The following is a 72,089-nucleotide window of genomic DNA, read 5'->3' on the forward strand; positions in this document are numbered from 1 at the left end:
CAGACTGCTCACCGCTGTGGGCCGGGCAGACAGCGAAGGCAGAGCTCCAAATGCGAACCTCCAAGGACCGCCGCGGGCAGGGCTGATTGCGGAGACGGATCTCCGGAATATGAAACTTCAGAGGACCTGCCTCTGCTCACTGCTACGGGCCGGGTAGAGTGTCGACATGCCTGCTTACTCCATGTTCCTTCCAAACGCCAGAAAAATGCTGTGGCCGCCTGTGCTGCACAATCGGCCAACGGTTTAGTAGACTTCCTCATGACGTGCAGCTGGCTTGTGGCGCAAGTCCCGAACTACACACCTCCCACGGCCTGATGGGAAATGTAGTTAATTTCTTAATATACGTCCACCGTAGCTGACCCAAACTCTTATTCCTGGCATATTTGATTTAATTAAGCTGAGTGTCATTACTCCTCTCCGCCTCTGCAAACTTGCTCACTCTTCCTTTCATGGGCTCTTTGCATCTCTGATTGTCCAATATTTGGTTCTTACAGATGTTTTCTTCTTTGCTTAATCTAAGAGAAATATATCTTACATACATGACTTATACTCTTGACTCCCTTTGCGCCCTGCAATTATTTCTTGATGTGAGATTCTTGATCCTAGGCCAATAGGCTCCTCTGTCTTCCTCACACAAAGCTGTTTTTCCGGCGCTTTTCGACTCTGCAGCCCTGGGCTATCTCTGGAGTAGTTTGATTGGTTTCAACACAAGTCCGGCATCTTTCTATCATGGCTGCCTTAGCCACGTCTTAATTTCTTCTGCAGCAAGCTTCTATATGTCTCTACTACCTCTGCGTATGCACATTCACTTCATCTCTCCTCACTTATTTCTTTGGTGCATATGATTTCTTCGTCTTCGATTACATGTTTCTCTTATTATCTCAATTACATCCTTATCCTTTAAGTATTTGCATATCCTTTCAGTGCGTATGCATGTTTTTTCTTTTATGACGTAACTCTGCCCGTGTTGAATTTCACTTACAGCTCTTCGATGTCCAATTGTGTGTGCAGAAATCCTTCCACCCTTTCAGTGCGGGGGCACATTCGATACGGTTGTCTGAGTGCATATCGTCTCTTATACACTCGATGTGGTATTGGGACAATACCTGATTTCCCACACAGGACTCTCCTCCTGCTGTTCCAATATGATGTAGATGAGGGGGCGGGAGCTAAGAATGACGTGCCCACTTGCTCCTCTACAATGCACTCACAAAAACTACATGGGACACAGTCCTGGAAGTTTCTTCTATGATTCCACTGAGGATAGTCAACACCCTCCTCCAGGAAATAGGTACCCCCCCCACAGGAGGTCTATAGGGAACTACTGCTTCAAAGACAGTCCTGAATTGGCAATAGCCCTCTCAAAGCAGGATACTGATTATTGGCGTCCTGTCGAAGTCGGCAGACAGACAAAGAGAACTGAGTTAGATTAGCCGAGGATAGATGTTCAACCCCACAGAGGGGGCTCACCATCTTGGATTTGCTACAGCTCCCCAAACATCCTGCCTGCGGAAATGGTACTCTGGGTATCAGCAAGCAAAGGAGATTTGTTGCAGTAGCAAGGATGGGGTGCACAAATCTGATGTAGCATTTTTCCTATATAAGGAAGCGAGGAAGGGCTCCCATTCGTAAACACAGCTTTGGACTTTCAGAAGAAGAAGGATTCACTGGAAACAGGTTGGGAGTTTAGTCCATTCCGAACTCTTCTGCCTGAGAGGTAATAAAACAGAAACTTCTACAGAAGAGGCAAGTTCTTCGCCCTACCTATTTTAAAGGGTCATTGTGGGTGCTCAGCTGGTTGTGGACCAAGGCTTCTATGCTGCCTGATCACTGAAACCAGGATCCTGTTCACCAGAGATGATGGATTCCTGCAGGTACTCACAGCCAACCTTTCTGGAGTGGAAGTGCAGAGAAAAAGACTCACCTTGTCCCTGGAGACCCTGGACAGGGCCTCCCAGCAACCCAGAAGTCAAGGGACTGCCCTGGGCCCTAATTCCGGCTTCCGCCCTCCTGTTAGCTACATTGATCCAGACATCACTTACCTGTCCCAAGGTTCTTTGTGCCACATGCCATTGTAGCTTCTCAACACACCGGGTGTTGTGCCCAGTCACCCAGCTCACCAACTTAATGCCGAATCACCACCTCCGAAAGTGCCTTGAAGCCTGGCTTAACAATGTAGAGTCACAAGTACAAGACCTACATGTATTTGCAGTGGTCCTTTTCCCCTGGTCTGCCTTTGTGAGCCCTTGTGACTTTTAAGATCGCACTCTCTTCCTTTTTCCAAAGACATACGCCATTGCTCCTGAAATGATTACCTGTCTACAAGCCCCAGAGTGCCCTTTCACCAGAAAGGTCTGCAATCTCTGTGTCCTCTCTTATGGGGGAAGGGAGATACGGCCTCATTACGAATACAGTGGTGCAGGATAAAACGGTGTTAATGCGCCAGACCTGCTCTCTTTGAGAAAACACAGCACAGCCCGTCGACAACTTCTGAAGAGTTGTTTTTAGTGCCACTGGATACCACGAAGGATGTATAATGCCAGGTTGAGTGACTCTGGGAAGGGTTGGGGATTTACCAGGGAAAGGGAACCTATGCCAGCCAGGGGTGCCAAGCATGGGAGTGCTCCGGGGCCCAGTCACCCCACCGGGAAAAGCAATATGTGCTAAATGTCGCTATACTTTCAATGGAACGTCCTGAAAATCTCGCTACTGGCACCCCCGGAAAATTCATAAATTGGCTCACCTGATGCCAGCCTGCCATTGCCAACTTTACATAAAGGAAAACCATTTTGTTGGGTATAATGGGTCAGAACTAATATTTTTTACAGTGGTGTGCCCAACAATTGTTCATTCCATTGCTTTCAATTTCTCTTTAGGTTTACTACAAGAAATGAAGAACAGTTCATGGAACTCAAAATAATTGACTATTTTTTTTACCTTTTACAATTTCAGGTTCTCTTTTCCTTCTTTTACAGCCTTTCTTTGCATAATATACATGTCATTTGCAGCTGATTTTGTTTTTCAAAAATGAATGATACAAAATCTAAAAAAATTTCAATGCAAAATATCATAAAAGCATCAATATGAGCGAAATCGAGGATGCATTCCCTGCTACCACCTTGTGTTGTGATTCCTCTAAACACCCAGGTGCCAACACACAAACTGTGCATACAACAGGGTCTGCGTCGCAGAGAATATATTGATGAAATTTCTCCTATGATGAAAAAAAGCTTGGAGAGGGATCTTAATGACCCTATCTGCTAGTCTGACGTTTCAGCAGAGTGACAATTTGGCCGCCTTCTTCAGGACCTCATGTTATGACTTAACCCTCGCATCACGCTTGGCATCTCCTTTTTCTTCTTGTCTGGATTAGAGGAACAAGGAGATGCCAAGCCCATCTGCAAGCTGTTTGCAGCAAAGTCTCTCCCACCAGACAAGTTCTCTGTGGATAAATGAACCTGGGCATAGTCACTAACATTAAACCTGCCCCGGGAATTAACCAGCGCAATGAACTGACAGACTCTACTCCTGTTGGTCCATCTAATAGACCTTAAGTATGGAAGGGTCTGGCAAGGGGGAAGATATTGCACAGGGGCACTGGAAACCTGACTAGCCCCTCAGGTGCTCTAGTGGCCTGTTGAAGAGTGGAAACTGGCTACGATGGAGAGGGTCACTGTTAAGTCCCGAAACTGTGAGCCTACCTTGGAGGACATTTGTTGCCAAAATCCTGCGTAATATGCCTCCTGCTGCGGTGGCCCCGCCAGATGCAGTTCATGCCTGCCCGGCGTACCAGAGCCTTTTAAAATGTCTGAAGGCCATGGGGCTCAGAATGAAGGTGGCGGCTGATGACATTGAACATTATAAGCAGGCAGAGTCAAGCTCTCCACCTGTTTATTACATGTCATGCCACTCTAGCCATTGCCTAGATGCAGCAGAGGCATGGAGAGTAACATTGGCCGTACCTGTTTTCTCTACTCTCTGCAGGGTCGTCACCAGCCTCTGCACCAGGATCTAACCTTTCTAGCAGCAGAGAGGTGTGAAAGGCAGCACCCATAGGGCATCATTGTAATCCCGGCTGCCATGCCACGCACGCGCGTGGGGGCATGGGTCACTGCTTCTTTTCTGGTCTAAGTGTAGATAGGCACACATGGGACCCCCTGGATTTCTGTGCAGGGACGTCATTTGGGGTTTGCCAGGGGTCGCAACTGGGACCCCTGTGGTCTCCCTTGCTACCCCTGTGGTCTCCCTCGCTACCCCTAAAAAAGGGGCGGGAGTTCTTTTTTTTTTTTTTACAAATGGAAGCTCCTGGGCTGTGGCCAGCACCATGTGGCTCTTTGTTTCTGGAGTGGCTGGCTTTCTTGTTCAGGCCTCTTGAAAAAAACAGGAGGTTCCACAAATTTAACAGTGATCCTAGAGGAGAAAGAATAGGAATAGCAAATCATTTGTCTTTCTGGAATTCTATACAATAATTGCTAGACTCATTAAAGGTTTATTTTAGCCACACTTCAGGGTTGAGTCACTGATTTAGTCTGTTCATAAACACCTCAAATTCACAATGCAGACAAAAACTTCCAAAAAACCATTTAGAGTAGAATAAGCATCCATTATGGACTATGTATTTTCCTTTTTGCAAGTTACAGTTATAGCATGTTTTTTTCTGCCGGTGTCTCTGTTACAATCATCACAAGATATTCCATGTCGTTGTCCTCAGTCACTTGACAAATCCTTGTGCCTAAAAGCTTGTGTACAGTGTAAAAATGTTTGACCATAGCACATCAAGTGACCCTTGATTTAATTGTGCCATAATTAATGCTTTGTTGTAATGTGTCTATCTTCCCTATCTCCTGGCATGCTGTTCAGGATGTTTGTTTGCATGTATGAGGTAACGAGTGCCCAGAGTACAGGACTATCTCTGCTGCTATCTCTGCGCTACTGTAAATTCTTTAATACACAGTTATGAACCCAACCAATGGTATGTATTTTACCAACATGTGAAGCCTGAAATGTAGACCCACCGAAGCTTGACATATGGTCAAATTTGCACCAGACCTGCAGATGAACTGGCCTACTGCTCACAGTTACCAGTTTATTTGCATCCACTACAGAGTGTAATTTGCTTTCTGACTTTCAGAACATTCAGGCATGTAATTTCTAATTTTAGTATAGCTGGTAAAATAGCTCAGTGTGTTGAGCGCTCACTGCTGCAATGTGTATCTGATCTGCAGGTTTCAGGTTCGAATCCTAGCAAGGCCAACTCAGCCTTTCATCCTTCTGAGATCGATACATGAGTACCAACACAGGTTGGGTGATGTTGTATGTACATTTGTTCTATATAAAGTGCTATACAATAACACATCATTATCATTTGACCTTGGACATTTGCTTGCAACACAGTAATATAGTAATATGGGCCTATCACTGTTATTAATGATACATAAGGTGATCCATTCTTGTATGAATTGTATATCACATCACAGTGATATCGTAACCATATTTTTCGTACTGTACTTAGGAACAATGCTATTTGATGCCAGTTCCTGTTTTGTCAAGGCGTGAAAGGTTCTGTGCCATTGCATCCCGTGATGTCACTTCGGGGTGGGGTAAAAGGACATCACATCATGTGATGTCATCAGAGGTCAAGGGTCATGTGATGTCACCTCTGTTACCCCTGGCATTTTGGTGAAATGACGTCCCTGTTTCCATGCCTTTTCTACAGCTCGACCTGCAAAGAATTAAAAACAGGCCCGGAGAGAGCCGCAGGAGTGGCACTTCACCTAAATGGAGCACGTGTACCTTCTATTATGGTAACTTCATTTCTATTTATTTATTTATTTTATTTATTGCACCCTTAGGTGTCTATGGGCGAGGAGGGCCGATTTGAGCAATTAAAATTAACTTTCCTCTTTCCCTAGTGGGGGCATGTCTGTTGTTTATTTATTTAACTGATATTACTCTGTTTTTAAGCTGCGTTTTTTGAAATGTAACTTTATTAAAAAAATATAACATTACTTACCATATCACCAATAGAACACAATAGCCTAGTAATGGTCGAGTTTGCCCGCTTATGTAATAATCCTCTAGTTGGACTGTCACAGGCATGTCCTGGCAGGCGTAGCGGCACTCGAGAGCCCGCCACTGTCCTCGTGTGCCCATCCCCCAATCTGAGACGATAGCACACAACTGCGCTTTTCAAGACAGCCCTTATAAACATTCAAGACAGCCCTTCTAAACACTGCAACATGTTCTGAATTTCAAGAAACCTACTAACTACTACAAAATGAAAACAGCCATTTATTTATTTATTTAGAATTTGTAAGGAGATAATACATCAAGTAAATTGGGTTTCAAAGCGCCCACAGGGCAACTCGGAGAGAACAAGGGAATGAAGAAAAACATACACCAATGAAAGATAGAGGCAGGCCTACTAGTCCTTGTGAGCATTCAGAATGTGCACGTGCAGGGAGAGCGAAGGGATGAGGCGATCTGGGAGAAAGTGGCCATTATTGTTTTGGTCGTATAAAAAATAGTGGACTCCCATCAAGTCCAAATCCAATTCAATGACATTATTTGACAGGTCGGAGTTCCTTGTCTTTATACAGCACTTGGCTTGTGACTTCCTGGGTTATGTCACTTCCGGTAAATTGCAACTCCCTTCTGATGCTCAGGTGGGAATACATGTTAATATGCCACATCCGGTCGCAGACACAATGACCGAGAAAGGCCTGCATTTGGCGGCCCTCGGTCCAGGGATATCGGAAGTGACAGCCGGATGTTCTTGGAAACCTTAGCTTCAGTCTGCCCCTCCACTACCTCCCCCACCAGGAGAAGACGATTCCCTCCAGAGGTCAGAGGGGATGTACTTAATAGAGTATTGATTCTGGTGCCAGGAATAGCCCCCGGCAGACACTCTCCCACAGAGGGTGGAGGGGTTCCTTTGGGAGGAAGGGGGGAGGGCAGTGAAGGGAATGGAGATGAAATAGCAATTCATTGTAACTTCGCCCAATCGAGGCAAGATTTGCTGACCAAGGCTGTGCTGTACTGTATGCATCTTGGCTGTTAGGGAATGGAGCAGCGTTATCCATGGTCACGTGGCAGCGCCCCCCACCCTTACACGCTGCTATCAAAACACAATAATGACATCACGCCTGCAGGATACAATATCTTAAGAACAGGGCCTGGCAGCCTGATAATGCTTGATCAATTCGGGGTCTCACATATACGCTCAGCCAATGATAAAATGTCAAACATGAAATACTCATCTGTCGAATGCATCATTAAGAACATTGCCTCCGTACAGCTTCTGATTTTATTCATTAAGAAGTGCCATCTTAGCCATCTTCTTCTTGACATCATGTTCAATTTACAGATAAATGAGAAATGTGGGAGATTTCCCTCCAGTCCGATCCCGCTTTGGCTTTTCCTATCTAATCCCAGCCATGGGGTCCCGGTACACACATGTAGCACGTTTAGCCTAATTAGTAGCGCGATTCTTCTGCATTCATGACATTTTAACTTTGTGATAGCATTTTGTGGGGTCCTCTCAGCGCATAAACCCCTATATTCTTGTTTAGAAAGATCAATGCTATTACAGGGGCTGCTGGGGGCAGTGGGGGTCCCCATAAAGGGGACATATGTAGAATGGCAGAAGCACACCATCCTGGTTGGGGTGGGGTTCTGTGATTGTCTGATGTTGGGGTTGGGGACTGGTTATGGAGATGTCAGCCATAGGGATAGAGGTCTGAGTAGAGGAAGAAACCATAAGCAAGTTGTCTGCTGTTGGATGGCGCAGATGGGCTCTATAGGGACAGGGCGGTCTCCTATGGAAGCATTGCATGTCTGAGGTCTGGGGAAGGGGTGTTAATGTTACTCACAGGGTCAGAAGAGTGGGCACCCCAAAGTAGGCCTCCCAGGGACGCCAGCAAGATTTCAGTTTGTGGTGGGGTGTGGGGTGTGGAGAGAGGAATAGATCGGGCTCGGTACGACCCATAAGGACAGGGCAGTCCCTCCTACCCAAGAAATAATCGGCAACACCGGTCGTTGGGGAGTTTGGGGACCAGGCCTGTGAGAGGCAGTCATCGACCACAGTCAAATGGCAGTACTTGACATGATCAGTGCTCCAGATAACATTTTGAAATGTATTTTACTGCCTATGTTTTAAAGTTGGGAGTAAAATGATATTTTAGGGAGTAAAAAAGTAAATCCCATTCCCAGTTGTCGTATAATAAGTGAGAAAAAAAATGTTTTGTATGAAATATTTCTTTGCACCAAGTTATTCCTGCAGAGTGAAGGGTAATCTTGACCTCTTCAGATCAGGCAGTAATAGTGGAGCCTCTTCTTCCTGTGGTACTACGTGCACTACTGGGCCAAACATACATAGCATTGTGTGGCTGAAAGCAAGAGGACATGCTCCAATGTCTCTTTTCCATTTTTGTTGAGAGTATTTTTACTCCCCTTTTTTATTTTTTGGGAGTATTTGCCTATTTTTAGGGAGTCAAAGTGGCCAATACACCCTTTATCTGTAGGGCTGGACATGATAAAAAGAAACAGGCAACTTTGACAAATATGAGACTTATCCCATATTTTCCCATCCTTTAGTTAGACAGAGAACCGAAACAGGTAGCCACAACCTAGAGTGGATCAGAAAATAATGACAGAACCTTTTTAACATGACAAGTTAAATGTACCTTCACACGAACACCAATATGGATCAGATTTTCAATTCAGGCAAATCTCATGTTGAGTTAGTATTTTGCCTATGTGCCTGCTCGTCAACTCTCTCTTGCCACATGCCATTGTCCCACTCATACAGGCATACACGCTTAATATATCCTGGGTAGACTTTGGTGTTGTGCTTGCTCCTCCTCAGCACCTCGAGAGACACTAGGTCAATGAGTGAATGGGGATTCAACTGTTAGGCTGCCACTCTTTATTCAACCTCATGCTACCTATCACATTAACCCTGCAGTGTCAACCGTAAACTCTCCATTAGTGTTCGATTGAACCTCCCAATTCCACCGTTGTCTTGTGGATGATAGAGTGCACTCTTGACATGTTTGGTACTATTCTGCAGTAGAAGTGGCACCTTCCCCCTCAAAACCAGTTGGGCATCATTGTCTTTAATTATTCTGAAGGAAAACCTTTCCTCCATGACACCCTTTCTAAAGATTATGTAATAGACTTTGAGCTGACTTCACTCAACACAGCTATCCCAGACTACCTAAAGAACATGTCAATCAAGGCCAGCACATATATGGTCCCTACAGACCCTACCTCAGAGCCATCCCTACGTCCAGTGAAATCAAACACCACCTACTCCCTTAAGCCTCTGGCAAGACGATCAATGTCCGAAGATTCTCGCTCAAGGTCAACGGCTGACCTCTCTCCAGGCCGGCCCCACAGTGTTTGACAAGCTGTTCCATGTCATCATCATCTAAACCAGCGACCCGTATGCCGGTTTTAGAAGCGCCTTAGTTTTACTAATACCTAGATTCCCTACATTAACAAACTCCACAAATGTATTGCAGATCCCCTGGGAGGAACCACCCTCTGACTCTCAAAACCATGTTGGAATTGAAACTAAGCTTCTCCCACACCCTCCTGTACTCTTTAAGATTGGCCAATGGAGCACTTTTTGAGCTCCACCCTATCCGTATACACTTGACGCGCGAGGAGAATGAGTCATATTTCCTTATGGCTTCTTTCCACATCTCTCTAGTAACACACCTGGATCAGCAAACAGCTGCTCTTCTTCACTTGACGCATCCTCTCATAGAGTCTTTCACGAAAGAGCATCTGCCACCACATTGTCCATTCCAACAACAAATTCTACACTCAAGTTAAGAGCCTGCTTGTAGGTCACCCATCTGGCTATCGTGCGGGATATCCTGGCAAGCCCTTTTCCTGCAAATACCTGCACTTTCCTACTCAGGCATGTTTTTTTCAGATTGCGGCAGCGGAATGTTGACGCACCAACCTTTTCTTTTAGCCACCCCAGTGTCACATCTCGCAGGTCCTCCCATGGATCTTGGATGTGTTTGTAAAGGATCTTGATCCTGTCTATTGATCTATTTTGGTTTTTAATCTTTGTGCCTCAACATCTCTTTGCATAGAGCCCTGTTTGGGCACCTGGGCAAGAGTTGAGGCTTTAACATTTGATACATCAGTCTTTTCTGTATTACTGCTTGCACCAGAGGGTGGTGAACGGAGCATGGCATCGGTATGGGTATCCAAAGATGGTATTTAACAAATTAAAACATCTGTGCTAGACATTTCTGAGACATCAGTAAATCGGCCTGGGAGGATAGCTCAGCGGCAACGTGCTCGCCTTGGAAACAAGACGACCCGGAAGCAACACAGGTTCGATCCCTGGGTCCGTGCTTAGAAACCTCTGGGTATTAAGCGTGTTATAAATACACAACTAAGACATATTCCTGTAGCAGTGGAATGTGGGCCCCCGGGCTGTGTGAGCGATTTAAAAATGCAAATAAATAAATAAATTGCTTGGCTCCCATTTCTGAGCTGGATGCCAAATTAGAAAAGAGTCATTCAGTTGCGGCACAACGCTTTTCTAAATTGCAGCAGGTTCTCATGACGTACACAAGAGACAGAAGGCAGTCCACCACGTTCATGAAGCATGAGATGTCCTCGCCTTACGGCATAACAACGCACCTGTCGACTGCCATACGTGCAGCATTGTGACTGTGAGGGTATGCTCCTGACATTGCCCTTCTTCTGCATTGTGTTTAAATGGCGCAAAAGACTGGCACCTTGCGAGGTGTGGTTCAGCAGGAAAGTAGCACAAAGGGCTTCATTATAACCATACCCCTTTAGGGAGCCAGAAAGAGAAGGACACTGTCCCCCCTCCTCCCGCATGTGCCCTCAACTCCTGGCTTCATGTTCACAGCTGGGTGAGTGGGCAGAGGATAGCAGCTAATGTAATGGGCATTGAGGAGGTAGAATGCTTTTACGACTGGGTACTCTTTCTCCATATGTATGGACAGACAGTGTGGCTGGAGGGAACGATGGCGAAGATCCTAATTCTGAGCATGGGATGAAATTAGTGTAAAAGGTTGGCATTCCCCCTCCAGTTTTCAGCACCACCCTTCTGACGTGGTCGAAAAAATTGGAGAAGAATGCCGTGCGTTCCAGCTGTAAAAGCGATTACATCTGTCTTTATGGAGCAAGTGTGTCCACCAGTTACATTGCAAGCCTTTCTAAAAAGTCTGCCACTTTTCTTATTTACGAAAGCATCCTTGACCTTTCAGCGAATAAGAAAAGCGGTGGTGCGGACTCAGAAATGGCTACACTATAAAGGAAAAAGTGTGCAGTAGATGTAAACAATACCTCAGAAATTCCCGATTTTTACTCCCTTTTTTCGCATGTAAAACCAGGGCTTTTGGAAGGAGAACCCCCACGCAGAATGTAAGAAAAGATTTCTTTTGAAGCAACTATTCCTCCATAGTTTATGGATCCCCAAACGTTTTGCATTTGTTACTGTATCCTGACCTGACTTTTTACCTATGGAGAACAGCCTTCAACTGCACTCTACTGGGCTTTAGCAAATTGTTATGGGGAAATTGGCATGTCCTTAAGGCTGTCATTACTGAGAAACTTTGTTTCTCTTAGTCTTTCGACTTTGTTGCCACTTGTTGGTAACATTTTATCATTGAGCAAGGTACATTACAGTACCGCGCAATGGGGCCATTGTGTTTTATTGCCCTAGCTACCCTCTAAGGATTTTTGTTGATTGTACAATATGCTTATAACAGACTGGTGGCAAACGGCGAGAACGAGAAGTGCAAGGGGAAAGTGTGGGGGGAAGTGCAAGGGAGAGGGGAGGGGAAAACAGGGCAGCAATGCTCTGAGTAAGTGCAGCCAGGGCAGCGCAGCTCTGGGTAATGCAAGGAGAAAAAGGGACTGTAGGGTTACAGTTCCAGCCCCTAACTGCATGGCAGGCCCGGAGGTAGTGCAAGAGTGACTGATCAAGAAAAGCCTGGACTCAGTGAGACTGAGGATAGCCAAGCAAACAGTTGGTACAGCAGACAGGTAGGTCAGGTAGGTCAGCAGGGGAGGAAGAGAGAGAAAGCAGAGGAGAAGAGGAATGTTTTGAGCTGCTACCGGAACTTCAGGTGGTCTGGCTCAAGTTTGGGAGGGGTAGGAAGGCCATTCCAGAGGGAGGCACCTGCAGGGGAGAAGGATCTACCCCCCCCCCTACCCCACTCTCTGCCGGGAGAAGCATCTAACCCTTAGGGCTTGAGAAGGAAGGTATTTATGAAGAGAGCGTTGGATGAAGTGCGGATCGCAGCCCCGGAAAGCCTTGTGGACAATGCAAAGGGTCTTGAATTTGATCCTTGCAGCCACCGGGAGCCAGTGGAGAGATTTCATGGCTGGAGAGACGCGGTTCCTGGGCTTGAGGCTAAGGATAATTCTTGCAACCTGTTCTGGATTAGTTGCAGAGGGCAGAGAGTAGAGGAAGGCCTAGAGAGAACCAGAGCTCTGGAGACAGTGAGCTTCTGGGGAAAGTGAGAAAGGGGACAGTACCTTTGAGGAGGTGCAGCTGGTAGTGGGACTTCTTGGCGATGTCCGAGATGTGAGCGGTGAAAGAGAGAGTGGAGTTGAAGATGACACCAGGAATGAGCGAGAGAGGAGAGTTGGCTGAGGGGACCCTGAAGGAAAGCTGAAGGAAAGCTGAGTGTCATCTGCATAACACTGTAAGTTAGAGGAGAAGGTAGAGATCAGGTGGGCCAAAGGGGCCAAGCAGGGGTTGAAAAACCAGGATGAGAGGATAGAGCCCTAGAGAACAGGGCAGGGAAGGGTGGCGGAGTGAAAGGGACCAAGTTGGACCTGGGAGGGGTGGTCCATGAGGAAGGAGGTGAGCCACTCCAGGACCTGATCCATGATGCCCAGGTTCTCACGGAGTGAATTGAGCAGGATGGCGTGGTTGACTGTGTCGAAAGCAGAGGAAAAATCGAGAAGGATGAGGACAGAAGGAATGCTGGTATCAAGGTTATAGATCAGATCTTCACAGGTGTTCAAGAGAGCAGTTTCCGTGCCTTTGGCAGTTCTTAAGCCAGACTGATGGTCATGGAGACAACCAACAGATTCAGTGTGGAGAGTAACCTGGCAGTTGGCCTGCTTTTCTAAGAGTTTGGGAGAGTGGAAAGTTCCAGTGGCAAAAGAATGATTACAGAAATCGGCCAAGGTTGGCCAGCTTTTTCAAGAGTTTGGGAGAGGGGAAGGTTCCAGTGGCAAAAGAATGATTACAGAAATCGACCAAGGCTGGATCAAGGTTGTCAATGTGGTCCTTGATGGTTCTGGAGGAGCAGGCGAGCACCTGTTTAGACGACACTTCCATAGATAGGACTTGTCTAGAAACCTTGTCAGGTGTTAGAGAGAATGAGGAGAAAGGAGAAGGAGAGGGATAGATGGCCAAAGGGGGCTGAGGGAGGATGAGGGAGAGAAAGAGGAGATAGTGGACAGGATGCCCGGAGTTTTAGCATAGAAGCGAGAGGCCAAAGCCATCCAGCGGGCCTGTTGAGGGAACAGGAGAGGTAGAGTCTGCAACAGGATTGGCCAGTTCCTTGCAGATTTTAAAGAGTTTGGCTGTGTAGTTAGAGGCCACAGAGACACAGGCTTGAATGCGTGCTCTCTTCTTGATGAGTCTTATTGCTTTGACTGGCATTTTGGTGCAACCAGTCTAGGTATGTTTTACTGTAATGTTATTATGTGTCTACACTGGTCTACATTGTGCAGCCAGTTGGACATGTTTTCATTATGTCATGGCATTTTTAATAGCAAAGCATTAATGTTCATGTGCACTGTTGGTGACTTGCATGTATTGGATTGGATTTTTACACACTGTGGCTTTTTAGCAATTTTTCTCAGAAAGTGTGCTGTATATTGCATTAAACACACATATCTATATATTTCTCCTAGTGCAGTGTATGGCATACCCCTTCAGCAACATGTTTGTGCATATTGTGCAAGCGTGATAATCTAGGCTGTCCCAGAGTGTAGCACGACTCGTGATTTGTTGCTGAGTTGGGGGGACCTTCAGCATGGCTCGCAGGGGGGCCCCCAGATCTTGTGTTATGCCATGTATTCATGGCGCATATATTGAAGGGGGCTGGCACCCAAAATCCTGTTGTAGTCCCAGTCGAGCCCTGCTTTGGGCTTGATCTCAGAAGACATGTGAAGGTGCTTCAAACCCTTGGAGTGGTGGAACAATCACTCTCAATGCCTCCTGGTAGATCTGCAAGTAAGCCTTCTTGGAAGTGTCCCTGGGACATCCAGTGGACTGACCAACTGAAACCATTGGTACCGCGCAGGAGTGTCGCCATTTTGAGTTTTGACCTGAGACTTTGGGGAATAATGCTTGATCAATTTGGCAGACTCACATACGCCCAGCCAATGATAATTTAACAAATAATAAAATGTCAAACAAAAAATACTTATCCGTCGAATGCATCATTAAGAACATAGCCTCCGTACAGCTTCTGATTTTTTTCATTAAGAAGTACCGTCTTAGCCATCTTCTTTGTGACATCATGTTAAATTTACAGGTAAATAAGAAATGTAGGAGATTTCCCTCCAATCCAATCATGCTTGGGCATTTCCTATCTAATCCCAGCCATGAGGTTCCGGCACATACAGGTAGAACGTTTGACCCAATCCTTAGCATGATTCTTCTACATTCATGTCCCTTCAATCGAATTTCGCTATCCCAGCATCTTTGGTTCATGATATAGAAGGCTGCGTCGTACCACGAAATGTGGGTGCCCCTGCTTCACTGTGCGACAGTGACGGTCTCTGCAGGGGATTTTCCTGCATCCTTTCCAGTGTTCTGAGGTCCACTGCATCTGTGTTTTCTTCCTTCTTCATCTGAATCAAGAGTAGCAACTCCTGTCTCATGCCGGACTTGTGTCCTCACCTGTAGCGCCTGTGCATCCAAAAGCCAAACCAAGGGTGGGAAATCGTACCCCTGATGACCACCCCTAGACCTGCCAAGTCCGGACTAAAACCTAGCTAAGGGCTGTGAGTAGTGAAGTCACTTACCGGTGGACATTTCTTCATCCAAACGCATATACTCATTGAACGTTATTTTGGCCTTCTCTTTGCCTTGGGTAGTATACGTTCTCTAAAACCATCCAAAAGTCGGGACAAGCTTTCTTCGCCGTAGCGGATCCTCTCCTAACTTTTGGAACCCATTTCACCCCTTCAGAATCCTTCCCCTAAGGATAAGAAGTACTTTGTGAACTTTACGCACAACCGAGCGCTTTTACGCGTGCATAGAACATTGAGCACAAGTCTCCATTCATCTTCGGGATGGACTTATAAATAAGGGTTGTCATCTCTGAAGGTTGTGTGTGCTATAAAAGTAATTCACCCTTTTCATTTGCAGGTATTGATGGAGTTTCTCGCACTGACTTCAGTGATTGTATATATGTTACATAGTGTGTTCCTTGTGTCATATTTTACTGTTGCATTTCATTATTCGTGTGTGTTGGTTTTGGGCCTATAATTAATGGTATATTTTTAGTATTCTACTGTCTAATTGAATTCTTGGTGTTTCACTGCGTGTGCTCATTGGAGACCACTGGTCTCTATCACCGTTCCTGAGGTTTAGTCTTGACTGCTCTCCAAGCTCCCATGAATTGGTTCGGCTATCTTCCCAGAAGTGTTCCCTTGTTCATCTAACAAGGGTGGCCTCCTAAACATCAGTCCACCAGACCAAAGTTTAGAAATCCATTCTACTGTTTAAACGATTTTTATTGAAATCATTAAGAATACAAGATTTAAACAAAAAAACGTATAGCATCATAGTATGTTTTGCATATGTAAATCAAGAGAATCGTTACAATAAGATGCCCCAAAATAGTATGATTAGAGCAATTTCATGAACCCTGTAAACTGAACAATAATTCAATAGACATAAGTGCAATAGATTGCAAAATTAGCATAAGCTAGTAGGTATATATAATACTTGAAATGAAGAACTAGAGAAATAACAAATATTTGACATACAAGACTAACAGGAACACAGGGGGAGGGGGCAATAATAAATATCCAGAAAAACATGTGTTATGTCTTCTAAGAATATCAAACATTAGATGTTGTTTAAATAATCTAGAAAAGGTTGCCATTTCAATTCATGTATATGTAGTAGTTGTGGAGAAATAGCATTACATTTTTCCATTCTATGTATATTGCAAGTTGAATTCCACCAAACTTTATAATGAACATTTTTGATGTCCTTCCAATTGGAGGTAATACTTTGAATTGTGATAGCTATAAGTAAATCTAATAGATGACCGTTTTTCTTCTTTAAAACTGGTTGGATACTTTTGATTCCCTGGAAGAGAGCAGTAAAAGTAAATATTGACTGGATTTTGAAAATGTGCTTTAGCATTGACCACACCTGTTTCCAAAAACTCTGGACATATATACATTCAGCAATTATATGTTTCAACGTTCCTTGATTACTAAGACAACGCCAACATTTATCATCCTAGACATTTACACACTATTTCTTCATTAGCTATAAGTGAATTCGTTTTATATATTATGGCCGCTGTAATGTCCAGGTTAGCTAGATTAGATAGTCTCTGGGTGGAGAAGATAGTTACATTATAGAGTAGAATATTGTAATTCTCCATGATAGCCCCTATAAGTTTAGCATATTGTGGTAACTTGAATCTTGGTGCATTCAATTTCACAATAAATTCGTCAAAGGTAAGAGGGATTCCTTGATTAAACAGTTGACCTACACATTTGAGGTTAAGAGAGCCGTGGCCTCCAACACAGAGTTCTCCATTGATTTTTATTAGGGGGTTCTCCCAAATATATTGAGAAATAAACTGAGATTATTTGGTAATTTGTGGTAGTAAAAAAGATTGAAGGTATATAATCGAGATATTTATACTAGTGCTGTAAACTTGTTTGTTATAGTTTTGAATATAGGAACGGTCCCTTAGGGTGTGTGGGGAGACCATCGCTCTCTCTATATCATACCAACTAGGCTTGTCCGGGGGAGTAGGAACAAACCACAACTGAACTTGTCTTAATACAAATGCGGAAAGATATGTTTTATAATCAGGAACATTTACTCCTTCATCTGATCTAGGCAGTTTGAGCTTACATAATGATATCCTTCGTTTTTCTTCCCCATAAAAAAATAAGGATACAAGTTTCTAAAGATTTAAAAAAAGGAAGCAGGAATATGGGAAGGGAGCATACATAAATAATAAAGTATAATTGGAGGGATCACCATTTTAATAGTTTCGAGTCTTCCCCACCATGATAACAATAAAGGAGACCAAGCATTGGTTAATTCTTTCACTTTAGTTATGATGTTGGCTGTGTTGTGCTTAATTAAATTCTTCTCAGAAGATTCAATGTGAATGCCTAAATATTTTATATCATCTGGGCACCACTTCATACCAAGCTTCGCAAATCTGGTGTTTTGTGGTGTTTAGTGCATTGAGTATTGAGTGGTAATATTTCTGATTTGTCCATATTTAGTTTATAGCCAGATGCTAGAGAAAATCGTGAGATAGTATTCATCAGTTGATCTAGACACTTGTTTGAAACATTCACAAAGATGTAAAACGTCATCCGCATAGGCCGCTAATTTAATTTCAATGCTTTTAAATTGAATTCCACATATGTTCTCATCTTGTTGAATTGCTTCCAGGAGGGGTTCCAAAGCTAGAATAAATAAAAGGGGAGATAGAGGGCAACCTTGATGAGTACCTCCATATAGGGGGAAAGAAGGGGATAAATGATTATTTATAAAAACTGAAGTAGAGGGATTAGAAGAAAGTACCTTAATCATGGATATAAATGGGTTAGGAATGCCATGCCATGCCAGAGCTTCAAACATATATTTCCATTCCACTCTGTCAAAAGCTCTCTCCGTGTCAAGGGAGAAAGCTGCAAAAGGGATGGGGGAATCATGGATGATCTTGAGAATATTATTGAAGAGTCTAATATTAGCCGAGGAGGATCTGCCTTTAACGTAGCCTACTTGGTCATTTTAGATGAAATGTGGAAGATAAGGAATAAGTCTATTGGATAGAAGTTTAGCAAAGATCTTACAGTCGGAATTGATTAAAGAGATAGATCTATAATTCTGAACCATTTCAGGGTTTTTATTTGGCTTGCAGAATGCAATAAGCATTGCTTTGGAGAAGGTACCTATTGCTTTCTCTTGTGCAATGAATGAAGTAAATAGTTCAGTAAGTTTAGGGACTAATAGATGTTTGAAATGGGCATAATAATCAATTGAAAAACCATCAGGGCCTGGGTATTTCCCCCTCTTAAGATTGTTAATGGCTTTATGTACTTCAAAAAGGGATATTGGAGATTCTAAAGATTGCAATTTAGGAATATTATAACAATTACGATGTATGTGCTGAAGGAAGTCGGCAGCATTAGTAATATTGGGTGTTGTATCTGAAGAATATAGTTTTTGATAAAACTTAGAAAAACCTGTAAAATATCTTTATCTTTCATAATTCTTTTACCCGCTTGATCTGTGATAACCAAAACTTTTGCTGTGTCTTTTCTCTTTTTAAGATAGGACGCTAGAGCTTTCCCTGATTTATTTGATAGTTGGTATATCTTGGATTTATATTTCAAAAGGTTGTTACAAGAATATTTAGTTACTAAGTTATTATACTGTATTCTCAATTTGCTAATCTTCTGTAGAGGGCGATTGCATTAGTACGAATTAATTCCAACTGCAAGGTCTTTTTAAGTTGGAGAATAACTTCAGTTTCTTTTTTTAATTTCTTCTCCTTAGCTGCGTAATACGATAAAATGTGGCCTCTTAATACTTCTTTATAGCAGTGCCAATTGTTATGTACTGATGTATCTGCTGAGGAGTTTTCATTGACATAGTTAGTGTGTTGCTGGTGGATAAGTTTTACAAATTGATGATCCTTCAGAAGCGCTGAGTTAAATCTCCACTGTTATTATGATGAACATTCTGTGTGTTGGATAATTTGACATGAACAGAGGCATGATCTGACAGTGTAGTACTCTCTATTCTGGATTCTAAAAACTGGGTAGCTAATGATTTAGATATGAATACATAATCTATCCTGGAGAAGGAGTTATGGGGGGGTGAATAAAATGCATAATCTCGGTCCGAAGGATGGGTAATATGCAAAGAGTCCAGGCGATCTAATTCTGAGAAAAAGTTGTGGAATTGTATGTGAGATTTGGTAGATCTAAATCGTACATTGGACTTCTTATCTAAAAGAGGATCAAGAACTTCATTACAATCTCCACAAACGATTAGGTTGTTCAAGTGGGAATTGAGAATTCTGTTTCTTAATTGAGTCCAAAATGTTGGCTCAGGACTTGTGGGACCGTAGACATTTAAAAATTGAATATTCTGTTGAGTTAGTAAGAATTCTAACTAAGATCCATCTACCCACATTGTCAGTTTCTGTGGATAACACTTTGTATTGGAGATGTTTGATGATGAGAACAATAACCCAATTTGCTTTTCCATCTGTAGCACTTGATAGCACTTGGCCTACCCACAAATGTTTCAATTTGTTAGCTTCCATCTAAGAAAGGTGGGATTCCTGTAACAGGCTAGAGAAGGTTTAGATCTGTTGAGGTGCGATAGGACTTTCTGCCGCTTTATGGGGTTGTGTAAACCTTTAACATTTCATGTGGCAATATTTTTTTTAATATTGTATTTTATTGGTTTTGTAACATACAAACTTTGGTCCTCACCGGGCCAAGACACAAAACAAACTAAAACAATAATACCGTACAATGGAATACTCAAACAAGCAAATCATACAAAGTCACATTAAAGTTGTTGTGCTAGTGTGAAGGATCCCCTACTGCCCTGCATATTCTACGTTCAGGAATGTCATATCAAGTCTGGTTGCAGAGTTCACACCTCGTCTTCCCATCAGTGCCATATCTTGTCCGCCTTTTCGGGACATTCTCTGGCTTTATACACTCTCCTTTCTATGGCAATGTAAATCTCTACATCAGTGATCCACTGGCTAATTTGCGGCGTCTCTGCAGCACCCCATAGTTGTGCTATATTCCTTTTAGCAATTGTAGTTGTTGTCAAGTCTATTTCACTGTCCGCTCCAAGGAGTAGCAATTTCGGGTCACTGGGGATCATCTTGTGTAGCACTCTAGCAAGGATGTCACAGCATTGCCGCCAATAATCACGGATGTTTGGGCATTCCCACGGCGTGTGAAAGAAAGTTCCTTCTTCTCTATGGCAGCGTAGGCAGTTGGGTTCTGCTATTTTACCCCAGCGGTACAAGGCTACCCTCGGGTAATAGATTCTTTGTAGTACTTTTAGCTGGACCAATCGCAGTCTGGTCGATATGGCCACCTCCCGGGGGAACATTAATATCTGAACCCAGTCTTCCGGTAATATCTCCCCAACTTCGGCTTCCCATTTTGTCTTGAGCCGCACCAGCTCCGTTGTAGCAAAGGAGGTGATGACGTTATACATTACTGTGGTGACTTTAGCCTGAATGCAGTCTGTTATTATGTTGCGTTCTATTGGCGTGGTATCTGGCATGTCAGTTAGTGTAGGGAGATGCTGCTGGAGTGCGTGTCGGAGCTGTGTATAATGGTACCTTTCTGTCTCTGGGAGGTTAAAGGATATAGCCAGTTCTTCATAGGATCTGATGGCGCCATTTGTTACAATGTCGCCCACCTTCTCTATACCACACCCCGTCCATACTGGCCATCTCAGTAATTTGGCTACCTCGTAAAGATTTCCATTATTCCATAATGGTTGGATTGGCGTGACTCTGTCTCCCCATCCCATGAAGGTGTGTGATTCTGCCCAAAGACGGGGCGTCTGTGCCGCTATGTTTCGGGGGGTCGCTCTGGGCATTGCCTTGTACAGTTCCAGGGGGGGCGATGCCCGTACATGTGGCAGTGTTGGATCTGCGTGCATTGCATCGTTTACTACCGTCATCTGACTGGCCCAGTAGTATGTCTGTAGCCTTGGTAGGCCAATCCCACCCTCCCATATTGACCTTTGTAGTGTTTGTAGGGCGATTCTCGGGCATCCACCCCCCCCATAAGAGCTTTCTGAGTATATTGTCTATGTTCCGGAATTCTTTCACAGGTATGTGTAGGGGGGCGTTTTGGAGTGCATACAGGTAGCGGGGGGAGTGTCAGCATTTTGAACAGTGCGGCTCGGCCTAAAAGGGTCAAGGGCAGGGTCATCCAGTGCTGCACATCCCCTGTGAATCGCTCCGTAATGGGTTGTAAATTGTTCAGTATGTAATCATCTAGATTCCTCGTGATCTTAATTCCTAGATATTGGAAGTGATCAGGGGCTATTCTGTATGGGCAAGGCTCGGGAACCCCACTACCTAGAGCATTTAGTGCAAATAGCGTGGATTTGGACCAATTTACTTTCAGGCCGCTAAAAGCACCATATTTCTGGGGCAACTGTGTCACCACCGGGCACGTCGACTTGGGATCCCTCAAGTATAGCAATACGTCGTCTGCATATAATGAGACTCTGTCTTCCCATTCTGAACCCCCCGGGATGCCACTCCATGTAGGTGCCTCTCTCAGCAACTGGGCCAGTGGTTCCACGGCTAGCGCAAAGAGTAGAGCTGATAGTGGGCAGCCTTGTCGGGTCCCTTTTCCTAATGCGAAGGAGCGTGAAGTCCAGCCGTTCACTCGGACCTCAGCCATTGGCCTCATATAGCAGTTGGACCCAAGAGAGAAGCTGTTCCTGAAACCCCATTTTTCGCATCATAGCCCAGAGAGCCTCCCACCGGATGGAGTCAAACGCCTTTTCAAAATCTATTGCAAGTACACCCAGGGGGATGTTGAGGGCCTGGGCCCGCTCAATGGCCAAGTGTATTCTTCTTATATTCATTCTCGTGGATCTGCCTGGCATAAAGCCACATTGGTCCGGGTGGACTAGGGATGTCATGACTTGCTGTATGCGTATCGCTAGGAGTTTGGCCAGAATCTTGGTTTCACTGTTAATGAGGGAGATGGGCCTATATGAACTGCATTGCTCCGGGGGCTTATTCACTTTGGGTATAACAATTATTGTAGCTTTCCTCAGGTCCGCCGGGAGGCGTCCTGTTGTCCGGGCCTGTTGGAACATGTTGAGTAGGTGGGGAGCTAGGTTGTTACAGCCTATCTTCTTCCAGGTTTCTATAGGGAAGCCGTTCGGTCCAGGGATCTTCCCAGACTGGAGCTGCATCATGGCCATTGCAATTTCCTCTTCCGTGATGTCTCCTTCTAGACCAGCAATCTGGGTCTCATTGAGAGTCGGGAGGGTGATACCGTCTAGTATAGAGGTACCAGGGGGAGTTGTAGGTGCCTTGTATAGCGCCTCGTAAAACTTTGCGAATTCCTCAGCTATGTCCTGGTCCGTGAGGCAGGGTTCCAGGTTTTGGGACACAATTGTTCTTACATGGCTGAGCCCTTCATCTCTCCGTTCAAGCCAGGCTAGGACCTTCCCCGCTTTGTCCCCAGTATCATATATTCTGGCCCTCATAGCACTATGTGCCTGCTTGGCATTGTCCAATGCGATGTTTTGCAGTTTCTTTTGGGCTAGCATCAGTGCTCTGTTAGTGTCTGGACAATCGTTGATAAGATGTGTTTCTTCTGCTTGTTTTACGTTTGTTTCTGCCTCTCTCAGTGATTCCGAATGTATTTTCTTTTGGGCCGTCGTCCAGGAGATGATTTCTCCTCGTAGCACTGGTTTGTATGCTTCCCAGAGTATAGAGGGACTTTCTACTGATCCTTCATTGGTCTCAAAGTACTCTGTAGTGACCTTTTGTATGCGTTCAATCAGCTCAGCGGAACCTAAGTAGTAGTTATTCAATCTCCACCCCAGTGTAGGAGCTGGTTTGCACGTCGTGAGTGATATGAGTAGAGGGGATTGATGTGAGATGCCCCGTGGAAGGTATTCGGCTTGCGTTACTGTGTGTATTAATGTCGCAGGCATGAAGAAATAATCCAAGCGTGATAGCGATGTGTGTACTCCAGAGTGGAAGGAGTACCCCTTTTCTTCCAGGTGCAGGTCGCGCCACACATCCTTAATACCAAACGCTTCTGCAAATGTAGCCAGGTTGGTTCGATGGTTAGGGCCTTTGTTACGTAGATGCGTACGGTCTTGTACATTGTTCATGACATCATTGAAATCTCCTCCTAGGACCAAAATATACGAGGTGTCGCTGGTTAGCAAGGGCGTCCACAAGTCTGGATTGGAGAGCCGGTGGAGCATAGATCGCCATGAGGGATATCGTTTTGTTCCAGAGCGTGCCCGTGGCATATGTGAATCTGCCACCAGTGTCCTGTATTGTTTTGGTGAGGGTGAGCGGTAGCCATTTGTGGATTAATAACAATACTCCTCTGGCTCCCATCGTAAAACCAGCTTGTATGGTTGTGCGATAGTTCGAGCGCTTAAATAGTGCGTTGGATGTACCCGCCAGATGGGTCTCCGTTAGGAAGACTATATCCGGGCTGTGCCTGTTCAATAACTGTCTTACTAGCCTCCTTTTCAGGCTGTTTCCTAGGCCATTTACGTTCCAGGTGAGTAGCTTTAAAGTTTTGTTCTTATTGTCTTGTAGAGTTGCGTTCATGTGTATGGTTCCAGCTGGCAATGGAGCCTCCTATAGTGGGGGCGTTGGACGCGTGTGACTCGCAGCAGGGAGCAATAATTGCTAGTCGATTAATCACTGTTTTATGTAATATGTAGTGCTTCATTGAGTATTTCCAACTTGTAAACTTGTGCCAAACTCCCCCCTCCCCATACTTCATCCCCAACCGAAGCATCTGTCGCCCCTTAACAGTTCAAACTTTCCTTAGACAGTATATCTAGGCAGTCTAGAACTCTGCCTATCGTTGTACGTTCGTTTCTTGCTAAAGGGGGGGCGGGTCGGTTCCAGTCGCCAGCCATTACTTACTTTCTGCCATGTGAATCTCGTTTTTAGCTGGTTTCATTTCTCTTTCGTGTTTCGTGGTTTCACTTGCCTTTTCTGTTGCCGTTTCCGTCATGCATTTTCCTGTTGTGGCGCGCCTTCCTGCCGCTGTGGTGGACTGTTGTCCGGTGGTCTTTCTGGATGTGGTCTATTACGGTCGTTTTCAACCTTCTTCTTTCTGTTCCAATCGCCTTCAATGTGCTTTTCTGCCAAATTCCATGCTTCTCTGGGATCCGTAAAGTGTACTGTTGTGCCCTTGTAATATATCTTAAGTTAAGCAGGGAAAATCAGACCATATTTGATTCCAAGCGATTGGAGGCGTTTTTTAAGTGGGTCAAAGGATTGGCACGCTTTTTGAACTTCTCTAGTGAAGTCAGGGAAGAAGGAGATTTTCGAGCCGTTATAGGTGATGGACCCTTTCGTTCTTGCCATTTGTAGTATGGCATCCCTGGCTCTATAGTTCAGAAGTCTTGCTATGACCGCACGCGGTGGCGCACCAGGGGTGACCCTGCCCATTGGGATGCGGTGGGCTCTTTCGATAGAAAAGAATTTGGAGAAGGATTCAGTATCATATATGTCCAATTACCATCTTTCAAGGAACAGTTCCATGCATTCTCCTTCCGCTTTTTCCGGAAGGCCTAGGATGCGGACGTTATTGCGCCTTGATCGACCTTCACTTTCATCTACTCTTCCCTCTAGGGATTTCATTCGTTGTAGCATGCCGGTTATCTGGCGGTTGACTCCTTGTAGATTGTCTTCGGTCACCGATATGCGTGCTTCCGCCTCTCCAGTGCGTGCGGTCAGCTTCTGCAAGTCATGTCTCAACAGGGATACCTCAGCTCCAATGGCGTCCATTTTCTTTTCCATTGATGTCCTGGAGCTGGCAATGGCGCCCATCACATCCCTGAGGGAGAAGTCCTCCTCCATGATGTCAGGTTCGGTCGATGCTGACCTCTCTGGAGATCTAGACACCGGAGTGGTTGCATACTGTTCTATCCTGCTTTGGGTGGAGGTTTTTCTAGGCTTGTCCTTCCCCATATTGCGAAGCAGGCCTTGTATTATGAAGAAAAGTACGTTCTGCGGTTGGGAGATGCTGTTCACGAGTTATGGTTTACAGGTTGTTCCTAAGATCTATTAGTGTTATGGCATGCCCTCTTCTTCACTGTTTGGAGCACTGTGATTTTCTTGTCTACTGGCAGGAGGTCATTGTTCTCTTTACTGTAGTCCAGGTCAGTAATTATGCGTAGGAATTGTTTTATGTTGGTAACACGTTTTATGAGGTGCAAGAGTGTCTTGACTGTGTACAGGGTTTGGCGCTCAATTTCTGCACCCTTCAGGATGTGGGGGTGCGTTCTTCGCCCCACTGTTGTGTTACGGGTCTGCCGGTTCCCTCAATTCTCCGTCGTGGTTCAACTGCGGCAGGGAGATCTCCGGTCCGTCACCTTTTGTATCGGGAGGCGAACTGTGATCGTTGCTGCGCCCTCTCACATGCTCGACATTCCCTCCACCGCGCGGTTGTTGGAATAGTGTTTTCTTGGGCCCTTGATCAATAGGCGATAGGCAGCTGTTATTCTAATTTGGTAGGCCACCACTCCTCGCCCTGTTCACCCAGCGCTCACTGCATGCATCCTAACTGTTTGAACACCACCCCATCCGTGCCCCCTTGTGACTGTCTTTTTTTAATATAATGGTTCCATCCATGCCGGGGCAAGAGCTCGAGCGGTGGAGGTTCGTTAGGCTGCGCTTCTCAAATCGCTATGGGTTGGGAGAAACTGTTGCCAGGGGCCCGTGTCTCTTGTGGGCTGCAATTATGCGTCAGTATTTCAGAGCCTGCGCTGGGAAAGCAAACGGGTCTCAGTTCAACTCCTGGGTCGCGGAGCACTCGCCCTGCAGTCTCTCGGGGTGCTGCTCTACCCCAGGCGGGGGATCACGGGAACCCCTCCCCCACAGCGCGTTCCTGGCAGGCGGACAGTTTTCAGGGCCCACCCCCGCCTCTCCTTACCGGGTCTCGTGGGTTCCTCCTCCCGGTGCACACCGCAGGCCGGCAGAGCAGTAGGTAAGCAACAGGCCGGCGGGAGCTCAACTATGTACGGAGCGCCTGCATCCGCTTGGGAGGCCGGGGGGGCAGGAATTCCGGCGCGGATCCCCACACGTAACCGGTCCCTCAGCAATATGTTGGTCCGCGTAGGGGGGAAAAGCAGTCCTCTCCCTCTGAAGCAGCGACCGTCTCTGCGCAGCCACCCACACTGGGTTCGTGCTCACTAGCACACGGCGGCCATTTTGGAAACTTCCCAAACGTCGTCTCTCCAACTTTTACCAGCTTATTTCTCTGAAACTGGCAGCCGATTTCACACTTGGACCACCGGACATGAGAAACGTTATGTTCCGACACCCGAAAACACCTTTTACTTCACATGGGCCGTCGTTTTTCTAGCAGGATATTGCAGGATACGGCTGACGGCCTCAGGAGCACCGAGAGCTCACGTCGTAATGCCGCGTCCGTTGGCCACGCCCCCTCCATGTTGCACTATTAAGTGTCATGGGTAATGATATTGGTAATATATATACATTTGTAGATAGTACTTTGGCATTGGAATAATGTAGCATAAAAGGGAAAAAAACACAAGGAAGCGGGGATGACAAACATAAAGAACATGGAACGTTTCACCTTCAATTTAAACCAACAGGTATATAACCAACTAGTGGCTAACCGGAAATAGCCACTCCAATCCATATTCATAAAAGTCAATGTGGTGGGGGTGGAGAACCAAAAATGTACGGGACCAAATCTCCGCCACATCCCGGCGATATAGTAAGAATGATTAAAGAAGGTAGTAATACTGTGTATCATCAAGCCTAAAGTCTCCTTGTACTGCTTGCGCCCAGTTACCTTCAGGTTTGATGCGCCATACAAAAACAATAAACAAACAAACAAACAAGGTAGTGCATAACTAAACCTATAATTAGAGAATATTGGTCTAGAGGTGTCCATCTCCTCTCTCTATGGCTTTGGATAAAGCCTTGTATATCCCCCGGGTGTTGAAAGATATAAGAATGTCCATTAAGAGTAACCTTTAGGGAAGCTGGGTGAATAATCCCATACCTGGCATTCGGTTGCCTCAGCGCTGGTCTAAATGCTAATAACTCCTTTCTTCTCGCTGCCGTGGCGTTGGATACATCTTGCGAAAAGAAGAATTTTGAACTTTCCCAGGTAAGTAGTTTCTTGTCTTTTTCCTTATCCATTATGAGGAGAATGTGTGTGTAATCAAGCACTGCAAATATTAAAGTTCTCAAGGCATTCCTAGAAGGGGTTTTAGGTCCAACACAATGAGCTCTTTGGATATTTAGCTGCATGGATGGTGGAAGATCCAAAAGCAGAGGAAGCATGTGGTAAAGGAACTTGGTAGGATTATCCTTTTCACTATTTTCTGGAAGGTCAACTATTCGAATATTGTTTCTTCTATTTCTGTTTTCTAAATTTTCTGCTTATTTCTGTAGAGATAGAACTGCATTTTCAATCTGCATCACCTTCTCAGCTGCATCCTCATGTTACTGAATCTTCTCTCCACTTCGTTTATCCTTGTTTGAAAAGTGGACCACTCGTCATCTAGTAATAGTAATTTGGCCGTGGTGGCCTCCATGGAAGGCTTTAGTGACTTAATTTCATCAAGGATAGCTGGCATAACTGGGTCTTGCGAATTGTCTTTTGACGTAGGAGATTCACTTTTTTGCCTCTTGGGGGCATTACTGAAAGAGGATGATGGTAAGTCATTTGAAAGTATTATTTTTTTAGGTCATGTTTAGCCCTGAAGATAAGGTACCCAGTATATGTAAAGCTGCTCTCCTGCGTTGGAAAAATGTTTTAAGACACACTTTCTAATCTAAAGAATGTGGTTTGTGAACAAATCAAGCAGTCAGAGATTGAGGCTTTCCAGTGTTGTAGCCTTAGGGTTAATATGAGGCTTGATGGCTGGTATCCTTTCTTATGCAGTAAAGAGTTGTACACAAAGTTAAAGAGCTATGTGTCTACATTTGTAATGTAGAGAAAACCAAAATGTTATATGTTCCTAAAAACAACAGTATTAATATATGTGTTGCTACCATATATGTCTTCATATGATGCAAAATGTAGAAGACAAAGTATTCAGAGCATTTTTCCTTTCCTTTAAAACACACTTGAAGAGAAGAATATGTTGGCATGCAGTGCTCATAAGATGTATTTCTAGAATTAAATATAAACTGTTCTTGTTGGAATACACCCTTCATTGATAACGTATCTTTTTAGGGAGGCGCGTGTGTATGTAAAAAAAATGGCCTTTGTTATGTAGAAAAACGCGTTACCTCGCGTTTACCAGAGTCCGTAGGGTGCGTCAAGCTGAACAGCTGACTAGGCGCGTCAGGTAGAGTAAACACGCAACCTCCCTGCTGCAGGCCACGCCTCGGAGTTGTATCGCAGAGGAAAGATGTCTCATTCCAAAATACAGCTTTCTCGCGCACCGCTGATTCCAAACCTTTGTCACCTCTATCCTTAACACATGGTAATGTTTATTTACCTTTTTAACATCCTTTGAAGCACTAAATCTTTATATTTAGTATCACTGAGGAGGGTGCTGCAAATCATGCACCCATCCCCATCGGCGCGTAGCCATGCTCCCCTTAGAAATCAATTTTTACACAGTACCAGCCCAGCATTCCTGATGTTGCTAGGGCTGCAGTCAAACCGTAAATCAGGCACATTAAAAAATTGAGGCTTGATGCCAGGCTGCCACATTCTCACTTTAACAGAATATGGTGCTTTTAAGAAAAGTTTTCTTCCTTCATAAAAGAACACTTTTATATTTGTGCATGCACCTCAGCAGCTGGCCCTTAGTGCTCCATTTCTCCATTTTTATTCCATGTGTCCATGTTCAGTAAATGTTTCAGACAGTTGTTGCCAGTACAATGCTTACAAACAGTTTCACTAAAGCAAGATTGTTACTGCAGTTTACCACAGTCAGAATCAGGCAGGTCCCTAACAATTCTTCATCCACCTTAGAATGGGTGGGTGATGGGGGTGGGAAGTATAGGTGACAACCATGTTAGATTTCTACGTCATATTTCTACTGATATCATATTTGCCACCCCTACCTATTTAGGCGGTAGGCTACCGCTTTTTAAGCATTCCTAACGCCTACCGATTTATTGGCAACAAATACCGATTTTTTTTTTTGGCCACACCAGCTCGGGGAGTCTTTCAAGGGCTCCCCTGAGCTGGCGTAGTGGGAGAAGGCGCGGCATGCAGGCTTTTGCTGTAAAAGGCGCCCACAGCGGCAGGCTAAATGTGCCCCTCTGCCGCGGGTGCCTTTGGCAAAAGGCGCCATTAGCCCCCACCACACCAGCTCGGGGGCGTCTTTCAAGGGCTCCCCAAATCTGGCGTAGCAGGAGAAGGCGCAGCATGCAGGCTTTTTATACAAAAGGCGCCCATGGCGGCAGTCTCAAAGGCCCCTCCGCCGCGGGTGCCTTTGACAAAAGGTGCCATTAGCCCCCCACCACGCTAGCTCGGGGGAGTCTTTCAGGGGCCCCCCCGAGCTGCCGTGTGGCACAAGGCATGGCAGGCGCCTCATTGTCATTGAAAGCACCCGCAGTGGCGGGCTCATTCAATTACAATGGGCTGCTGACGTGCCCTATTCCTATCATTACATCCTCGCCTGACTATTTTTGGTCACAGAATGTTGGCATCTATGTGATACTAAAATCGGCATCTTTCTTTCTCGATTGACACATTTATGGCAGAACTACGGACTCAATACTGGCTAAAATTCAAACCTCAGCATTATCAGAAGGTAAGTATAACCAGTGGATCAATATCCCCACAGGTTCAGGATTCTTAGTGACTCAGTATTATCAATACCATGTTATCATCAGCTTACCAGTACTGTCAATAGTTTAGTATCAGCAGTAGTATACAGTAGCATCTGTAGCTGTGTGTAATCAGTGGTACAGTAAGATTAGTATCATAATATTATTAGTGGCTTTGTATTTATCAGTGACTTAGCATTATCAGTAGGCCTGTATTATCAATGCTTAGGTATCAACAGTAGTACATGTGGCTCTGTATTATCAGTGTATCTATATTATCAGTTATTATCGAGTTTTCGTATTCATCTGTGACTCAGTATTATCACTAGTTCAGTTTTATCAGACCGTAAATATCATCACTGGCTCAATATCAGCAAAGATTGATGTCCTTCAATCTGGGTCATCAGTAGTACAGGATCATCAGTAGCTCAGGATCATCAGTGGGTCAGTAATATTAATGGCTTGCTAAGGGCATGCAATTTTGTTTAATTTTTTATGAAAATTTCAGAACAGGTCTGTGATGCTGGAAATGCATCAGAGGGACAGTGCCTCTGAATCCTTGTCCTTTATTGATTATTATCATGTTTTCTGTCTTGTTTTCTGTGCAGGTGTTCATGTGGGACTCCTGGCGGTGCGGCTCTTCCTGCATTTGGTTTGGTGAACAGACCCTTGCGATACTCTTATGGCACCCATGGGTGGGAGTACGACCCTGTACTCCTAGTGTATGTTTTTGGGCACCTGTGTGTGGCCCACAGAGGGCTGGTATGGGCTGGTGGCAGCTCTGTGCTGAAGTGAAAGGTTCCCTGAGCGTCCTCCATTTTGGAATGTTGAGGCCCTGTCATTGGGATCAGTATATTCCTGATGGAGACAAGATGGCCCCTGTGGCTTCTTGCCTTCCATCGCCTGTTACCTTGGTTTTCCCAAAGTCCCGGGAAGCCCTGACACTGTCCCTTCCCCCTGACTGCCTGTTGGGTGGAAGCTCCATATATGGTAGTGTGGGGAAGTGCCGACCAGACTAGCTGGAGCCTTCCCAATGACCGTGTGTTGTGGGTATGCCCGTGGAGTGGGACCTGGGTGGATGGAGTGTGTGACGAATATGCATTCTGTGTTATGGGTTTCTAGCATCTGGTGTTTGACACAATGACTGAGACAGCCCTGCCCGAAACTGGTATGAATGCAGTGTGTAGTGCTGAATGGCAGAGTGCTTGTCCGAATCCACATTCTGTGTTGTGAGTGTCTGGATGGAGAAGAATGTGGCCTGAATGAACTGTGCACCTGATTGGCTGACTGACTGCCTGAATGTCCTTCTGAGTGATTGGTTTCCTGAGTGGGACCCAGCAGAGTGAATGGGAGATAAACTAGTGTGTATGGGGGCCTCTCACGGCTAGAAATCATTCAGAAGCTGAAGTTGATACTTGATGCTTACTCTCGAAGCCGAGCCAGAAGAAGAAGGTGAACCGTTGTTCCCTTCCGTGTAATCTGAAAGCTGCTGTGTCTTCAAGAACTGATCCAAGAGAGTACCTGGCTAGGAGACCTCTTCCCAAGCTACGAGGGACCATCGTGCACCAGCTGATCTTTGCCAAAGCTCCCTGGTAGACAGACCTGCGAAAGGCTGCCGACCGGAGAAGGGGACCGCCAAGGAGAACAAAGAAAAGCACCGGCCATCTGTCCACCGTCAACGACAGCCGTCGCCATCGATGGTGGCTCCGCCGTCAATGACCGGAGCCACCGTGCTCCCTTTGCCTAAGAACATTTGATCCAAGGAGTCCCTTCTCATCATCGTCGACCGCATTCGTCCTGCCGGAGAAAGTCAAGGCCGCCGACGACCGAGGAGAATCCGCCTGTGGGTTTCCCACCACCCGAAGACCTCCGAGATGCTGACGAAGATACTGAAGCCAGCCATGTTCACTTCCCGCTCGTCGACACCAGACGCCGATGACCCGACGCCCTTGCTAGGCCAAAGTTCTTCACTAACTCTTTGCGGCAACGAACCATCGCCGTCAAGGTGCACCGCACGCCTCCCCTGTTGCTTGACCTTTTCGATCACTCATTCACGAGCACCGCAAGGACCGAAGTTGCTGCCTCAATGACAACGTTCACCGTTTCTTCATCTCAGACGTTCGATGACCCATGGCTACTGCTTGAAAGGGAGTGCACTCAAGAAGGGCCCGTCAATTTCCTGCCGAAGAACTCTATAACACAAGGTTCATTTGGGTTGCAGAACTATAGAAGAAGACAAGGCTCTAATAGACAATATATGGACTGGGCTTGTAGTGCATCTTTATTTACAGGTTGCCCAGGTGGGGGCATGCTCACACGGAACTGTGTCTAGGTAACGGGGCCAGTATTCTGCCAATTGTCTAACAAACCTATCTTCCTCCAAACCTATGGTTGATATCATTTTACTGTGCTGATCCATATGCTGTTTCAACTGAGTCCGGTTGATGCATTTTAATGGAATCAGAGTAATCGTGGTACCACCTTCAACTGCATATATTTACCATTTTAGAATTGTCGGAGCACAAAGTGTATTATCGTGATAGTGTATATAACACTGAATCTTATTTATATAAAGACTGTGTTTTAACTAATACAGTGTGTGGACATTCCTTTGTGGGTGCTTGGGGACTACACTGTACTTAAGAACCAGCCTGCATCACCTCCTGAGAAGCTAGGCCTTGATTGCTAGACCATAGCTACCCTATAGAGAATCTTGGCTGGGGTCCTCTGTGCCTCTCCTCTGCCATATAGAGAGCAGGAGTACAGACACCCCCCTCTGGTTGCTTTACAAGGTCAACTATAACAAACCAATTCATAAGAAATGGCCAAAAACACTTTCCCAAAATACATAATTGAGAAAATAAATGACCCCTCAAGTCGAGTCCGCTTGTTCTAAAAGACAATGGTCCTGATTTACAAAAGCATTTTTCAATCACATTGTGGCACAGACATATCAAGACAAACCAGTTAAAATGGGGAATCACACAAAAAAGCGAGGGGAGACACATGATTGTGCAGGGCAGGCAGTACTAATTGTACAGGGCCTGGCGGGTTGTGACATTTGTGGTTGTTTTGCATTATCAATGGATTAGTATCATCAGTGGCTCAATATCATCAGTAGCCCAGTATCGTTAGTGACACAGTATCATCAGTGGCTCAGCATCAGTAGCCCAGTATCATCAGTGGCTCAGTATCTTCAGTGACCCAGTATCATCTGTGGCTCAGTATCATCAGTAGCCCAGTATCATCAGTGGGTCAGTATCATCAGTGGCACAGTGTTACACATAGCTCAGTATTATGAAAAGCTCAATTGTCACATGGTCAGTATTATCCATGTGTATATTATCAGTAGCTCAGTCTGTAGTGGCTCACTGTCATCAGTGGATCATTATCCCTTGGTCTCTGTCCCCATTGAGGCAAGCCACTAAGGGTTGGTAGAGTCCATACAAATGCACTGACAGTCAGCAAAGTAAGAAAAGAATCACCTCGTTAGCAGTGTTTCTGAATTGATGGAACAGACTTGTAAACTGCAGTTATAGACTGCAATGTAGCAACCCTCGCTTCCAGTCTCTTTACCGTGTTCACTGACCTTAAAAAAAAAAAACAATGCAATGAAGAAACCAAATTAGAGAAGGACCCAGAGAAAGGGAGGGCAGTGAGAGAAGATGGCTTTCAGCATCAGCAATCCCAGATTTGGAATGTTGGTAGAAAACTGCTGTTTGACCAGAGGCCAGACGGGGGATAGATTGGAAAAACAGTGGGCTGCAAGCATGTTATTGTTATTATTATTATTATTATTATTATTATTATTATTATTATTATTATTATTATTATTATATAGCGCATCACTCACAGACAAACAATACAAATAACAAGAGAAGTGTCAGATAAGAAAGAAAAGTCAGGCACCAAGGTCAACACCAAGGTCAACAGCAATAAACTGTCACAGTTTTGTAATTCAGAAAATGTAATAAAAGGTTTTTATAGCTCTTCTAAAGCCTGTCAGATCAGGAACATCGCTAATGTCAGGGGGGAATTCAGTTCCACAAAACATGTGCCTGAATGTCAAAACAAGTCCCACCAAACATTTTCAGTTTAAAACGTGATACAATCAGATTCCTATTCCCATTAGAGTGCAAAGAGTGCAGAGCAGGTGCATTCTGAACTTGTTGAGCCAGATAAGTAGGTGCTTGATCCGAGAGACATTTGTAAGTAAGGGACAGAATCTTATGAGATATCGGGTGATGAACTGGAAGCCAATGCAAGGATCTCCTCGCCTGTGCCGTGTGTTCTGTCCTTGAACAACCCACACACGGCTCTAAGAGCTCCTGTTTGGGCTATTTGTAGAATTTTGATATAACTTTTATTTGTTCCCACCTGAAGAATAATCAATTCTGGAATTTACCAGAGCTGTAGCCAACATTGAAATATTGGCTGTGGAAAGATATGGCTTAATCTGCCTAATAAGTTTGACAGTATATGCACATGAAGATTTGACGTGAAGAGAATGTTGTTTCATAGACAAACCTGAGTCCAGGCATTCTCCAAGGGTTTTAACACAAGGACTAACCTGGATATTACAATCATTGATCCTAAAATGCATATAGTCAGGATCAAGTCTTTTTAGGCATTGCCTAGAACCCACCAACATTCAGAGCCAATGAGTTGGAGGCCATCCATGTTTGAAACAATAAATATATTTGATTGATCCTAGCTACATCTGCCTCATACTCCCCTGTAAGCGCTGTACAGGTCATTAATCAAAAGATTGGTAGCATAAAATTAACAAGTCATCAAGTAATCATTAGTAACAATTATCACAGAACAATAGACGGATAGGGAAGTGCATACGATTATAGGCAAAAGAACATTGGAGGCTGTTCTGCCTCCTGGTATTGCATTTAAAACTGCAGCTTTCTCGTGGCACAGGATAAAGGATTAGATCTTTACCTTAACAACACATGTATCAGATGGCCAATACATTTCTGCAGAGTAGTTTTACCAGGCACACAATTTTGTACTGTTCACATAAATTATTCTATAGGTGCAGAGGAAGGTCTTTTTTGGTGCACTGGTAACCTTCATTACCCTGAGCACAACCCTACCTTGTCATAGTCCTATACGTTTTAGGGTGAATCCATCCATGACAGATCATCTGTGATAGCCACCTCTTCATTTCTCTTAACCTATTAGGTCCCTTGTCCTTGTGAGTTGGGTTGTAAAGCCGTCATCCCACCCCATGACTTCCTGTTAGGTATCAAGCCACAGAATCAAGCCTGGGAGGGGAGGAAAACTGTGATGAGGAATAGTTGTACTCAGAGTAAGGAAGTTTACATAGACGTAATCTAGGCATACCTCTTCATCACCCTCCATTGTCTCAGTCCTATACATTTGAGTACATAACTGTGACAAATCAACTTCTGGGAAACCAGTGGTCCAGGAGTGAATATTGGTTTCTAAACCACCATTCAGCCCCACAGCTCTAGTACACCAGAATGGATCCGAACAAATTGGAAACACAAATTATAAACCTCTGTGTCCAATTTTTGTAACGTGGACGGAAAGGCAGACTTATCTCTGAAAGGTCGCGGATCGTTGATTAGTTGCAACACAGCAAAAATATAATTATTAGCCAATGATATAAGGGACTGTCCGGTCACGGTTGTATTCAAATATCTACTTTATTATTATCACAACAGACAGTTTTAGCACATTACAAAATACAACCCACCCTGAATCTAGAGGACAGACAGTTTCAAAGAAGGAAAATGGATGCACTGTGGATACTAACAGGAGGGTAGTGGGTATAGTAATTAATCGCAATGGTTCGATGATACTTGGTTTCAACACAAAGGGAGCAATGGATTGTAATATGACACTAGGGACCTTCGGAGAAGGACCATGGGGACAAAACCACAATGTACCTTGCGCTGTAGGAGTTCTTGGTGCTCAAGAGGGTCTAGTCGGTTTAAGGATGCTTTGCAGCTTCTGCAACAGAGTTCAAGACAGGAGACAGTTGTTGGTATCAGGCGGCATGCAGTTCAGCAACTTGGGGCCAGGAATCTTTGTCTCAGATGCTAATTGCCATCTCTGAAGCACTGGCCAAGGCATCTTGGACGGTGTTAGCGAATGCAGCGTAATAACCAGCAGTGATTCAGTTGGTTGAAGCTCAAGGGGCTCGACTGGCTTGACATTTTCCTTTTAGGCAGACATCGGTAGAAGCTTGTCGATGCATTTCTCCTAGCTTCTTCACTGGGCTCACACCGTCCTTTAAGGCGGACAGCACAAAGCTGCAGGTAGCTGTCTTGTCCTTGGTTTGGTTCAGAGACTCTCTGGCACTTCCCAGCTAGGAAGTTTGCTGCAGCGACTAGCAAAGTCCGCTGTGGGCTGGCTAGGTACTGGTTCTGGAGCTGCAGGATAGTCCTCTGGATTCGGTATCTCCCTCTGTTCACTGGGCAATGCTTATGGGAGGAAGCTTGCTTCCCTCTTTGGAAATCCTGGCCTTCCTTCACTGCCGGAAGATGTAAGGCAGACTGTACCTTCAGTTAGGGCCAATGCTGAGTTCTTCCTTATGCTTCTGGTGAAGCGTTCAGATGAACTACCCAAAAGAGGGGCCCAACCCTCTTTTAAAGCCAAATGGACCACTGGGATTGGTGTAGGCTAAGCCTACCGTAATGAACTAATCCTGGGTCCCCACCAACGCTCTCCTGTATGCATGAGCTCATAACGAGAGTGCTTTCCAACAGAAAAGGTAAAGGGTTGAAAACATGTCAACTAAGTCCCACCCATCTTCCTGTCTGTTTTTGATGGATGGGTTTTTCTGGTCAATGGAGATCTCTGTGGTTCCTGATTAAAGCGCCATATCTCCCTTGAAGCTGCAGCGAGACCAGACTTTCTGGTGCTGTCAAACCACATACTCGTGCCTTCTGAATGAGGTCCCTCTGTGTGGATGACTCATGTAATACATGCAGTCTCAGACATGACATTTCACTGTCATTTGATACTAAGGGTGGGAGCTGGCTTCAGATTGGCACAGTGCATATGAAAGGTTGTTGGGGTTTCCTGTCTTCTTTTTTAATCTCTGCAGCGAGGCCCTATGTTGGCCTGTTTGAAGTACACTCTATTAGTATGTTAATCTAATCGCTTCCACCCACTGCAGGGCCCAACAAAAGGACCGAGTAGATCCATGGAGCCTGTGTTAGTGTTACGCTCACCTGGTATCCACAGGGACGCCACCCAGCTGGGTTACTCGCTGGTATGCTTCTCAGCTTTGCCTGATGTGGTCTGCGGGGAATGTTCTGCCTGAAAATTTAGAAGGACTGTGTTCAAGACTGACCGACTGGGGTAAGTATCCCTCCACCCCCGTATGATTTCAGTCCCTCTGGCACCCTCTCCTCACCTTGTGGTAGAATTAGGCATGCTCTCCGTCCTGCCTTCTTTGCAGGGGAGCGTTGTCTTTCATGGGCGAGTGCGGTCCAGTTACTTCACTGATGCCGGCCCGTTTGATATTGTTCAGGTAGGCCTTATTGCTGTTCTTTAGTTTTGTTGCTATCCTGCATGCCTTTCTTTGTTTAAAATGTCTCTTTTTTCTCCCTTAGGTATGCGGACTTCAGCGCGGCGAACTAGCTTGGTTGAGCTCCGCAGGTAAATGATGGCGCATTAAGAGCGCTATGATGTGGTAAGTAAGCGCTATGCGCAGCACTGCAAAGTCTTGCCTTTGCTAACCTGTGTTTTCCTTCCTTGTAGGTCACGGTGTTCTTCAGCGCTAGTGGAATGACCGGAGTGGTGCCAGTCGAGAGGCGACCAGCCAGGTAAGCCTTTTGAGCAGTTCGTAATTTGTAAATGTCTCTACTGCTTTCTTTAATGTTGCCTCTATCTTCCTCTTTCAGGTCGTTCTGTCCGGGAGGCGTGCAGATTCGAGGAAGCTGTTCTCAGTAGCTGCGAGTGTTTAAAGATGAAGACTGCAGGTAAGATGCTGCTGCTAATGATGTTCCTTTTGTCTCCTTGCAGGTTCTGTTTCTCCGAGGTTCGATGGAATAGCTTGACACGGTGAGCGTCACGTTGCAAGCTGCAAAGTAACGTGAAGCGTGTTGTCTTGCTCGGGTGTGGTTTAAATAGCCCCAACAGAATAGTCCAGGTAAAGTAGTCCCTAGGCTGCCACACCCAAAACACTAGACCGCATAGCTTGGTTCTTAGGAACCAAGCTATGTGGATGCCTCGATGTTGGCTGACAATACAATAAAGTAGTTCCCAAGCACATTGTTTTTTCATGGTGTATGAGCCTGGCGCCATTGGTGCCAGGACTGGCCCCATGAGGGCTTTTGAAGAGGATGCCAGGCTCTAGAGGCCCATGTCCTGACTCCACCTGGCCAATGAGTTTGCCAGAGGGGGTTTTGGGAGCGGGTCGTGACAGTTAGTTAATTAGACTGGATATGGCAGGGGGAAAGTTTGGCCCTCCCCCTTCTGAGACGACATGGTGTACTCCTGGCTGTCATATCCCAACTAAATGTGTCCAGCCAGAGTACACAGTTCAATGTGTATGTTGTGCAGTGAGCATATGAAAATGGGTGCAGATTAGCCCCACACATTTTCCGTAGGTTGAGCTACCATCATTCAATTTCATTTAAAATTTCAACAAAAAAAACAGGCGAGCGCACATCCATTGTGCGGATGATTGAATTCTTCACATGCCCCCCAGCCTAAACATGTGAACCACCACCCTACTTAGGGTCTGGTTCATCATCAAGGTGAAAGTACTGGCTGAGGCAATCTGCATTTCCATGCTGGGAGCCTGGATTGTGCTCGATGTCCATATCTAATTCTTGTAGAGATATGGCCCGACACAAAATCTTAGGGTTCTCCCCTTGCATGGCCATTAACCATCAAAGATGTCAGTGGTCTGTCTGGATTGTAAAGTGCGACCCAATGATATAAGATTTCAGCATCTTTATGGCTGACATGACAGAGTGAGCCTCTTTTTCAGCGACAGCACAGTTCTTTTCCCCTGTTGTAATCGCCTGCTAATGTAGATTACAGGTTGCTCTACCACTTGAGAGTTCAGCTGAGCTAACATTGCTCCAATACCAAAATAACAGACATCTGGATAATGATAACTGGGGCCCTGCACAATCCATCCTTTAACTCCTGAAAGGAGGTTTGGCAGGCATGAGTCTAGTTGCCTTCTTCAGAATTTTCTTGGAAGTTACATCATTCAGGGGCATGGCAATGGTCCCATACCCCTTGATGAACGACCTAGAAAGGCTCTCACCTGCATCTGTGTGGTGGGGATGTCCCAATCCTTCACAACCTGTACCTACATTTCAAGAAGTTGTTTCTTAGCTCCACCGACCAGATGACCTAGGTAAGTCACTGTACCCTGCGCTATCTGCCACTTCATGGCCTTGATAGTCAAACCTGCACTCTGCAGCACATGAATCACTTTTTTCAGGTGGTATACGTTATCCTCCCAGGTGTGGCTGAACACAGCAAGGTTGTCTAATTAGTCAACACTGACGTTTTCCAGACCAGAAAAAAACCTGGTTAAACATCCACTGAAAAGTGGCAGGGGCATTCCTCAATCCGAAGGGCATCACAGTGAACTGATAATGTACTTCCGGGGGTTGAGAATGCTGACCTCTGTCTCCCTTCAGCTTTCAAGTCGACCTGCCAAAACCCTGCTGTGAGGTCAAGGGAGCTCATGTACTTGGCAGCGCCAAGCTTGTCAATGAGCTCATCTGCCCGAGGAGTGGGGTGAGCATCTGTCCTCATGACAGAATTGAGCCCCCTGTAGTCCACACAAAAGTGAACTTCAGTCTTCCCACCACTGGTCCCTTTAGGGACCAGTACCACTTTACTAGCCCAGAGGCTGTGAGATGGCTCTATCACTCCTAGGGACAGCATCTTGGAAACTTCCTCTTGATGGTGTCCTTGACCTTATTGGACATCCAGTGAATTCTCCTCTTCACTGGCTTACTGTCTCCAGTGTACATAGTAGAGGAGCAGATGGACGCATCATCCCTAGCCCCTGGCCCCTCACCTCAATCATATTGAAACAGTAGGAGAAGAGCCCTTTGTGGGACACCAGGTATTGTCCCGGGTGTATGAGAGACGATATGCACTCAGACAACTGAATTGAGTGTTCCCTCACACTGAAACGCACTGAAACGCTTGAAGGTTGTTTGCACACACTATTGGACATCGAAGAGCTATAAGTGAAATCGGACGAGTGCAGAGTGAAGTCATGAAGGAAAGACACGAAGATGCACTAAAACAATATGCAAATACTTAAAGAATGAAGATGTAACTGGAGTAATAAGAGAGACGTGATCAAATATGAAGAAATCCCATGCACTAAAGGAATAAGTGAGAAGAGATTAATTGAATGTACATATGCAGAAACTCAAGGAAGATGAGACATATAGAGGCTTGCTGCAGAAAAAAATATAACGTGACTGAGACAGCCATGGGAAAAAGATGGACGCCGGACTCGTGTTGTACTTGTAAATTGTAATTATTTATTTGTAAAGCACTTATACACAAGTGAAGTGCTTCAAAGCACTTCAAGGTGGGAAGGGAACAAGGGAATGCAGTCGTCATTCTTAGGCCTTGAAGATTCCGAATTATCTAACAAAAATCACTAGCATACTAGGCCAGAGGCGTTTTTCCTAGTGCAAGTGCATGAGAGAAAGGGAGGCAGAAGGAAAAGAGCATACAATCAATAAACTACCATACTAGATGCCTAACGACTTCTCAGATAGTGCAGGTGCAAGACAAAGAGTGAGGAGAGAATGGGGGGAGTGTGAGGGAAAAGGACATACAGAACAATAAACTACCGTACTAGGCTTGGCAACATTTCAAATTGATTGGTGGTTCGTCATCACTAATGTGCCTATGCACAAGTATTTCAGGCACAACCAAGCTAGGGAGGGGAGACAGAGGGAGGACAGGACAGACAAACTTGCTAGGCCTAGTACATTCGAGGTGGTGCAAGTGCGCAGACAGGAAGTGCAAAGGTGGGGGAAGAGGACAAGTGTGCCCAGTCCAGCAGGGGCCTGGGTTAAGGGCAGAGTGGTTGCCCCTCTCATTGAACGTTTTCCGAGTGCAGATGTGCCAGAGTGCAGAGGGCCAGAGGCAAGTGCAGGACTGGTGGGGGAGCCTGCGACCTATGAGGATCTGGAGGTGAACCAGGCAACCAGTCAGCAAACTTAGGAAGTTGGGGAAGAGAAAGAAGGAACCAATCAAGCTACCTCAGAGACAGACCAGGAGACGGCACAGTCAGGAGATGCTGGAAAACCAGTTTCGAGTGAAGAATAAAGAAGAGTCTATTGGCCTGGGATCAAGGATGCTTCATCAAGGAATAATTGCAAGGCACAAAGGGAGTCAAGAGAATAAATCATGTATGTAAGACATATTTCTCGTCGATTAAGCAAAGAAGAAAACATCAGCAAGTGCCAAGTATTGGACAATCAAGGATGCCAAAAGCATATGCAAGGTGAGTGATCAAGTCTCCAGAGGACAAGAGGAGTAATGACACCAAGCTTAATTGAATTAAATAGAATTAAATAAAAGGTTGAAAAGGACAAAACCATGGTCTCCTCACACGTGATTCAGAAGTCGAAAACAAGGGCTATTCATTAAGCTTTAGATGAAGATAATGGTGTACCTACACTCCTTTGAAAGTCCCAGAACAGGTAACAGGTTGCAAGGCCCATTATAAAGACGAAGCCTTGACTTGGGGCCTGATGAGGGATGATGGAGTAATTAGGCAAGTGGCTAGTAGTTGCTCTGTGCACCCGAGTTTCATTTTGCTTACGTGCAGCTAATGAGCCGAAAGTCCAAGGTTGCGAGAAAATGCCAACCAATCAGAGGGTCTATGTAGCAACATGCTATACAATGTTGCACATGCCGCTGCTGATGTTATTCTGCTGTAATCTGTATTACACTTATTTAGAGGTGGTTCAAGGCATGCCTACTAGATAAGGGTCATCCAGTGATATTACTAATGCTTTTATCATATATAGTTACATATGTTCCCTTAATCAATGCCTCCCTTCTATATGTTTTACAGTTTGTCACGCATCATGATGTCATAGATGACGCATATCGAGGTGTAAAGCCTATGTATTATCCAAACCTAAGCCTGAGAGTGTGGACTACAGTGTGTTGTTCACCAGATTGCCCTACTTTATTTGAGCTGACAATAACGTAGTACTTGGCCATATTGTTTGAGTCTGTCCGGTTATTTGGGTCTGAGATCATTAGTGGTAATTCCATCAAGCACATGAGACTCTTCAAGGTGCTACAGCACAACATCATGGATGCAACAATCTGTGCAATCTGTAGTCAGTGAAAACAGAACAGCAAACTGTCCCAGTAAATGGCAACAGTCTATCAGTTGTAATTCTGACAGGTCCATTGTAAGGTTGACACCTTCAACTGACCCAGCTGTGACTTTGGTGTGCTGCAGGAGGTCTGGGAGGGGAATTATCTCCTCCTCAGTCTCTCCATTAGTCACTTATGCCATGACCAAGTCAGTCAGGCTATAATGGGGTTTTAGCCGGTTGACGTGAAAGGCCCTGCACATCTGTTTAGGTCCTTTCACGTCAATGAGATAATTCACCTCACTGACATTTTCTAGCACACAGCAAGGCTCATTCCTTTTGTCCTGAAGGGCACTGGGTTTGATAGGCTCCATAATCCACATCGATTGGCCTGGAGAAAAGACTGTCACTGTAGCCTTCTGGTCGTGCCAGTGCTTCATCAGCTTCTGACTGGCCTTTATGTTTTTCGTCGACTGTTCCATGTACTTTGTCATTCTAGACCGAAGGCCAAGTACATAGTCCACTACATCTCGTGTAGGGGATGATGGGATGCCCTCCCATCCCTCTTTTACTAGACTGAGTGGACCTCTCACAGGGTATCCAAACAGAAGCTCAAAGGGGCTAAACCATACTCCGTTCTGTGGCACCTCCTTATAGGTGAACTTGAGGCATGGCAGGAGAATATCCCATATTCCCCTCAGGTGCTCTTTCAAGCCATCTATCATGCCTTTCAGGGTCTTATTGAACTGCTGAAAAAAAACATTTGTTTGTGGGTGGAGGGATGTAGAGAACCGGTAGGTGACTTCTCACTCTTGCCACATAGCCTTCACATATGCTGATATGAAGTTTGATGGCCTGTCAGAAACAACTTCCCTGGGGAATCCAGCACAGGAGAATATCCCAATCAGAGCCTTCACAAACATGGGGGCTTTGATGCTCCTCAGAGGGACAGCCTCGGGGTACCTTGTGGCGTGGTCTTCCACCACCAAGATGTATCTGTTCACTGAGCTGGTTTGAGGATCAAAAGTACCCAAAATGTGCATGCCCATTCTCTCGAAAGGCCACCCAATCACGGGTAGTGGAATTAAGGGGGTCTTTGTGGCACCATCTGACTTGCCAGAAGCTTGATAAGTCAGGCAGGACCGGACGTCCTTAACCTTTACACCGAACTGCAGTCAGTAAAAGCGTGCAGACAACCGGTCCGATGTCTTAGTCACTCCCAAGTGACCTGCTAGAGGAATTTAGTGAGCCAAATCAAAAAGGAACTTTCGGTGGCAATGGGAAATCCTGAGTATGACACTCTATCTGGGTTTTAAAGAAGTCAGTCTGATTTGGGCCCCCAGCTGATGCAAACTCATCCAAATTGGGCAGGACCTTCAGACCTGAGCTCACCTGGTCCTCCGTCATAGGTTCCTGTGCTGCGCCAGGCAACTCTGAAGTCACTGAGTCCCCTGTTACCAAAGTAGGGTCCTCAGTGGCAACTGCCCCTCTCCTGCAGAAGTAGGTGACTCAGCAGTCTGTGGAACTGGAGAAGGGGCTACCGGCCACACTGGTCCCTTCAACAAACCCTGTGGAAGCACTCAGGCCCTATGTTTCTGAGAGTCTTCAATCTGGTGGCCTCTTGGGCCCTTGATCTCGTAGGCGCTGCGACAATCTCAGGATCAGGAAGATTATTACCAAACAGACATGGGACACTTAATTGAGTCTTTCAGTGCAAAACGGTGCTGGGTCTTTTCACTTCTCCAGCTGAACAATAGTATTGCCAAGGGGCACTTACTCTTCTGTCAAACCCACTGATCCTACAATCAGGCCCATCAATATACTGCCCTGGCTGTACCCACTGCTGGATGACAGCATTGACATTGAGGTTAGCTGCAGTATCTTGGACCACAGGAGTTCTGTGTCCATTGATATACACATGTTCTAGATAGAGTTGCGTATTATTGGGAACTGGGATCTCTTCTGGAGACCCGGTACTGTTCCCACTCAGTGTAACCAATCCACATTCGGCCACACCTTGGCCTAGTGGCAACTCCTTCTCTAGGAGGCCCACACTAATGATGGCCTCTTCCACGAGTCAAAAATGCACTATGTCCTGCTTGGGTAAATCCTTGCAAGCAGGATCCCCTTTCCTATGGCCCAGCTCCTTCCACACGAAACAACCTTTGGGTGGTGAGAATGTAATTATGCCCCAGTGTTAGGGTTACCTGCACTCTTCTTTTTGGTGCAGGACTGTACTAAAGTTTTGGGATTTCCCTTCGGTCTTTTGGGGACATGACTTCGAAGAGGAGTGGGTTGGACCTTTGTCATTCCCATCCTTGTTAACTTTTTTGTCTGAAGATTTCTCATCTAATTTAATTGTGCTCTCATGAGCCTTTTTCTGGACTTGAATAATTGCAAACCTGTCGGCAGCCTTTGCAAGCTCCCTAGGGTCTGTAATAGTTTTGACCACAAGATGCTGGTGTAGGTCAACCTCACAATTCTTCAATACATGCTCACACGCAATCAAATTGTACATCACTTTAAATGTGTCAACTTTGTTACCAGACACCCACCCGCTCAATTGTCAGGCCACTTTCCCAAGCTCTCTTAAACTTTTGAGATACTGTTCTGGGGTTTTACAGAACTTCCTGAGCAGGCCCGCCATGCTCTCATAAACTAGCCTTTCCTCAGGAGTTAACTGAAGAATTGTATCAGTGCCTGGTGTCAGTAAGCGACTCATCAGGGCTGCACACCACAGTACCTCATCTACCTCCTGTATCTGAAAAGCAAGCTCGAGTGCTTCAAACCAGTCAAACATTTCCTTCCCCACTTCATAAGCCTGCACTACGTCTTTGGGGATGTGCCTATGGGGCTTATCCCGGGCACCCTGGTTTGAGGCACTACCGCTGTTTTTGCTGGAGGTGGATCTGTTGACCTCCTTCTTCTCTTCGAAAACCAGCTTGTTCAGCTCTATAGTGACCATGTAACGCTGTTTCTATCCCTCAAGCGCTAGTCTCCTCTCTTCTAGCAGGAGCTTTCTAGCCACTACGTCATTAACAATTACAGGGCCACTTAGAGACCTTGCCGAGGCCTGGGACCTGCGGGATGACCCATCGTGCGGATGGTCAAATTCCTCAGAATCCCTCAATGTGTTCTCAATCTCCCCTACCTTCTCAAACTGCTACTCTATCACCTATGCTATTCTTCTGACAAAGTCTGGAACAAAATAGTTCAAGAAAGATCTCCTAGTCTCCAATCCAGGCCTACCCATTGCTGACAACTATGTCAACGCTTCTTCCAGCCAGACCTTCACCGACATCCTCTTTGCAATTCCTTCACCAGACCTATGTATTCCTCTTATGGTCTCTGTGTTCTCCCCTTTCTCTTCCTCTCCCATTAATGGTGGCACCCATTGGGAGGTATTCTTGGCATCCTTCCTGTCCTCTTGTGTCATCATAAATGTCTACTGCCCAACCTCCTCCTTCTTGATAGGCGCCTTCAGTTTCTCATCAACCTCCTACCCTCTCCCGCCTCTCCTCCTTCTGCCACCCCTCTGGCCCCTCTGCCACCTCCGACGGGTGTACCACATTCCTGTACCTCTCCTCAGAAAACAATAAAAAGTGGCAACCTGCTTCACTTAGCTACCCTCAACTCTCGCTCCATCGTCAAACATCTGCCACCGCCTTCAAGACCTCGACCTAGACGTCCTCGCTCACGCCGAGACGGGGTTCACTTCCAGCTCTGTCACAAGCTTTGAGGCTCTCATAACTGAGGGCTACAAGATCGTCTCTAAGTCCAGGCCAAACCAGTGCGGGGGCAGAGTTGCTCTGATCTTCCCTGAGTGGGTCACTGCTACTATCATACTCACTACCCACTCAGGCCTACTCCTCTTTTGAATGCCTTGTCTGCAGGCTCACTGTCTCTCCTGGTCTCTCTCCGACACTGGCCACCATCTACAGGCCCCCTATCCAGGTCGCCCACTTCCTCTGTGAATGGGCTGACCTAATCTCTTCTCTCCTTGCCTCCTCCTCCTCCTCCTATAAGCTTCTACTCCTCGGAGACTTCAATATTCACCTCGACTCCCCTGATGCACCCTGTGGGCTTTTCCGCATCCTCTGTGACTCTCTTTTCCTCTCCATTCTTCCCTCCAGTCCAACGCACATAGCGGGACACACATTGGATGCTCTCATCTATTCAGACATCCCCATCTCCAACCCTATCATTACTCCTCTCTCCTGGTCTGATCATGGTCTCCTTTCCTCTCACCTGGGCCTCCTGGGTCCCCTGGCTAAACCCCTGCCCGCACTTCCAGCCGCCTTCTACATCATTCGACCTATGAAGCAAGTGTCAGTTGCCGCTTTTGCTACCACCTTCACTTCCCCTCCTACTCCCACCTCTGACCCTCACTCTGACACAGCCCTTACTAACTTTCAAGTCTCCATCTGCAACACTTTGAACATCCTTGCCTCTGTCATGAGGATCCACATGAAACCTGCCTCCAAGTGCAATTCCTGGTATGACTCCGACCTGGCCGCTCTGAAAAGCAAGTGCAGAGCGGCTGAGCGCAAATGGCAGGCCTCGAGCAAATTCCCTGACAAAATGGCCTGCCGCCTGCTCCAAAGGCAATACAGACTCTCATCTGCATATCCCAGTCCTCATCTCTGTGGCCACTAACAACACGGCGGAACTTTTCAAAATCTACAAGAAACTCGCCAACCCTACTGCAGTCTCCACTTCTCCTTTGCCTTTCCTGTCACTCTGCACTTGTCTGGCCCCTAATTTCTAAAACTCAAGACATCTTGTCCTTACTCTCCTCTACTCCCCACCCTTCTCCCTCATCCACTGGCAGGCCTCCCTTGACTCCCCTGTACCCCTACTCTCCTCTTTTTCTGCCATAACACCTGATGAGGTTTCAAGACAAGTCTGCTCTATCAAGGTCTCATCCAAACAGGTGCTCCCCTGCTCCTCCAGAACTATCAAGGACAACAATGTCTCCATTGCTCCAGCCTTGGCCGATTTCCTCGATCACTCCTTTTCCACTGGATCCTTCCCCTCACTCAAGCACTCCCTTGTGCAACCTCTCCTCAAAAAGAGTTCTCCCTACCCTTCCTGTCCGGCAAACTACTGCCCTATCTCCATTAGCCTCTTCCTGGGCAAACTCTTGGAGAAGCTGGCCATTTCCCAGTGTATCCCCCACACTGAATCTGTTGGTTGTCTCCACAGCCACCAATCTGGCTTTAGAGCTGTTAGAGGCATGGAAACTGCTCTCCTGATCACCCGTGAAGACCTGCTCTCTAATCTCGACTCCAGCTCTCTGTCCATTCTGATCCTCCTTGACCTTTTTTCTGCCTTTGAAATGGTCAATCATGCCAACCTGATAAATCGGCTCCGGGATACCCTTTGCATCACAGACCTGGCTCTGGGCTGGTTGACCTCCTTCCTCGTGGAGTGACCTTCCCAGGTTCAACTGAGCCCTTTTCTCTCCACCATCTCACTCTCCACCTGCAGAGTCCTTCAGGGCTCTATCCTCTTGCCTTGGCTGTTCAACACATACCTGGCTCGTCTTTGCCCACTTGATCCCCACCTTCTCTCCGACTTTCCAGTGTTATGCGGATGGCACACAGCTGTCCTTCACGCTTCCCTCCTCCACCTCCTTCTCTTCTTCTCTCATTCCTGACTGTCTTTCTGCTATTCAGGCATGGTGCTCTGCTAGCAATCTCTGCCTTAATGCCAGTAAAACAGAGATCCTTCTTATTGGGACTCCTTCTCCCTCTTTCCCTCCCACACTCTGGCCACCCACCATGGCCCGCTTCCCTCACCTGCCTGTGAAGCAAAAAACCTTGGTGTCATCTTGAACTCCTCTCTCTCCTTCTCTCCTCACATCAAGGACCTTGCCAAGAATGCCCACTTCCAGCTGCACATCCTCAGAGGTATTCCCCCTTTCCTCAACTTCCCCCAGAAACTCAATGTCTCCAGAGCTCTGGTCCTCTCCAGGCTGGACTACTGCAACAGTCTCTTCGTTAATCTGCCTAATTCCTCCCTTCGCCCTCTTCGACTAATCTAGAATAGGACTGCAAGACTTATCTTTGACCTAAAATCTGTCCACTGGCTTCCGGTGGCTGTGAGGACCAAGTAAACACTCCCTGCATCATACACAAGGCTTTTTGGGGCATAGGACCTGGGGCCTGGGACTCCTCTTCATCCAACTCTCTATCCCCAAATGCCTCCCTGCTAGAATCCTTTGTTCGTCTAACTCTAACTCTCCGAAGATCATATGCTTTTCCAAGCAGAGAATGGGGGGTAGATCTCTCTCCTCTGAACGTACCTCCCTTTGGAATGGCCTCCATGCCACTCTCAAACTTGAGCTGGATCGCCTTAAATTCCAGAAGCTTCTCAAGACCTTTCCTTTCTCCTCTTCCTTCTCTCTCCCCATCCCCAGTTAATGTCCCTGCCTGCTTCTTGACTGGCTGCCTGGTTCCTTTAGACTCTTCAGGACACCAGGGCCCCCATTCCAGTCTACCCATGCACTTGGTCTCCCCGGATCCCCCCTCAACCTGCACTTGCCCTTCTGGGCCCCTCCCCCCACTTGCCTGGTTGGGCCTACACCTTGTAGCCCTTCCAGCGCCTTACCTCACACTTAGCTCATGACCCTTCCTTCCCCTGCACTCTCTGCTTTTCCTTTGCTCTGTCCTTCTGGCCTCCCCTGGCACTCCTTTTCCAATGGCCCTTCCGACCTGTCCAGCACTCCCCCCTCCCTTCCCTCTCTCCTGCACATATGTTACTGCACTTGCACATTCAAAATGTTACAAGGCCTAGTAGGATCGGTTTTATGTCCTCTCTTTTCCCCCACCGTCATGTCTTATAATACCTAATCAATCAATCAATCAAACAAACAATAAGGCTTTAAAAAAGTAAAAATCACAAAAAACAAATGTTGCTTAACCCACATTTTGGGGGCTCTGGTGAAAATATGACACAGGGCTCAGGATATAGCAGTTCTCCCCCCGTTTAACAAACCTACTGGCTGAGGTCATGGCCCCTCCAAAGAATTCTTTTAAGGTGAGGAATTTTCTTGGATATTCCGATAATGCCTGAAAATGCCCCTGCATAGATGGTATTGTGTTGGAGAGCAGCATTTTGATAGGTAATACTTTCAGAGAAAGTGGGCCTCATTACAAGTCCGGTGGTAACCCGCTGGTGCTACCAGTGGCCCGGGATATCAGGTGGTGGAAAATGTTAGTCCCCATTCCTGTGGAGTCCCAAGCGTTGGAATGGATGAAAGACAAACAACAATACCTTTGGCCACCGTATTATTGCATCCCCTGCCGAGGCTTGGTGGTCCTGGGCACAGGAGCAATAACTGAGAAATTACCTATTATTATGTGAGGTGAATAGATCTATCCATGGATAATAAAGTGACTAGCCCATTTGTACAAACACAGTCTACCAGAGGGAGACGTGAAGACACACGTGGCTGAGGGAGTTCACTAGAGCATTCTTTCCAGGAACTTATGCCGCCACAGTCACTGTAACCTAGGCCCTCTGCCCAGTGCCCTGTGTTCTGAGTCATGCTCGCCAATGTTATTATACTGGTGCCACACTAATGGTTTATATATGATTTGGAAACTAGGTTGTCTGTTCTCATGAGGACATGAAGCTGGCGAATGTTACGTTTGAAGTGTTACAGAGCCAGAAATATTGCATTCATTCCTCTGCAATTCGACAAATTCTTTGCCTTCTAAGGTGTCCATAGTCCCTGAAATGCTGAGGAATCCTTTCGCTCTCCAATCGCTTTCCAATCGTTCATGCTGGAATCTGTTGTTATACCAATTAAGTTGGGGGGTCGGGGGACTTGAATGCTCTTGAACAGGTGTGTGTCTTCTACCTGCCACTAAAGGCTTGTTCTCAATTCCTGTATGCCTAAATTGGGAGGGTCATCTTTTTCAGATTCTGAAGCTCACACACTCAGTTGAAGTTTTGTCATGTGACAAAATGACTTCAAAATCTGCAGATGTATAGTGGTTAATAATGACTAAACAACCTACTCAGACCTCATATTTGTACAAACCAACTGTGATCCCAATCATAAGGTAAAACAGACACAGTTAAGAGATATACCTCCTTCGTCTTTTGGGGTAACGTTGGCCGAGCGTAGGCTATGCTCTTAAGATGGGTGTGAATGTGCTTATGTAGCAAACCACAGAAAGCCTCCCTGCCTCTCCCATTCACTGACATGCTATATTCCAGCTAATTAGGCTGACATAAGTTAACTCAAACACCAATTTCGTGTTTGGTTTATAATTCACAACTTATTTCATACCGCTTACAGCGCTTGCCAGACATCCTTGAACGCTGTACACCTTCTTGATCACTTGCATTCATCATCTACTTGAACAATCTGGCAGGGAGCATGCGCGGCTATCATGACAACAAGTGTACACACACTACCCAGGATAGCGCGCATGCGTGGTCTCCTTAGCAACTACATAACGCTAGTTTTACACGGCGCGCTGCCCCACTCTTCCGCATTCTCGGAGGCGCGTCCACACGACCCAGTCGTATTCGGGAAGACCTGACTCGAGCGGCTGCCATCTCCCATGCCGCACAGAAATAACAAGGTGAGCCGGGGGTCGCCTGGTCGAGCGCGCACACACTCTAATCTGGTCCTTCGGATCGGACGTGTGCGTGCCGAGCCGCGGTTCCCTCGCTAGAAGTTGGTAACGTGTCACTCTCACGACACCCAAACTTATTTCGTATGTGGCAACTAAATCACTAACACGTGGGCAAGCTATAGACCCGCAATCCAAATTTTCTCAAATAACACTGGGTGTCTGCTCCTTCAGCTGTCACATGATGTTAATCGAGTCATAGCACCCGGTACCAGCAGTTCCGACCTCTGCACGTTGTGTCAGTCACTCGTGTGGGCTCCTCACGTTGGTTTTGCTCACCAACTTTCCCATGTACCAGCTCACTACGGAGCATACACAATCCTCACCCATGCAAATTTGAATGTACGACCTCCCCCTGGATTACTTTCCCTATTACTTTCCCTTTTCCTTTTTCTTATCTAACTTTTCCACTGACTTACCGCCGCCTGTACTCAAATATGGCTGGGGCAGCTTTGCACCATTTACCCTATGATCTTTATTCCATGTTTGCTATGATGGCTTACAATCACCAATGGCTGTCCTTTATGACTTATCCCTTCACAGCCTCGAGATTACTTGTGAAACTTCCGCATTTATTGTGAAGCCTTTCGCTCGGCCTGGCACCTGCACTACTGGTCCTGGCGTCTGGAGCCCTTTTCCTATCCAATGCGTAGGCGCACCAAAGCGCTTCAGATAATGCGTACCGGCAAGTAAGTTTCCTAACCGGTTGCCATGAGAACTAACTTAGTATTACCATATGCCCTATTAATTAAGGCATCCTTGGCTCTCAACCCACTCACACCACACTAATCTCATCTTATACAGGGTCCCTGATTTTGAGCCCTGCTGAAGGCGGCCTGTATATCCATCTCCGACCGCCAAAACGTGATGACTACAGGGAACAGTGGTCTACCTGTACTTCAGCTTGTTGGAATATCCGTTACCAACTAGCATTCAACCACGTTGGCAATTGATCAGATATCTTGCATCGAAAGACCCTGCATAACTCATTGACTTTCTTATCAAAAAACGTTAGTCGCACTAACGAAGAACTACTGTACCGAATAAGGGGAACTCATGATGCAATGAATTTTCTACTAAATTGCACATGCATGTATACTTTGTTTCTGTTATTGAACTGAATCTGAAGCATTGTTCGTTTTGAGTTGTTTCTATTTGTTTTATTATGTTTCGAATAGATGAAACTTGTCTGTATTAATTGTTTATAACTTGTTTCAAAATCTGTTGATGTTCTTTAAATTTAAAATACATTTCTTATCTAATTTTGGTTTAAATGCTGTATTGTTTTGTTGAGATGTTTAGAATCAACCTCCCGAGTGGGCGGTAAAGATCCATTGAGCGACTGATTCACTCTGGGATTGCTAGAACTAAGCAACTCACCTCTTTTCTAAACAGCCCGAGAAATCAGGCCAAACAATTGATTTGACCTGCTTTTCTTGAAACTCTGTGGTTATAGCTACAACAGTAAGGGTACCTTTCTAGTTTTACAGTTTTATGTAGCAAAACCAAACAGTAATGTATAACAGTTCAAAATAATATGAGTGTCCAATCAAAGATTCTATCAAAAAAGATATATACTTTAAGTAAACACACCATCTGCAAGAAACCTAAATAGAAAAGCACAATACTAAACCCATCCCTGTGGAATGAACAGAGAATATGCAAGAATAGAAGAATGGAAGATGCAGCACTCTGGGTAATGAAGCGGTGGGTTGGGGGGTCAATAATGAACCACAATGATTGTAAAAATGATATATACTGGAGCGAAAAGGGTGAATGAATGGTGACTGTGACAGTCTCTAGGGCCCTAAAAAAGGCTAAGGGGGCAATTACCAGCCAATAGTACCTTTCGCTGATCTTGGCTGATCAACAATGGTGAACCAGGCTTCTAGGATCTGTTTGTGCAGTTTGAAGAGGCTCGAATGTGGCAGTCATGTTATTCTACACAGGGAGTGATGTTTATCAGGAATGAAACTGGACTGCACTGTTGTTTGAAGCAATGCATGAAGAATCGAACATTGTGATGGTCATCAGGGTCGGTTTGATGGCCAACTTGTCTGTGAAGAGACTGGTGACTGGATGCATTGTTCTATGCAGTCGGTCCGATGAGGTGCTTGAGGAAGTATGGATCGTGAGGGCCACCATTGTCTGTTCAATGGTTGGTTTGATGCCGAAAATGCTGGTGGCTGGATGCACAGTTCGAGTCAAGCAAATAGATGTGGATGATGGGGATTGTTCATTGGGCCACCGAGGTAAGTTCAACTGACGGTGAAGATCGACAGCCCAGATGCTGGTGGGTGATACTGTGGTTCAAAGGCAGCAGATTCAACGTGGAGCTTCTAGTTTGAGCACAAGCAAAAGACACTCTTAGGTAGCACGGTACAGTAGAAAATAGGTTTGAATGTGCAATTCAGTGGTTCAAAGAGTGGGTGAGTGCCAAAGGCAACTCCGGAGGGTCCTGATGGCGTGATTTGGTCAACGTGGCTTGAATCATGGCTCACAGTGGCTCTACGACAGCAAATGCAGGAATACTGGCTGTCATGGCTCTCAGGTGCTGTGATTCTCTTCAGGGACAAGTGTAGTCCTAGGAGCAAGTGGACTTTGCCTTCAGACATCACTTCAAATGTGCTTCGTGTTAAAGGAAGTGGAGGGGATAGGAAGAAAGATCAGTAAAGAGACAAAACAAGATGGCAAAATTTCTCCAGCTGGTCTGAGCTAACTCTGCCTGCACTAACCCCACCCCTTTCCTTGTCAATAGCATCTACGGTCCTCTTGGTATGTCCTTCTGGGAAGAGTGTGTACTTTGATTTCTGTTCCCAGGACAGCTTCCTGTGGAGGGGCTGTATCACTAGAGAGGGTATTAGCTTCTATCACAAAGGATAAAAGGGAGGCAAACTCACAAGCCTACAGTCTTGCTGTGAGCAGGAGAGACAGCCTGGCTGGGGGAATACACATATACTTCCACAGCTGAGCTGGGCTCACACGGCTGACACATGGGTGATAACAATTTGTTGTGGCTGCAATAATTAGGAGAAATACCATCCACCATACCCTAGCTCAGGTGGGGCTTATATTTAAAATGTAATGTGCCACCAGGACAGTATACTCATAATAATGGGGTTTTGCAATAGAGGTTCATATCTCAAATGCAGCTCCTGTGCTGAAGTGACTGGCTGTCACTGCCTCTGTCCAGAGGGCACCTGTACCCTGAACCTACTCTGTGCCACGGAAGAGCAGGGGCTGCAGATCAGCCTACTGATCCAGCCAGGCACAGGTGCATAATATGCTTTTGGCAGGGAGTTTGTGGAGAGCGGGATCTGGTCGGCAGACTGCCCTCTATGATAGAGAATTACCTACATCATTGTATATTTAAATAAATAAAAAAGTCAGGGTTTCCACACCCTTACCAGGTAGCAATGCTTTACATGCCCAACAGCCACAAAGGTTGAGACTCACCCTTCTAAGGGTCTGGCTCATGCTCCTGGCAAAAATACCTACTGATGCCACCTGCATCGTAGTGCTAGCACCCATGTTTGTGTTGCATGTCATGTCTAATCCCGGTAGGGAATACAGCCCAATGCAATAACTTGGGATTCTCTCCCTCCATGGCCATAAGCCACCTAAGAGGTCGTTAGTCCATCTGGAAAGTGAATTGGTACCCTCAAATGTAGGGTTTCAGCTGGCATACCACCCAAATTACCTCAGATGCCTCCTTTTCAATTGTGACCCAGTTGCGCTCTTGATTGGTCAAGTTCCCACTAAGGTGTGCATAAGGTTGTTCTACCCCCTTAGAGTTCAGTTTTGCTAGTACTGCACCAGTTCCGAATGTGTAGGTGTCCCGTGTGTATTATAAATTCTTGCTCAGAGTCTGGGATTTTGCGAACTGGGTCCTTAAAGCTCTGGAAGGATGTCTGATAGACAGAGTCCATGATTTTGATTTTGATTTTTGATTTTTTTGCATTTGTAAACGCGCACCGGAAGAATTCAATCGTATATGGGCGCAGATGTAATCTTTATGCTTGGCAACTAGTTCAGATCGAGTTCAATTTTAGGGTCTAGCAGAACAGATAGGTCTTTACCGACCTGCGGAATGCTGCGAGATTTGTAATTCGGCGGATTTCTCTCGATAATTTGTTCCATGCTCTTGGACCGTAAACTCCAAATCAACGGTCCCCTTTACTCACACACCTGGTGCGTTGAATCTGAAGCAGATTATTGTCTGCTGATCATAGTTGTCGGATGGGGGCATACTTCCTAATTTTGTCTGATAGATATCCTGGGCCAATATTGTTTACGCATTTGAAAATTAGGCAAAGAATCTTAAATTCAATTCTTTGCTTTACAGGCAGCCAGTGGGGCTCTCCTTAGCTCAGAAATTGGAGCTGATTTTTTAACCCTATATACTAGCCTTACTGCTGCGTTTTGAGTGACCTGTAGTCTGTGTAGCTGATGGATTGGTATGCCTGATAGTAGTGCATTTCCATAATCCAGTGTAGAGTTGACCAGAGTACCAATGACAACTGCTCTATCCTCTATTGCAATGAAGGGTAATATATGTTTCAGCAGTCGAAGTGAGTAGAAAGCTGCCTGTACCTTCACGCTAACCTGAGCTCCACATCCCATGTTATCTTCCCAAATACATCCTAGGTTCTTGATTTTCTTAGAGAACTCGAGCTGTGTCCCGAGGAAGCATGGGAGGTATAATTTCTCTCTATATAAGCGGTGTTTGGATGCAAATATGGCTACCTCAGTCTTACTGGCATTCAGCAGTAGCTGATTGGCGCACATCCAGGTCTGAATTTCCTGCAGGCATTGTTCCACTTTTTCATATGACTCCTTAAGATTCTGTATCCTCATGAATACCTGGGTGTCATCTGCATACAAATGGAAAGGTATGCTATGATTCCTAAGGATATCCATGAGTAATTTGACGTGTAGATTAAAAAGCAGAGGGGAGAGGGAGGATCCCTGCGGAACACCACAGTTTAGTAGTGCTGAATCCGATAGGAAGTCTCCAAGGCAGACTCTTTTTTCTCTATTAAAGAGAAGCGATTCGAACCAACGCAGGGGAATCTCCCCCACCCCACCTACTTCTCTCAACCGATTAAGTAAAATCCCGTAGTTTACCGTATCGAATGCTGCGGACAGATCCAGCATGACCAGCAGGGACATGTCCCCCTGGTCCGCCGTCTCCAATAGATCGTCCCAGACTGTTAACAGTGCTGTCTCCGTCCCCACACCTGGTCGGAAGCCAGATTGCAGGGGGTCCAACAGGTACTCTTGATCCACATGTTCTTGTAAATGGATTGTCACAATCTTCTCCACAATTTTGGCTGGCCATGACAGCCCTGCCACTGGTCTGCAGTTCTGAAAGTTTTTGGGGTCTAAATTATTCTTTTTTAGTAGCGGCGTAACCACAGATTTCTTCAGAATCGCTGGTACCACCCCTGAAGTAAGAGATTTATTAATAAATTTAGTGATAAACGGTGTAATATCTGGGGCTATTCGTTTAGCTACTGAGGAAGGGATAACAAAGAGTGCATCATTAGTTGCCTTCAGCGCAGAGAGTAGGGAGCAAACCCTTTCTTCTGAGACTTCAGTAAACATAAATGATTTATGGTTCATCTCAGTCGTTACGTCCTGGGTTGGGGTTTCTGCTGTAACTTCCATCATTGCTTCTGAGACCATATATCGGTCTGATGGTTTAATTTCCCCAATCTTACCCTGTATTCATTCTATTTTGTTAATGAAGAAATTATTAAAGGCGTCCGCCTGTACTTGTGATGATTCTGGTGCTGCTGACGCGCACCCAGGATTGACCAAATGGGAGATTGTAGTATAGAATTCCCATGGCCTATTCATAACTTTATCAATCTTCTCAGTTATGAATTTAGCTTTAGCTTCGAATATCACTTTTCCATATTCTCTTTGTAAGCTCTTGACCTGTTCTAAGGAGCTCTGTGTACGATTTCTCCTCCATTTTTTTTCTAGAGATCTAAGTTGTCCCCTTTTCTTAGCTAGGTCTGGTGAAAACCAGGGGTTAGTGATCTTTTTAATTTTCTTTTGTTGAAGAGGGGCCTGTTCATTACATAATTTAGCCATGATTTCTGTCCCTCTATTGAAAAACTCTTCGCATGGAAGGGCATCTTCGATCTGTGCTAAAGCATGTTTCAGGGCCTACCCTGAAATGTTCAGAAGATCTTTTGGCTTACGGAAATGGCCCATTTGCTTTCATATGTGCTCTTCTCTGCTATTTTTAGGCAATTTCAGCTCAAATAGTCTTGCATGGTGGTCTGTCCATGATATTGGTATTGTCTCACCATAGTGGACTATCTCTCCTCGATATAATAGGACATCTAAACAATGACCTTGAGCGTGAGAGGGGGCTACTGCTAGGAGTTCTAATGCATGAGCTTCCAGAATATCTCTTAGTTTTCTCCCATCGGTACATATCGCATCCTCCATCCATATATTAAAGTCCCCCAGGCATAACAGTTTGTCATGCTTGCTTCCTATTTCTATCAAGAAAAGATCTAATTTCGCCAAGAAGGCCCCTGCTGGACGGCCAGAAGGAGGGTACCCATGTGACCTACTTTGGCAGCTTTTTGGAGGTTCCATCATTCAGGGGAGGGGCAAGTGTCTCATAGCCCTTGAGAAAAAGCCTGTAATTAACTATGAGTCCACTAAGGCTCTCACTTGAGTCTGGGTAGTGAGGATGTGTCACGAATGTGGCACTGGCGCACCAATTGGCACCTATTTGGGACTCATTCATCTCCATAATACTCCCTGGACAATACCTATTCATATTTTTGTCTTTACTTTCTGTTTGCAAGAATTCAGAAGTTCCTTATTTAATTTCACAAACTACATGTCCCATAATGCACCGTGTGGCAGTTCCCATTTCCTGGCTATTCCTAAGCAGCAGTCTTAGAACTACAATCCCCAGAAGCCTTAGAGATCGGTGCAGCTTTCACTTTCCCAGGACCAGAGAGGGTGGAGGCCAATTACCTTCAGGTGTGCTGCTAATTAGCCTGCTTCAGCACAAGGCAGCTCAGTATTTAAGCACCTGCCTGCAGGAGCACAGGTCTCTTGCATTGAGCTCACTTCCAGCCCTTTGTTGCCTTGATCCTTGGATTTCTGCCGTGTCCTGTTGTTTCCAGAACCTGCTCCAGAGCCCTGTGCTCCCTGCCGTGCAGCCCTGCTACTCTGCCTTCACACCCCTGTCTTTTGCCCTGCACCCCTGTGCTTCCTATACTGCAGCCCAGCTCCTCTGCTTGCAGTCCTATGTCCTGTCTACAGCCCCTTCCTCTCTAACATTAATTATCTTGTTCCTACCTGCAGTTCCCTTGTTATCAGTCTTCAGTCTGCCCTTGTTATCCCACTTCAGAGCTACAGTTTGCTTGTTATCAGTTTTCAATCCTTGCCTTGTTATCACACTTCAGAGCTACAGTTTCCTTGTTATCAGTCTTCAGTCCTTCCCTTGTTAACCCACTAAAGTTTCCTTGTTTTCTCTCTGCAGTCCTACTATTGTTTTCCAGTCCACAGTTACTGTTCCTTGTTACCAGTGTATAGTTTCCAGTATCCTTACCCCTGCAGTTAGATTCTAGTTTTCCTACTTTTCTTCTTTCTTTTCGTTTCTCTGTCCTGAACCTTGCTCACTTCGACTTCCTTTTCCCCCCTGGATATTTCTGCTACAGTTCTTGTCTTCACTTGTGCTTTGTGCAATTCCTTTGTTCAGAGTTTGGCTGCTGGGTTTCCAGCAGGCAATCTCTGTCCCTTTCCTTTGTCGCATTTCAGTATTGTACCTTGTGTCATTGTTAACAGTGTGCTGGTTCCTGTTTTCAGGAGGCAGTCATTATTCAGTTCCTGCTGGACCCACACAGGCTTCAGTCTTGTGAGTACTGTTACCTTGTTTGTGCCATAGGGTCCAGACGCAGACACCCACTGCTGTTGCTCCTTTCCATGAGCATTCAGAGTGGGGCCCTGTAATAGTAACCTGCTCAGAAGGAATTTCCCTGGTTCTGTCGGGAACTCTTCACCCATTCTGCGTACACCCCAAGAGGGAACCTAACGTGTTTGTTTTACTTGCAATCCCTGCCCCTTTATGTTCACTGCCTCTGTTGCCTATCCTTTCTTGTCTGCAGGACTCCTTGTACTCCTGCTTTTTTGTGTACTTTTCTTCCTTTGGCTTTGTGGGCACGTCTCTACCTGCAAGCCCTTGTGACGGGATGCTCTAATTCACCACTGCCTGTATTTTGGCCTGGAGAGGCTTGTTCTTACTGCCACCCACTTGGTGTCCTAGATAAGTTACAGTTTCCTGTGCTATCTGGATGTTAGAAGCCTTGGTAGTCATGCCAGCCTTCTGCATGGCTTGAAGCATCTATTTCAGATGGGCTAGATAGTCCTCCCAGGAATGACTGAAAACTACAACATCATCTAGGTAGGCAACACTGAAGTCCTTCAGTCCTGACAATACCTTGTGTATCATCCTCTGAAAGGTGGGAGGGGCGTTATTTAACGCAAATGTTATAACAGTGAACTGGTAGTGCACTTCTGGGGTGGAAGATGAGGACCTCTGCTTTGTTTGATCAGTTGGGCCAATCTGCAAGTACCCTGCCCTGAGGTCAAGGGTACTAAAAACCCTGGCAGTGCCAAATCTGCCAATGAGCTTGTCTGCCCTTGGTGTGTGGTGTGCATCTGTCTTGGTGACAGAATTGAGCACTCTGTGCACCACAAAAAAGCAGACTTCAGTTTTCCAACTACTGGATTTATTAGGGACCAGTACAATTGTGTTAGCCATGGGGCAGTGCAGTGGCTCAACACTCCCCCACCCACAAGTCCAACATTGTATAGATGGCCAGCTTGATGGTGTCCTTGACCTTGTGTGGCATCTGGTGAATCCTACTCTTCAGCAGATACTGTCTCTGTTATGAATGTCATGGCTATACCAATCAATCTTTCCTGGAGTCGGGGAGAACAAACTTGGACACTGCCTCAACAGCTGCTGGAAGTCTCGCTATTGCTGCTCAGTCTGGTCTGTGGACTTGGTATGCAACAAGTCTGGAAGGGGGGGTCTGTCTCCTCCTCAGTCATTCTCTGGTTCACTTCTTACCTTTCTATTCATTCTTTCTTGGTTTCCTGGGCCGGCTCCACCTGAGGCACCCGTCCTCTCCAATATGATGTTTCACAGAGTTCGGTTCTCGGTCCTTCCTCTTTTCCCTTTATACAGTTTTATCTGTCCCAACTCATATTGTTCGTCAACCTTTCACGCCATTTCTATACTAATGACAGCCAACAATGTTTCTGTTTTTCTTCCTTCTCCGACTCTCTTGAGGCTAATGTCTCTGATTTCCTTTCTGCTGTTAAACACTGGATGCACATCCTCTTTCTTTCTTCACCTAAACTCAACCAACACTGCATTTCTCTTCTTTCCTGACCCCTCTTTACCTCTTTCTGCCTACCCTTTTGGTATCCCTTTCCCACCTGCCTTTCTCCCTTTTCCCCCACAGAGAAAATTATTGGTGCCATCTCTGAGTCGACAATCTCTTTCACTACTGCTCACACTAGTCACTATCATCTTTAGAATATTTGTTGCCCCTTCTCTTCAGGTTCCCAATGCTACTTATCTTCTCTTCTCTCTTATTTTCTCCTAACTTGACTTTTGCTCATCTTTTGGTCAGCCTCCCACACTTCCATTGTGCCCCTCTCCATTCAGTCTTGAACTCCACCTCTCGACTTATGTTCTCTCTTGCTGCTTGTGCCTCTATTTCCACTCATCTACATTCCACTTTCCTTCTTTCATTTGAATACTGACTTCCATTTTATTTTGTTTGCACTGTTTACAAATGTGTTCATGGGCTTGCCCCTTGCTACCTTGCCCACTTGTCTCCCTCTGTATCACTACATGTTCTCTTATCTCTGAACATCTTCACCTTCTCTCTGTTCTCAACCCCCCCCCCTGTGTCTCATCCCCTTCTTTTTCATTACTCCTTCCCAAACTCTAGAAATCTCTTTCCATCTGCTCTGCTAGCTGTTTTTATATTTTCCGTACAGCTCTGAAAAATTAACTACTATCATTACTGTGATGCATGCTTTCTGTCAATCATTTTTTGTCATTTTATAAATTCTCATATACCGTCTTTGATGCATTGTTCAGCTCTTTGGGGAAAGTGCTATTGAAATCCAATACATACAAACTGAATACAGTCTCATCATCAGTGACCAGAGCCATCACAAAGTACTTCCTCCCTCCAGGTCAATGACATGGAAGACCTGATGTGTCTACCTTTGGATCTTGGCATCAATGAGGTAATTAACCTTGCTGATTTTCTCCAGCACCACATACGGCCCAGTCCACTTGTCATGAAAGGCACTGGGCTTGGCTGGTTCCAAGATCCAGACCATTTGGCCTGTTGTGTACTCAGTCAAGAAGGCCTTCTGATCATGCCAGTGCTTTGTGAGCTCCTAACTAGTCTTCAGGTTCTGGGTGGTCTGTTCCCTGTACTTGGCCATGGTGGATTTGAGAATCTGTGGGTGGGACCTGGGTGAATGGAGTGTGTGACCAATATGCACTTCTTGTTGTGGCTGTCTGGTTTCTGGTATGAGAGAAAAAGACTGAGACAGCCCTGCCCGAAACTGGCCTGAATGCAGTGTTTAATGTTGAATGGCTGTGTACTTATCCCAATCCACATTCCTTGTTGTGAGTGTCTGAGAGGGAGGAGGATGGCCTGAATGCACTGTGTGCCTGATTGGCTGACTGACTGCATGAATGCCCTTCTGTATGATTGGCTGCTGAGAGTGACCCAGCAGTGTGAATGAGAGACAAGATAGTATATCTGGGGACCTCTCACCCTGGAAATTGTTCAGAAGCTGTGTCTACACTGTAAGAGTAACTGGAACTGCTGATCCTCGACGCCCAGCTGGAAGATGAAGACTTGCTGTTGCATTTGCTTCGACCTGATCTGAAAGCTGCCGAACTCATCAAGGACTGATCCGAGAGAGGACCTGGTAAGGCACCCTCTTCCCGTGCTCTGAGGGACCATCAAGCACCGCTAAGCTTCGCCGAAGCTCCCTGGAAGTCAGACCCTCGAAAGGCTGCCGACCCGAGACGGGACCGCTGAGGAGAACGAAGCAAAGGACCCGGACTTCACCGCTGTTGAAGTCCATTGCCGTCGACCAGGGTTCACAGGTTTGTGTAACCGCTGGAGGCCCGTCGAAGGTGTGTTGCCCAGCCGTGGGGACCACTTGACGCCGTGCCGCCGACGACCGGAGCCGCCCGCTCCTTTGCCTAAGAACATTTGAATCCAAGGACTCCCTTGTCCGCAATGTCGACCAACGCGCCGAGGAGAATCCACCGGTGGGGTTCCCGCCACCTGAAGACCACAAAGACTTTGACCACTCTATGCCCTTGTTGGGCCACAGTTCTTCTGAAAGTCTTTGCGATCCTGAACAATCCATCGCCGAGGTGCCCCGCACACCTCCTCCTTGCAGGACGTCGCTGACGAGCACCTCCTGGATCGGCATCGGGGTCTCGGCACCCTTGAACTTCTCAACGCCGCCGTCAACGACAAGTTCACCATCTTCCATGCCTCTCGACGATTCGTGGCTCCTGCTTTAAAGGGAGTCACTCAAGAAGGATCCTTCGACGCCCCTTCGAAGAACTCTACTCCACCAGGTACATTGGCGGGGTAAAACCTTAATAGGAGGAAATAAGGCTATTGAACAATATATGGACTGGGCTTGTGCTACATATTTTTATTTTACAGGTTGCCCAGGTGGGGGGATCTCCACACAGAACTGTGTCTATCGGTATAGGCCAGCATTCTGCCTATTGTTTCAACCATCTTACGTTCCTTCCTATCTCTAGTGCTGGTGTCCTCGTTATTGATCTGTGTGACATTTTAACCGTACAGTTGATGCACTTTAATGAGATTCGATAACATTGGTGGTACCACTTTAGAATTGTATTTATTTATCATTGTTGATGGCAGCACGCATGCTGTGAAGTCGCACCTCAGTGAAGCTCCTGTCCGCGATCCTTATCGCCGCCTGAATTAAGCTGTTAACGCTAAGCAATCGTCACGGAAACAACATCTGCTGAAAGAAGAACCTCCTTTCGCTGGAACGCTTCAACTCCCGATGAAAAACGGAATTGGTAGAGCCAGAAACGAGCCAAGAGAAGAGCCACCCCCATGCTCCCAAGATGGCAGAGTCCCGTGTGGCTGACCGCGCTTTCAAGTGAGCTACGCGAACTCAGCTCCCACACCTAGCAACATCCAGGCAGTTATCACCTGCTGGGAGAGGGCCCTGTTTCGGCACCTGCGAACTGACCTCCGAAGAAAACGGGGCCCGCAACATCGGACACGAGCGTAATAAGGAAGCGCCTCTACCCACCAAGATGGCGGCGGCCTACAGGGCTCCCTGCGCCTTCAAGTGAGAGGCGTGAACTCGGCTCCCAGCCTAAGCAGTAATTGTGCTTCTACACCTGCTGGAGGGGAACCCTCGTCTTGCGGCTGCGACCCGACCTCTGAGGAAATCGGGGTCCACGACTTCGGAGGCGAGGGAGATAAGGAAGCGCCCCTGCACACCCAAGATGGCGGACTCCAACGCGAACTACGGCCACACTATGTGAGCGACGAGACTGTGGAAACTGTCTCCGCTTGCTCCTCCTGCAGGTCCCGCTCATCGCTACAGACCCTGATCCTGGCCACACTTGGATCGGCGCTGCCCACCGACCCGGTCGCCCCCCTGGTCCCGGTTCTGGGAGTGAGCGGGGTACCCGGAACACGGCGGCATAAGCACCGGCCGCACACGAAAGACGGGGCACAGGAGATGGTACTCCACCGCAGCGCTCCTCTGCAAGGCCCACAACTGGGTTGAATTGGCTAGACCACACAACAGGCAGGTCTCGCAACCATACAGGTGCCCATAGGACAGAGAAAGCCGCACGCTGCCCCTAAGGAAAGTGATGTCGCCACCCAAGGCCAAATCCAAAACAGCAACAATGGACTCTTTCACGACGGTAAGGCCCAAGCAGCTGCCGCAATCTGACCCCGCGGCCGACACCGGACCCTCGAATCCAGAAGCAGCGCCCGACAACATACAGGTCCTCCGGGCCATAGCAAAGCTCCGCACCTCCATCGAAAACAGGATCGATGAAGTAAAATCGGACATGCAGCTTATGCGCCAGGACGCCCGCAACCTAACGGAGAGAGTGAACACTAATGAAGCTGTCCTACAAGAAAATGTAGAAAACACTACAGAACTGAAAGCGCAGGTCCGCGACCTAGAACAAAAAGTAGCAAGGCTGGAAGCGCGCTCCGAGGATGCAGAAGGACGCGCTCGGCGCAACAATATCAGGATCCTAGGTGTCCCCGAAGACATGAAGGGCCCGGACCCGACAAACTTCATAGAGACAATGCTGCAGCAGGAAATTGGTGCGGGTAAACTCTCACAAGGATTCTCGGTGGAGCGGGTCCACAGGTCTCTTCAAAAGCGCCCACCACCAGGCTCGCACCCGCGACCGATTATAGCCAAGATCCTCAATTTCCGGGACAGGGAAATAATACTGAGGTATTCCCGGGAAGGCGGAGTGATTAGAAAGCAAGGCTCCACGATAGTCATGTATCCTGACTATACCCCTGCAGTGCAACGCGCCAGGAACTCCTTTATTCCAGGGAAGGCGAGACTGCGGACACTTAATCTTAAATATATGTTGCTCTACCCATCTCGCCTCAAGGTCCTTTATAAAGGAAAAGCAGTCTTTTTAGAATCCCCAGCGGCCGCAAACATGTGGCTCGAGCACAATAACCTGGCGGACGACGACGAGGAACCTCCTAAAACGAACAATAGATGAACAAGAAACCGGACTCACAAATATTGGCGTCAGACCCCACACTAAAGCACAAAGCAGTCTTTTAGCTTGCACCTGGGGTTACAACACAAAGATAGCTGTATCGGACAGGAGCACAGGAAACCACAAGCGGACATGTTAATGCCCCACCCCTACGAGACATGTGCAGGTCTTATTCCCGCACAAAGCCCACGCCGGAAAGCCTGGAGAGGCTCAGAAAGCTTGGGAGCCCCCGAGCGCTGCACGTTCATTGCAACTGCTGGGGGCAGTTTGCAGTTACACAGTCCGATCTACTGGTTTGTTGGACTGTTAGTTAACAAAGTTGACTGTTTAAGCTGCGATAGTTGTCGCAGCAGTTTTAATTTGATGCTACAGCCTTCATGCAGAACGAGGAACAAGGAACGGCGGCCAACGAACCGAAGACGCAAGAAAAGAGGTGAGAGGGCGAGAGTCAAACGGATCCCCCCGGGGGGGGGCGCCCTATGCATGGCAATGCAACTTCGAATACTAACTTGGAATGTGAGGGGGTTGGGGTCCTACCTGCGCCGGAACAGGGTCAGGTCCTATCTCCGCAGGAAGGAAGTAGACATTGCGATGCTCCAAGAGACTCACCTCACAGTGGAGGACCAGACGAGGCTACAGGAGCACTGGAGATGTCAAGGACAGGGGGCCCCGTACTCCAAATTCGCTAGGGGAGTGTATACTTGGATTAATCCTGAGGTGCCCTTTCAGGTGTTAGGGACCGAAGCAGACACGGAGGGGAGATATTTGATACTGTGGGGAGTGCTTGAGCAAGTAGAAATCTGCCTAGTCAACACATACTTCCCAAATCATGGTATTCCGTCCTTCCTTGCTAGGCTGCAGACGAAACTGGCGAGAAACAGAGACAGCCTTTACATATGGGGCGGAGATCTCAACTGTGTGAGGGATGGGAACCTAGATAGGTCCGAACCCCCGCTGGAGAGAACGGATAGGACCTCAAGGGTGCTGAACAACTTGCTGGAACAACTAGACCTCGCAGATGCCTGGAGGGAACACCATCCCACAGACAGGGGATACTCATTTTACTCCTCCCCACACAACTGCCACACGAGAATCGACTACATGTTTATAGACAGAGCACACCTAGCTCAGGTAGGATCGGTACAATACATGGGCAGATCGATTTTGGACCACTCTCCCTGCTTATGCACTGGGCCCTGAAGGGCCCTAGACCCCCTATCCCGCTATGGCGAATGCCCACGGAGGCACTGAAGGACCCGACATTTAAGGAGGAGCTGGGAGAAAAACTAGTAGAGTATGTCACCAATAACAGTGGCAGTGTGGACCGCTGGAGCACAGTATGGGAGGCCCTGAAGGTGGTAACGAGGGGAGAAGTTATTGCCGGGACAGCGGGAGTCAGGAAAATGCTGAGGAGGGAATTGGAGGAGAGGGAGGAGGAAATAAGGCTGGGAGAAGCTAATAGTGCCAGAACTAGAGGGGAGGAGGAGATTTTGCAGGAGGCTCGGACGAAATGTCACCAGGCGTGGGGCGGCTAGCAAAATTCGATCACGCAACACGTACCACTAGAGCACACATAAACTGGGACAAACCAGGTAGGCTACTGGCCTGGCTGTGCAGGCGTGAGCACCCAAAACACCCAGTGACCGCGATAAGAGACAAGAAGGGAGAAATAAGAACAACCCAACACTCAATAAACACCACATTTGCTGACCTCTATTCCACACTGTACGCACACGACACCCAAGTACCGCTGACAGACATACAAGACACCCTGGAAGAGATAGGACTCCCCAGACTGAGTGACCAACAACGAGACTCATTAGAAGAGCCTCTTACGCCTTAGGACATCACAGACGCTATTAGATCCCTGCCCACATGCAAGACCCCAGGAACGGACGGGCTCCCCCCGGAGTTCTACAAAGCATACGAGACGACACTAACCCCACTACTACACGAGGTATTCCAGGAAGCCTACGAGACGGGAACCCTACCCAAGACCATGAGAGAGACGCTAATAGTCCCGATACCCAAACCGCACAAACCAACTGATGAATGCGACTCTTACCGACCGATAGCTATGCTAAATTACGACAGTAAGATACTGACCACTATCCTGGCCAAGAAATTATCCAAAGTGATAGGAAGTCTGGTCCATGAGGATCAGAATGGTTTTGTCCCTGGCCGCAACACAACAGCCAACCTGAGGAGACTACAGCACATTATAGCGCACACAGAAGGAAGCCAGGAGCACATGGCAGTATTGTCTTTAGATGCCATAAAGGCATTCGACTCCATCTACTAGGAGTGGCTGATAGAGGTGATAAGGGAGTTTCGGATTCGGGGAAGGATTTGTGCGCTGGATCAAGGTACTGTACAATGATCCAACAGCCAGGGTGAAGACGGGCAAATGGGTATCAAGAGACTGGAACATACAGAAAGGCACTAGACAGGGCTGTCCCCTTTCGCCCATGCTCTATATTTTGGGGCTGGAGCCAATCGCAATTTATATAAGGAAGCAATTCTGGGATGCTGGAATACGAGTGGAAAGGGGGCACCACGTTATCTCACTATATGCAGATGATGTCTTGATCTACCTGACAGACCCAAAAAACAATGCCCCTACAATTTTGGAAGTGCTACACAACTTTGCTCGCTACTCAGGGATACACTTTAGCAGACAAAAGTCATGCATGTTTCCACTAGCGGGCTTGAGGGGGGTAGGAGTAGACGACCTACCGCAGGTTGGGGTGAAGTGGCAGCCCGATATGTTCAAATACCTGGGGGTCAGGATCAGACATACACCTGAACTCACGCACCAACAGAACACACTGTCGGTAACTCAAGGGCTCCATAACTCGATGAAATTCTGGTCTAGACTACCACTCTCAATTATGGGCAGGGCATCAATAGCAAAAATGATCATACTGCCTCGATACCTATACTTTTTCCAGACCATCTGTCACTACATCAGACCACCTTTATTCTGAAAATTAGAAGCCCAGATCAGAGACTTCATATGGGGGAAGGCACGTCACAGACTGGCACTGAATATCTTGACCCTTCCGCATGATGCAGGGGGCATACAGCTCCCGGACTTTGAAAGGTACTATCTGGATGCCCAACTCAGCCACGTTACCAAATGGCTGTCGGATGAGGTCACCAATGAAACCGGCCTACTGAGTGATCTCGTCAAACCCATATACCTCAAGGAAATAATATGGGCGCCTCAGGATCGAACCGATAGGGCCCCAATACTAGCCGAATTGGGTAGACAAGTATGGGAGAGAGTTAAAACCATCACACACTCGAGGAACCCTTACTCCCCGGAAATTCCAATAATGGCAGGCATGAGAATAACACCACCTGATGTCAATACGATTAGGCAATGGGAGGGTGTGGGAATATACACCTGGAGGGACATGTACGAGGATGGGGAATTTAGAGAGCTGGAATCACTGCATGAGATAGAGGGCCTACCTATGGGGCAATTTCTATGGTACCAGAAACTTAAGCACGAGGCGAGGGTGAGATGGACTGGCTGGCCAGAGGAACCAACGATGACCCCCCTAGTGACAGAGATGTACAACCTGAGCGACGGGTGGAGGCCAGTGTCGAGAATCTACGCGCAGCTAAACGACAGGCCCAACCCCCGCAGTGCCATACTGAGGGACAAATGGGAAACGGACACTGGCGAGGAGATCTCAGACAATGACTGGGGAAGGGCACTGCAATACCCAAAGGCAGTGTCCAGAAACGCCAGGTTCAGGCTAATTCAAATAAACGTCCTATATAGAACATATATGACGCCGAAAAGGGTAGCAAGCTTCAAACGGCAAGCGGAGGCGCACTGCCCATGGTGCACTAATGACGAAGCAGGCCTAATACACATGTTCTGGGGGTGCGCAAAGGTAGGCACCCTCTGGGCCAACATCAAACAGACATGCATGAAGGGCGGAGTAAGTAGATATGAGTGGACAATGAAGGAATGTCTGCTGGGCATGTATCCCAGGTTAAGCAAAATAAAGCACATTGTACGGGTGATGGACATGGCATGCATACTGGCAAAAAGGGAGATAGGGATGTCGTGGAAGTCAAAAAAAGGCCCACAATACACGAGATGGAAGAGGGAAATGGAGCGATGGACGGCCGCAGAAACAGAAGCATGGGGGATAGGGATCGCCGGGGATGAGGGCGATACTAATGCTAAATTTGATGCATGGAAGGCCGTGGTGAGAGACATGTTCCTACCCTCCGATGACATGCCCCCGTGAACCAACAGGCGGGACGAGTGGTGCACAGTCACACGAAGTGCGAGGCTCATAATGAAGTAAAGAGGGAGACGCCACACGATGGGGCAGATAGTCAACCCCACCGGCCCCCCACCGAATAGACATGGACAGGCCACCAGGTGGATCCAAGATAACGTAATCGCCACAATCGTTCAGCATGAGGACAGTTCAAGCTTTTCAAATGTTGTTGTTTTGTTCAGTTTGTTGTTACTTTTTAGGGACCAATCGAATACGTTTTGAAATTGCAAAATGGCGCAAGAAATCAGTGGGAGGGAGAGATTGACACTGATGTTATGCTAATTTCAAAATGCCAATAAAAACATTTTAAAATAAAATTTATCATTGTTGATTTCCGTGTACAAAGTGCGTTATTGTGATCGTGTACATACCTTTGAATATTAATTATATAAAGACTGTGTTTTCAGTAATACAGTGTGTTGACATTCCTTTGTGGGGGTTCGGGGACTACACTGTACTTAAGAACCAGCCTGCATCACCTCCTGAGAAGCTAGGCCTTGATTGCTCGACTACGTTACCAATAATAGAGAATCTTGGCTGGGGTCCTCTGTGCCTCTCCTCTACCATATAGAGAGCGGAAGTACAGACACCCCGCACCAGTCTTCACAGTTACAACTTTAAGGAATCCTACACAAGGGAATATGCCTGTGAGGGCCTTCACCACCACAGGGGCTTTGATGTTCCTCAAAGGTACAGCCTTAGAGTACCGAGCGACAACCACTACCAAGATGTATTGGCTCCCAGAGGATGTTTGAGGATCCAAAGGGCTCACAATATCCATATGTGTTTTCTTGTAAGGCATCCCAACCACTTGTAGTGGAATGAAGGGGGCCTTTGTGGCTCTGCCAGCCTTGCCAGATGCTTGGCAAGTATGACAGGAACAAACGCTCTAATTTTTACTCCCATTTGGGGCCCGTAAAAGTTAACAGACAGTGTGACAGCTTTCTTGGTCATTCCTAAATGACCTGCCTTTCGAATGTCATGATATAAGTCCAGTAGGAACCTCCTGTGGCATTGGGGGGACCACCAGCTACGGATGGCCCCTGACTCAGAATTTGTGAGCTCCTTCTGGCCCCATTACTCTGCCTGCTCATGCAGATCAGCCGGACGGTGCCCCCAGGTAAGGACAAGTCACCTCAAGGGCCTGCCAGAACTCTGTACTCTACTCCAAGGTGTAGCTCTATACCTGTAGGCAACCCTAGGGTCCCTGAGTCTGGTGCCACCGCAGTAGGCACATCAGTGGCCACTAGGCCCTCTATGCCAGGAGCACATGCCTCTGAGAGCCCTGCTTCAAAACTGAGTAGTACCAGCAGCGCCGGTCTTTCGTCAGATTCAGCTGAGCCTGTGGCGCAAGGGTGGCTCCCCATTCTGCGTCATTTGGTCCTAGAACCCCTGTTATCGTGGCAATGATTTCAGCAATCAATAATTATTTCGACATCAGGCTTGTCATTCCAGTGGCGTAACACAAGATCTGGGGGCCCCCCTGCGAGTCATGCTGAGGGGGCCCCCCCATCTCGTCAAAAAATCACAGGTCGCGCCACACTCCGGGCCGGCCTAGATTACCACGCTTGCGCAATACGCATGAACGTGCTGCTGAAGGGGTATGCCGCACACTGCACTACGAGAAAGATATAAATATGTGTTTTAATGCAATATACAGCACACTTTCTGAGGCAAATTGGCTAAAAAGCCACAGTGTTTGCTATTGTTTTGTAGGGTAACACCAATCCAATACATGCACGTCACCTATAGTGCACAGGAACATTACGCTTTGCTATTAAAAATGCATGCCACAATGAAAACATGTCCAACTGGCTGAACGATGTAGACCAGTGTAGACACGTAATAACATTACAGTAAAGCATGCCAGGCCACATTTAGACATACCTAGACTGGTTTCACCAAAATGGCAGTCGAAGCAATAACACTCATCAAGAAGAGAGCACACACTCAAGCCTGCATCTCTGTGGTCTCTAACAACACGGCCAAACTCTTTAAAATCTGCAAGAAACTGGCCAATCCTGTTGCCGTCTATACATCTCCTGTTCCCTCGGCAGGCCCTCCGTACAGCTTTAGCCTTTCGCTTCTCCGCTAAAACTCAGGACATCCTGTCCACTATCTCCTCTTCCTCTCCCTCTTCCTCTCTCGGTCCCCCTTTGGCCATCTCTCCCTCTCCTCCTCCTTTCTCCTCTTTCTCTCTAGCACCTGACAAGCTTTCTAGACAAGTCCCATCTATGGACGTGTCATGGAAACAGATGCTCGGAAGCTCATCTAGAACCATCAAGGACCATATTGACACCCTTGCTACAGCCTTGGCCGATTTCTGTAATCATTTTTTTTGCACTGGAACTTTCTCCTCTCCCAAACTCTTGGAAAAGCTGCCATCTCCCAGCTTACTCTCCACACTGAATCTGTTGGTTGTCTCCATGACCATCAGTCTGGCTTAAGAGCTGCCAGAGGCATGGAAACTGCTCTCCTGAACACCTGTGAAGATCTGATCTCTAACCTTGATTCCAGCATTCCTTCTGTCCTCATCCTCCTTGAACTTTCCTCTGCTTTCGACACGGTCAACCAAGCCATCCTGATCAATCGACTCTGTAAGAACCTGGGCATCAGGGGCATTGCTAGGGGGTGGCTAAGGGGGCTATAGCCCCTGATCTTTTGGTTGTAACCCCGGATAGAATCTCAGGAGCTACAGCCAAAAGTCTAGCTAGCCCCCAGTCCCAACAGTTCCGACATCAGCTTAGCCCTGGGTCTTTTCCACACCTAGCAACACCCCTGCTGGGCATCATGGATCAGGCCCGGGAGTGGCTGACCTCCTTCCTCTTGGACCGCCCCTCCCAGGTCCAATTTAGTCCCTTGCGCTCTGCCACCTCTCTCTACATCTCCTCAATCTGGTTTTCAACCTCTTCTTGGCCCCTTTGGGCCACCTGATCTTGACCTTTTCCTCTAATGTTCAGTGTTATGCAGCTGACACTAAGCTTTCCTTCAGGCTCCCCTCAGCCTCCTCTCCTCTCTCGCTCATTCCTCGTGTCATCTTCAACTCCACTCTCGCTTTCTCTCCTCACATCTCAGACGTCACCAAGAAGTCCCACTACCAGCTGCACCTCCTCAAAGGGACTCTTCCTTTCTCACTTTCCCCCAGAAGTTCACTGTCTCCAGAT

This window comes from Ambystoma mexicanum, chromosome 1p (assembly GCF_040938575.1).
Source record: "Ambystoma mexicanum isolate Mex_15411 chromosome 1p, UKY_AmexF1_1, whole genome shotgun sequence".
Classification (NCBI taxonomy): Eukaryota; Metazoa; Chordata; class Amphibia; order Caudata; family Ambystomatidae; genus Ambystoma; species Ambystoma mexicanum.